Source organism: Strongylocentrotus purpuratus, unplaced genomic scaffold (genome assembly GCF_000002235.5).
Source record: "Strongylocentrotus purpuratus isolate Spur 01 unplaced genomic scaffold, Spur_5.0 spur5_scaffold_16, whole genome shotgun sequence".
Taxonomy (NCBI): Eukaryota; Metazoa; Echinodermata; class Echinoidea; order Camarodonta; family Strongylocentrotidae; genus Strongylocentrotus; species Strongylocentrotus purpuratus.
This window is the reverse complement of record NW_022145601.1, coordinates 27486782-27547729: the sequence shown is the minus strand read 5'-3', so window position 1 is coordinate 27547729 and position 60948 is coordinate 27486782. Positions and strand designations below refer to the sequence as shown.

The window sequence follows — 60948 nt, the reverse complement described above, 5'->3', positions numbered from 1 at the left end:
AACACTTCTGCTTTCAAGAAAAAAATGAATATAAAAATTTACCGATGCTCCCGGTAAATTTTGATGAATTTCAAATAGCGCCTACGGCCGTACAATGGTAGCTGTGACCATAAAAATCACAGAATATGTAGTTGTGATATATAATTTCCAAACAGGAATAGCTAATTGGTCAATTTTAGTCAAGAAACATTGTTTTATAGCTTAATTAATATCTTGACCTTGAGAGGGAGCTATACAACATAGAGAGTTCATTATTTACAATTTCATATCTTTAGACTCCATTTCAACCGCGACAACGATCACTGAATATTGTAGGAACGCATATGCTTCCAATATGTTTATTTGAACCACATTCATGAACTTTGTATTACCTTTAATGAGCACCCATGATACCCAGTAACACAAACGAGATGGCCACAACACTGGCAACATACCGGACATGCATTCAAGGTTTTATTGCTTAATGGTCAGTCTGGAGTCAGTTTAGTGGTGTGCCCGGGGGATGAATCACTAAACCAACAAAACCATGTCCTCTGTCTAAATAATACAGTTCCACAGAATAATTTCATTCAGCAACCAAATTACATGGTATATTAATAACATCATTATCACAAACTTCTATTGCTCTGCATGGCCATTACAAACTTTACGTTAAAGCATAATTTGCAGCATAGCATCGTCCTCTAATAATTAGCACTACATGTACCTCTTATATAATAGTTCCACAGAGGATATTTCAATTTAGGAACATCTAAGGCTTTGTTCAGAAATGATGCGGCAAAACTACATCGTTTTTTAATGATGTGAAATTTAATATGCTTCACATTTCTGAATCTTATATCACAGAGCTCAGTGAATACATGCATGCAAGTCCCTTTTTGAATCTTATATCACAGAGCTCAGTGAATACATGCATGCAAGTCCCTTTCTGAATCTTATATCACAGAGCTCAGTGAATACATGCACGCAAGTCCCTTTCTGAATCTGATATCACAGAGCTCAGTGAATACATGCATGCAAGTCCCTTTTTGAATCTGATATCACAGAGCTCAGTGAATACATGCACGCAAGTCCCTTTCTGAATCTGATATCACAGAGCTCAGTGAATACATGCATGCAAGTCCCTTTTTGAATCTTATATCACAGAGCTCAGTGAATACATGCATGCAAGTCCCTTTTTGAATCTTATATCACAGAGCTCAGTGAATACATGCATGCAAGTCCCTTTTTGAATCTTATATCACAGAGCTCAGTGAATACATGCATGCAAGTCCCTTTTTGCACGCAGATGCTATTCATTTTACGTTAAAAAATAACTGATGTGGGTTTTTTGCAGCAGTTTACCATACCATATCTAAACAAGACACTTTAAAGCCTCTTTAGCAGCATAGCATTGTCATCTATACATAATATTCATTATTACCTTTCATTACCCATTTCCATTGTTGCAAACCATACGTGTATATAGTTTGAAAAAATAATTCAATTGTTCATTTCGAGTAGCCTACATTTTAAAGCCTAGTTTTGCCTAACTTTAACTTTTTAGGATGGAAGCATTTATATCACACAAACTTGTTGCACAATGTTCAAAAGGAATACCACATTGTACGAAGACATCATCATCCAAATAGGGTGTCTCCTGACGGTCCAGGTATCGTGATGCCATGATGATGCATGACGAAGAGCGCCACCACACCTGCCCCAAGCACCAGTCCGACAATAACCAACGTCAGCAGCAACCCGCGCAAATTCCACTTGTAGCGCGCTGGAGCAAAGCAGCCAAGAAAAGCCGTGCAGGACGTCAGGGTGTATATGATGGACACAAGGGTGTTGAGGGCCACGATTTGACCGAACTTGGCAAAGAGCTGGATGGTTGTGAAGCATAGTGGGATGGCAGCGATGATGGTGGTGAGGGCGCTAGACAAAATTGAAACACCGATGGTGCTGATGGAGTGGATGGTCCGCTGTTGACGGATTTGTCTTGCGCTCTAGTAAATTAATAATAAAAAAGAAGATACATTTGTAATCTGATTATCTTATAAGACTTGAAAAGAAATTACCAGTAGAAAACAACTAGGTGGATCTTCTATGCCTCCGCCACAGAGCGATTTTACAAACCAAAGTAGAAGCAATTTTTTATAATTCAAGTTTGATAGAAATCCATTACGACGCTCTCAGAATATTGTGATTACAAACTATTGGCTCTGCAAGATACATACATGTCCTGAGTTTGATAGTAATCCATCCATCCGTTCTAATGATAATGCATATACATGTAAGATCCTTTGATCTTAGACCTCATGACCCTAAAAATCAGTTCTAATGAGAATGCATTCACAAGTTATTTATGCATACACAATGAGCCCCATGACCTTTGACCTCATGAACCCCAAAATCTAATCAGATCATTGGCTTAGCAAGATACATACATATCTGGAGTTTGATAGTAATCCGTCAATCGGTTTTAATGATAATGATAATCACTAGCTATTTTTGCATACATAATGAGCACTGTGACCTTTGACCTTGTGACCCCAAAATCTACTTAGTTCATTTAGCTCTGCAAGATACATACATGACTTAAGTTTGGCAGGAATCCATCAATCAGTTTTTGAGATAACGCGATCACGAGAACGGGACGTACAGACGTATGGACGGACAACCCCAAAACATAATGGCTCCGGCTACCTCGTAATGGAGGCATAATAAAAGATAAGTCAAACCTGTCTTTAGTGACCACCTTTCGATAAGGGCCATCTGTCAACAGTGTCCACCTTTCTTGCCTTGAAACCATTAGGTTTCATGTCCTGTAGAATAAATCTCAAAAGCCCCCAGTTTGTCTGCAGTGGCACTTTTTATAACATTTATTTCTATTTCCTTTGAGTGGCAATATTACTACAATATAATAGTAACAAAGCCAACCTTTCCGGAATCCATCTTGACCTGACAACCAGCAACCCGATAACCCTCCACAAGATGGATGCAGTAGTCGATGGATGAACCAACGAGGATTGAGAGAGATACAGCTTCTACTGCACCCATCTGCCATCCTAACAGATAGAACATGCTCACAACCACCAAGATCACACCTGAAGGAAAGAAAGGGAATTTCAACAAAAAAAGAGAGATAGTTACAAAATAATCTAGATCGTGGCCAGATATCTAAATTTAAGTGTCATTGGTGTGGGTAAAATCAACAGACAATTGTGTGTGCATTTTAATCTGAAAAGCTGCCAACCCAAACTGAACAAAAATTCTATTTTTTCCCCCAAAAAATCCTAAATATAAACTAAAAATCCTATTTTTGATCTTTGATCGAAAAATACTTTCTCAACGCAAGCATGCTTTTTATTTGATATTGTTGGGGGGGGGGGCAAGTTCCAACATACAGGAAGAATTTTTGAATGGACCATTGGTTGAATATGCATGATTTTGTCATGACTGGTGTGTTCAATGTACCAATGAACATCCCCAAATTATTGATGTGAAATGCTTGTAGGATACTTTACAAGAGAGAATGGGCAATTTGCTATTGAAAATGGCAGCTACACACACCAATTTTTATGTTTTTGTGGAAAATTGTATTTTATTGAGGATAAAGCGTACTGTCGTATTTACTCCTAAAAATCCTACAAAATATGATAAAACTGTACTGGTTGGCAGCTCTGTTAATTGTATGAACCTCAGTGACTGAGGGTGTCTTCCAGCAAATATATATATACCGGTATATACATGCCAAATATTTGAACATTTCATCCATTATTTTTGATGAAAATTTACCTGTTCGAATTATATTTTGCCACAATTCAATATTAGCCTGAAGATACAAGTATGTGTGTAACATTTTGTTTAATAGCAGTGACTTTTGCCAACAGCTCAAAAGTAGCATCAAACTTTCGAAATATTAGGTCATCAAAATTAGCCTTTATGACAAATGCCGTTTTCAGAGTCTCATGACATCCAGAACTGTACAGCAAGTGCCTCATGGACAATTGCTCTACAGTCAATTTCATACACAATCAAATGCTTACCTTCAAAATAGGTTCAACAGTAAACCAAACCTCAATTCCAACTGCAAACCCTAACCATAACACTAGATATTAGACAAAATAAAGCCTGGAGCTATTGTCACCAGAGTAATGTTGCTGGAGCAAATACATGATCAACAATGTGAATACTCACCAGCAATTGTTAAGAATGCTATGAGTAAGATTGTGATATGAGCAGTGAAGAGAGCCACAGCAATCACACAGACAATGAGAGAGAATGCTACTCCATATATAGCACTGGTAACACCTACATGGAAAAACAGATAAAACACATGTGAAGGAAGGAGAAAACAATCTATCAGGACAACTTCCTTAATCATACAAAAACATGAATGAGCAAAAGGAGTCCACTCCCTCCTTTCCTAAATGCAAACCTCCCTTCAATCTTTATCTCCAAGTAATCAAAAAAATCAAAATGTCTACAGCTCCTACCCATTGGAAGATGGTGGGGTCTTAGTTTAAATTTTTTTTTTTTTTTTTTTTTTTTTTTTTTAAACTTTTGAATAACCTGGTCTGGAGGAAAGACTATGCTCGATTCTCATGTTATTCCACAGGAAAAGGATTATGGGGTCTTAGTTTTGAAGATTTTTGAAATTTTTGAAATAACCGTGTCTGGTGTAAAGACTGCGCGCTATACCTATGCTTTATTACAGGGTTTTAGTTTTGAACAAATTCGACAGAATTTCCCTTCAAATTTATTACATTTGTGGGTAAAGTCATTAGTGCAGCGGCTTAGCAAGAAAATTGTGCACTTTTTGAGAAAAGACAAAGTCCAGACAAAACGTTTAAGGTGTCATTTCCAACTAGTTAGTTGGAAAAAACACCTTAAACGTTTTTCTTGACTATTTGGTTTAAAAGTTAAGCGTGTTTGTCCATAATAGACCATGCGGACTGGCGGCCATTTTGGATTTGACCTCTCAGGGTCATCAGAGGTCAAATCTGACTTCCCTCCACATCTGAATATAAATCTTATGGTCTAAACTAACTATGCTAGAAGTTTCATGCTTTTCTCAAAAAGTGCACAATTTTCATTATATTGGGAGCTTATCCGCTGTACTACATTATTACATTTGTGGGTAAAGTGGTTATTACATTTGTGGGTAAAGTGTTATTACATTTGTGGGTGTTATTACATTTGTGGGTAAAGTGTTATTACATTTGTGGGTGTAACACCCCCCCCCCCCCCCCAATTATTATTGAATTCTCCATCCCTCCTCAGATCAACTCCTTTCTCTATATTTCCTTTCCTCATCACTTTTGATGATCCATGATCATTAAAGCCTCTCTCAATCCTGTCTCCTTTTCCTTAGCTAAGCACTTCACTTCATTCCTTCCTTCATTTTCAAGAATATTTGCCCCTGTTTATTCATATATTTCTACCATACCCTCCTTCCTCCTTCCTTCCATCACTCCTTTCATCCATCATTTCTCTTCATCCCTTACCAATAATCTCCATGAAGACTTGTTCCCAGTAATCACATGTTTGGAAAACTGACATTAAACCAACTCTCTCCTCCTCTGTCAAGTTTGCCTTCATTTTGACTATGGCCTTTTCCCATGCATTATAATCCTTGTAGGCTTCAAAGCTCGACTTCCCCTCAAAGATTTTCTGCACAAAGAAAAATAATACATGCATAAATTTGCCAAATGTATAAAACTTTAGTAATGTCATTTTGCATGCCTTCGCTTTTGCCAAGGCATTCTCTGATGTACTATAATCATTGTAGACTTCGAAGCTTGATTTCCCTTCATAGATTTTCTGCACAAGGAATTGTCATACATGAATACAAATGGCAAATTCATCATAAAAAATAATTCCACAAAGTTATGGGTCTCGTCAATAACATAAGGGCATTAAAATAATCATACAAGGTAAAATATATATAAAGGTAAAACATATATAATTAGCCAGCATGAACTCTATCAATCAAGCTTTTGAGAGTGAAAGTCTTTGTTTGTAAAGATGAAATCCCTCTCCATATTAGAGATGATTTGTTTATAACAATTTGAAGTTCTCACATATATGTCATTCCCTTCAAACAAAGACTTTAAATCTAAATTAAAATGATATTCTATAATGTTCCATAGTTGTTAAAACGTAAAACCCTTGGTCAAGCACATCTATTATCATAGGTTACCTATGAATACAGAGTAAACAATCTAACAAGAAAAACGCTCTCAGCAGTCTCACCTGCATTACGCAATTCAATATAATGAACAATTGAGGTTGGGACATTAGCAGGCCCCCCAAAATGGAAATCCTCTGAAAATCATCAGCATTTTGAAGTGAATATTGACTAAGAATCATCAGAAGAATTATTTACTATTATTTGTACCAAGATTGGTAACTTTCATAAAAGATGAACAAGTAACAAAAATTGATTTATTAATTCTCATATTAAGTTGTGAAAACATAATAATAATAACAATAGGCATTTGTATAGCGCCGTCTATCTAGACAATGCTATTCTAAGGCGCACAGGAAAAATAGAAAGAATGAGAAAGTTTGGACGAGAAAGTTCGGATGAGTGTCAAGTACAGGTATTGGTAAAAAAAGATATGATTTCAGCTTGGATTTAAAGGTCTCTAAGGAAGTTATGATTCTCAAATTAAATAGTAAATTATTCCAAAGACAAGGTGCTGCAGATGAAAAAGCCCTACTGACCTAAAATGACCTTTCAACTTGACTTTGTGACCTGGAATTTATGTCATATGATTTGTGATACTTGATAACCCTATAGACTAAGTTCATTGAATAAGAACTTATACTTTCAAAATTATATTACAAATTAATGATGTTGACGCCGCCGTCACCGGAAAAGTGGCACCTATGTCTCGCTTTTGCTATGCAGGCGAGACAAAAACCAGAAACATTCAGTGTCAGTTAATTGTGATTCAATTTTTTTTCAAGTCTGTACCACTCATTAAATTTATGCCAGCGAAATATTCTAAGTTACAAAGGAATGCTCACCGACTCAAAAGCCATGGCGAACCAGACAAGCTCCTGACCAATCATGTGAACTTTTGCATGTGACCTTTGACCTGCGATGAGCTTAGGTCGTGGGATGTCGTTACATTCGTCAGGAAGCCTTAGCCCATAGATCCGAAGTGTGGTTAAGTACTGGGTCGGGAAGCACTCCGCCCCGCCATTGCGGACTAGGTCTTGGTTGTTACCGATGAGCTTGCAGATCTTACACAGCGCCCCCACAGTCTTAGAGCGGAGAGGCGTGAAGTCCAGGTCATAAATGACAGTGCCCTGAGGATGAGAGGATATCACGCTCGAGTACTAAATGATCTCATGACACTAAAGTACAGTTTGTAACAGATCATAGGGGAAAGCACTTGGTTTAACTTACGATTCCATAATATATCCATGTAGATTACTAGGCTCTGACAGCTAAATGATGATACATATATCTATCAACAACAAAAAATTGGTTCAGTAGTTTTGCTGCGATCAAGTTAAGGCAAAATTAGCACATGTAAACTATTACTATGAATTTTTTTCTTCTCTTTAAATGTTAACTGGGGTAAGAAATATCTTTCATGCAAATAAATTGAGAATGCACATAATATATTTTTGTATCGAGACAGAATAAATACTAATTCGTTGTCTATGTCTACACGAATTGTAAATTTGATTTATTTGACCAAATAAACAGCTTTAGAGTGGAAGGGGCTCATCTTTCTTCCTGTAGCTATGATACTAATTATCATCACTTCTCATTTTATCTTCATTTAGTACATAAGGTGTGGAAACATTAGTCTCCTCTACTACAATCACACCAGAAATACCATGGGTCTCTCGCTTTTTCTCTCTCTCACACGCTCTTCCTTTTTTATGTCAAGTCAATTCAATTCAATTTTATTTCTTTTTTCAACAAAGCATTACAAATCAATTACATATATAATCATTAACAACAATTAAGGAATAGATGCTGCTTATAAGTTTTGGCTTGCATGGTGATGTAGATATACAGTAACTAGGTTTATGGTTACCGGTACACAAAAGTGAACATATTGGAAACAGAGGAAACATATTGGAAGAATGGGCCCTGGGCCAGTAAAATTTCAGAAAAATGTTTTACTGGTATTAAAAGTATGGTCAAGTAAAATGTTTGCTCTTACATTAAAATTTAATGAGAAATTAAAAAGCAAGTTTTTGTTGGGGTTGCGGGTTGCGCATTTAAAGAGGTGATATCATATCGTATTTCACTCTTATATAATTTAATTGTACTGGTTGGCATCTCTGTATAGTGAGCTCTAAAAAAAAAAGGGGGGGGGGGGTTATCCCCTCAACCACCCCCCCCCCCCCCTTGAGTAAAAAAAAAAGGTTTTTTTTTTGGGGGGGGGGGGGAATGGCATCTAACAACATATTCTCCCCCCCCCCCCCCTTTGGAGTAAAAAAATTGGGAAGAAATTGGGGAAAAAAAGAGAAAATGAGGGAAAAAATCGGGAAGAAAAAAAAAAAGAAAAAAACACCGGGAAGAAATCAGGAAAAAAATAAAAAAATTGGGAAACTGATTTAAATCGGGTAATTATCAGTCCTGCTTTATTCACTATATGATATGTATTACAAACACCAGAAATACCATAGGTCTCTCTATCTTTTAGATGGGGAGAGGGGGGGGGGGTGAAATACCCCTTGTACCTATGCAACTAATTTGTACACTTCTAACCTTGTCTTCATTCAGTACATGGTGTGTGGAAACATTTGTCTTGTTGATACCCTTGATTCCAAACACCAGAAAAACCATAGCTGTGTCATCGAGCACTGGCCTGCTAGCTGCATTGCCACACTTGACGTTGTTGGCGCAGGGGTCGTAACCTTTGCCTGGAGAGGAGGGGTCAACATCACCCCTACCATGAGGCTCGGTAGTTGGAGGGATGATTGGTGGACCTGTGTGAAAATATGGTGGATACATTGTAATTTAGTTTGAGAGCATTTAAGAAGGATTTCAATGCTGACGATGGAGGTTGTATTGTGAATATTGATTCATAGAATTTACAGAAATTCTCTTTTATTGCTGTATGTTGAAATCATAAAGTTTGGGAATCCAGGAAAAATAAATTTGACCCCAGTGAATTTTGTAAGTGTTGATGTAGCCTTTCAAATAGAACATAATTCACTTCATGGGTGCAAAGGGGCAAATATTTAAGGTTTGTATTTTAACTTTAAGTCAACTTTCAAGGTATATTTTCCAAGGTATACTTTATACTGGAGCTGTAGGTGATTTAGATACCCCTTATGTATCAAATTAAAGGTAATACAAAGTTTTGGTATGGGGTCATGAATTTGGTTCAAATAAACATAATGGAAGCAAATGCGATTCTACAATATTAAGTGATTGTTGGTGCGGTTGAAAACGAGTCTAAAGTTTTGAAATTGTAAATAATAAACTCTTTATGTTGTATAGCTCCCTCTCAAGGTCAAGATATTAATTAAGCTATAAAACAATGTTTCTTGACTAAAATCGACCGATTAGCTCTTCCCGTTTGGAAATTATATATCACAACTACATATTCTGAAATTTTCATGGTCGCAGCTAACATTGTACGACCGTATAGGCGCTATTTGCAATTTATCAAAATTTACTGGGAGCACCGGTAAATTTTTATATTCAATTTTTCTCGAAAGCAGAAGTGTTTTAGGGGCTAATTTTTCTAGTGCTTATAATACATCCACAGGGGCATCTAAATATATCAAAATGGTATAGAATCATATCCACCCAGTTTCAAAATTTCCCAAAACTTTGTATTACCTTTAACATACAAAAGATGCACAGAATCTGTAGCTTACACTCACAATAAAAGCAAAAAAGGTAAAATGGCTAATCAATACATAATTGTGTCAGGCAATGTTAGCAAGGAGGTAGTGAAAAATTGCAGTAATTGGAAAAGCTGAGAGCAGTCTTGTGATTTGTAATGCATTCTTATATCAGCTACAAATGAAGAGCAAGCACACATTTTGCAACAAGGCTTTAAAGCTTGAGTACAGATAATATGCTTTGTAAAACCTGAATGTTGATCATCCCTACAGATTGAAATATGGTGAAATAAAATATAGTGATAATGATGTGAAAAAATACTTCGCAATATCACTAGTATAAAATCTTTTTTTTTTAAATTATTTTTCAAAATCTCATGATAATTGCCGACTTAATATTTACATTCTCCTGCCTTATTTAAAATAACAATCTGTCTTCTGAGAGCAAGATAGACAAGATGAACTCTATGATAAGTTGTATAGATATACTGACTGCTATGAAAGGCATAGTTGTTTCTATAGGCTCATCCTATTATGACCATGAGGTAATGCTCTCATATGCCCTCTTGACTTTAAGCAAAATAATCAATATGTCTATCACATCATGAGAAACTGAAAATCCTGACATCTTGATAAAAGTTGGGACATTGTTTCAAACTCAAACATAGAATTTAGTGAAGAAACTAGATGGATGTTTGACTGCGTGCAGTCGAAAATGATGCCTCCGGCTGCCATAGAGCAATTTTTCAAATTCAAGTTTGATTGTAATCCATTAACAGGTTCACAGAATATCATTATTACAAGCTATTTTTTTATATACATGTACTGTATGACCCTTTGGTCTTTGATCTTATGACCCTAAAGTCTAATCAGTTTGATGTCTCTGCAAGATACAAACATGTCCCGAGTTTGATAGTAATCCATTCATCTGTTCTAATAAGAAGGCGTTCACAAGCTATTTTCGCCTACATGAGCCCCATGACATTTGACCTCATGACCCCAAAATCTACTCAATTCATTGGCTCTGCAAGATAAATACATGTTTTGAGTTTGATGGTAATCTGTCCATCGATTCTAATGATAATGTGATCATAAGCTATTTTCGCATACATAATGAGCCCTGTGACCTTTGACCCCAAAATCTAATCAGATCATTGGCTCTGCAAGATACATTCATGACTTAAGTTTTGCAGGAATCCAATCCATCCATCGGTTCTTGAGATAACGCGATCACAAAAACGGGACGTACGGATGTATGGATAACCCGAAAACATAATGCCTCCGGCTACTTCGTAACGGAGGCATAACAAAATATATTCTACTTAACAAAAACACAATTACATGTATATACAGAAAACTCTTCAAAGATAAATATTTGGAAGGATACACATGGTTTCTTTTTATGACAACGATGTTTATTATTGCATGAAATCTCTAGAAATTAAAGACAATATAGTCTGCTAAGAATATTTGGGGCATATCAAAGCATCCCATGGTTGGATTCATATCTATAGCCCATTGAATTGGTTCCATGCACACCATTATACATCAACACAGCTATTTCATATTTATTTGTATTATGTATCTCGACAAGGATGAGAAAAAGATAAATATTTGGAAGGATACACATGGTTTCTTTTTATGACAATGATGTTTATTATTGCATGAAATCTCTAGAAATTATAGACAATATAGTCTGCTAAGAATATTTGAGGCATATCAAAGCATCCCATGGTTGGATTCATATCTATAGCCCATTGAATTGGTTCCATGCACACCATTATACATCAACACAGCTATTACATCAACACAGCTATTTCATATTAATATGTATTATGTATCTCGACAAGGATGAGAAAAAAACAAAAAAACAAGGCAGCTTGCAAAAGATATAACGAATGTTGTAGCAACATCTTTACAACCACTGTTATGTTTAGCTTTGACCGTTTGGGTTATAGCTTATGAGTAATATATTAGTTATTTAGATCTGAGTTATAAAGTTTGAAGGCAAGTATATTATAGGCTGACATCTACAGCAATATGTTGTAACATGCTAGTGAATCAGAGCCATTTTAAAAAACTATTTGGATATGATTTGATTTTGGAGTAACATGTATTTTAAATAGACTCAAGAAATGTTTATTTTGGGACTCCTATTCCACAGGTTGACACCTTGATGCTTACAAAATTTTTACTCAGAAAGAGAATGAAATGATGAATAAAGAGGCATAAAACAAACAAACACAAAAACAAGTACCTACTGCATTCAGGGTTGGGTATCGTTGAGGAATATAACACATGCATTTTAAGAACATACAACATATAACACAAAGCCATAGAAAAATGTATTATGGACAAGATTAATGACTTATGATTACAGATGAGTGAAACATACAATAAACATGCTAATGCCCATAACCAAAAATGACCCAAAACACACAAAGAAAACAGGCAACCAAAATAACATTTCAATAACCGTATCTTGCAATTGTATTATCTTTTGAAAAACTAGAAAGGCAATAACTGTGTGGTGAAGTATTTAACTTTAGATGTAACACCCTTCTGACTCTCAACAGAATATACATTTTTACAGAAATGGCATGATTGTCTCTGCAGCTTTCCTCTTTCATAAGACAAAGAAACAAAGTGTTTTAGTTTTTTGGGCAATGGTAGGTAATGCCATTGTAGAACACTAACAGAAATCTTGTGAGACTATACTGTTTTAAAACTGTGATGCATCAATGTGCTGTGAGCAAATGCCCATATTAACATTGAAGCAAGGTGCCTAGCCTCTAAACTATAGTTTCGCCAAAGACTACAAGACTCTCCTTCGAACACAATTTTGGTTGCAAGTTTTCTATGCGTTGAATACCCTACAATTACAAACCATCACAGACTCCCTTCTTGACAACGGTCACTTTACGCTTATCCATGCACCCATAAGAGCGCATCTGACATTCGCTGGCATACGTCTCCCTGTCCGACCCGCAAACAGGATCGATCTTCAACTGGTTGCAATCTGTCTTACAGATGCAGCGAGGTCTACCTTGTGATTCATTAGACTCCTGGCAAACGGAGCCATACTTGCAAACCAAGTCAACATCCTTGCATGTCTGTCCTGAGAGCCACACACAAACAAAAAATTGAACTAGAATACAGATGTGTTCAGATGTGATCAGTAAACCACAGCCTTTTTCTTTACGTGTATTGAAATGAATGGTGCACAACAAAGGTCTTGCACATATTCACTGAGCTCTTGAGTTATAAGATACAGAAATGTGAAGCGTATTACATCATCAGTACAGACCAACAAAAAGCCATGATTTACCAGGTCGTATCTGACTGCAGCTTTATTGATCCTACATATTTCAAAATGTCTAGAAAGCATCCAGCCCTGTAATTGCTTCGAAACACAGATTGTTTTTTCTCTTTGTAGAAAAGTTGAGCTTCATCCCTCATAAAATGTTTTTTCTCCAAGTAACTACAGAAATCATCATTTTGAAGGAAAAAAGAAATTCCAAAGGTTTTGTCTGATTTCATGAGAATTTTGTGAATTACCAGAAATTAAGATTAATACGGTTTAGTAACATATTAGTTTCCATTAACTCACAATCCAGATTGACAAAGCAGAAATGATGAACAAAATTGTAAAAAATATGTTTAGTTTAAAATTCCAGGCCTTTCTCTTTAAAAAAAAACACTCTTGCAATCTTCTTGTTTAGTGCATTCACAGCTTTAGGTAACACAGATATTAGGCACATGTAATACATACAAATTTGTTGTCATAAGCTAGCTGTTAAAATTGAAAATTGACAAATCAATGCTATATTATATTAGTGGAAGAACATTAGGGTATTTCACAACAGAAAACAAGATTTGTTAGGAATGTAACAGGAGTATGATATTTTAGAACTTACTTTTAGGTGGTGGAGTAGGAGAGTTCCCAGAATAACTGGTAGTAGTAAGAGGAGTCTGGTGCCCTGGGGGTCCCAGAATGGTGACGACAGTACCTCCTCCACCTCCACCCCCATCCCCATCTCCTCCTACTCCTCCATCACCACCACCCCCAGCATCCGTCGGTATCATTGGGGGCTCTGATGGAGGCCAAAGGGTGGTCTCTGGCCGATGGGTGGGCAAGACTGGATTTGGACTCAGCATCCCCGGGACTTCCACCGGCACATTGGGGATTGGTATAACAGGGTGCAAATCCCCCTGGTCGAAGCCTGAGCAGTCGGTACAGCGGATGTCCTTGCCGCTGAAGTTGTAGGCGAGATCAAGAAGTCGTTGGAGGTTGGTGTTGGGTTGGTAGAGCGCTGGAGGACGACTCGCGGGCTTGATGCGGGATACAAGGACGATGGTGACACAAAATATGATGCAGAATATCCCTGTGAAAATTAACAAGATAACGTTAGTGAAAGATATGTCAGAATGTGTACATCGAAATATAACAATATACAAATACTTCCCCCCCCCCCACATAATCCAAGGAAAGTCCCTTTAAAAATTGGAAAGAATGACCACAAAGCTTGTCTGGAACTTGTATGACATATTGATGAACATTATGCATAGGGGGATCTACCTACATTGCGATGTTTTATGAAATATTGAAGTGAATGGATTGTATAAAAGTTCTGAGGAGAAACATCCAAAGATTTGATTAGGTTTATGTTTAAAGGGTCTTTATATGTATTTAACTAAATACCCACATTTTTGCATAATTGACCACATAATGAAAGGTACAATGATGTCGTGATTGAGACAGTCTATCCATTACAATTCCATATCAGTTTGAAACAAGATCGATCGATGCTAATAATTTTTGCTTCCCAGAAACTGAATCCACCAACCTAAAGACCTTACCAATAAAAACCCATCTAGCTTTCATAACAGGTTTGGCTATGAATGTATGAAGCATCTTCTGAAGAGCAGCAGTCAAACTAGCTGATTCTTTGGTGTCTCTAGGGGGTACTAGAGCAGGGATGGACGTTATCTCCAGCAGAGGAATGTCATCTTCATCATCGGTCAACAGGCCTGATCCAAGGAGCAAAGCAAAGATTTTAAAAGATCAATATCACAGTAAATCATCATCTTCATGACCATCCTCATGATGATCATCATTATTACTACCACCACCATCATCATCCTTACCACTATCATCACTATCACCATCATCATCATCATTATTACTACCACCACCATCATCATCCTTACCACTATCATCACTATCACCATCATCATCATCATTATTACTACCACCACCATCATCATCCTTACCACTATCATCACTATCACCATCATCATCATCATTATTATTACTACCACCACCATCATCATCCTTACCACTATCATCACTATCACCATCATCATCATCATCATTATAGTGATGGCAACAAGGAGACCCGATCTTCAACACCACTCACACTTTTCCATCATGATCTTCTAACTCAAGATTGAGGTAACATGCAATTGTGGGGGCTTCGGTCCCGTTTTGGCGATACAAAATAGATCATAGTCTCTTAACGTCTTAAGTAATACATGCATGTATTAATCGATACAATCAACTTGCCTAAAAAGTACTTTCTCTTTCATATAACCCAGCAATGTTTACATGGTATTAACAAGTGAATTAATCCCAGATGACAGATCATGCAAGATCTGGTATGTGTACATCACTGATATATGAGGAATAGGCCCTACATATTTCAGTCCTATCAGAGGGACAAACTAGACAAAGATGCTCACCATGTTCTGCAGGTTCATCCTCAAGGTCTAACAAAGGTATATCGCTATCATCGAGGACATGGTTTTCTGGGACCTCGTTAACTCCTTGACGACATGGTTCCAGGGCTGGTAGCCTGGTCTCACTCTGGTTCTCATACTGGGCCAGGACTCGATAGAGGCTGGTATCGTGATGACGGCTTGGGCTGCCTGACTTCCTGTTCTTGAATTTCTGCATTCTGTACACAAAGTAGGAAAATATTCATGCTTTTTATAATAGACATATCAGGAGCAAGCTATTCTTCCTGTCACTATGTTTCATAAGGATGGGCTTTAATACCGTTCAACAAGTCAAACTCCTACTCAGACCAAGGACCAGTCTCCAGATATCCACCAGGCTCCCAATGGATTTGAAGGGTTAAAAGAACTGGCTTTCCACCAGCCTTTCTGTATGACTGATCTTGAAAGAACTGGCTTTCCACCAGCCTTCCTGTATGACTGATCTTGAAAGAACTGGCTTTCCATCAGCCTTCCTGTTTGACTGATCTTGATAGAACTGGCTTTCCATCAGCCTTCCTGTTTGACTGATCTTGATAGAACTGGCTTTCCATCAGCCTTCCTGTTTGACTGATCTTGATAGAAGGGTTAAAAGAACTGGCTTTCCACCAGCCTTCCTGTTTGACTGATCTTGATAGAAGGGTTAAAAGAACTGGCTTTCCACCAGCCTTCCTGTATGACTGATCTTGATAGAACTGGCTTTCCATCAGCCTTCCTGTTTGACTGATCTTGATAGAACTGGCTTTCCATCAGCCTTCCTGTTTGACTTATCTTGATAGAAGGGTTAAAAGAACTGGCTTTCCACCAGCCTTCCTGTTTGACTTATCTTGATAGAAGGGTTAAAAGAACTGGCTTTCCACCAGCCTTCCTGTATGACTGATCTTGATAGAAGGGTTAAAAGAACTGGCTTTCCACCAGCCTTCTTGTTTGACTGATCTTGATAGAAGGGTTAAAAGAACTGGCTTTCCACCAGCCTTCCTGTTTGACTGATCTTGATAGAAGGGTTAAAAGAACTGGCTTTCCACCAGCCTTTCTGTATGACTGATCTTGATATAACTGGCTTTCCACCAGCCTTCCTGTATGACTGATCTTGAAAGAACTGGCTTTCCATCAGCCTTCCTGTTTGACTGATCTTGATAGAACTGGCTTTCCATCAGCCTTCCTGTTTGACTGATCTTGATAGAACTGGCTTTCCATCAGCTTTCCTGTTTGACTGATCTTGATAGAAGGGTTAAAAGAACTGGCTTTCCACCAGCCTTCCTGTTTGACTTATCTTGATAGAAGGGTTAAAAGAAATGGCTTTCCACCAGCCTTCCTGTATGACTGATCTTGATAGAAGGGTTAAAAGAACTGGCTTTCCACCAGCCTTCCTGTTTGACTGATCTTGATAGAAGGGTTAAAAGAACTGGCTTTCCACCAGCCTTCCTGTTTGACTGATCTTGATAGAAGGGTTAAAGCTTATCTGCCGTAGTTTACAGGAGGGATTAGACCGCTGTGCAAGGTCACTGGACAGGTGGTTATCTCATCAACTCAGCTCTCAGTTTACATAAGAAAAAGAGGATCATGGGGGACCAATGGTCACCGATTATGCATTGTTTGTTATATAGAGGGCGCAAGTAGCTACCAGTAGTGCAGTGGGCCTTTAAAAGAACTGGCTTTCCACCAGGCTTCCTGTTTGACTGATCTTGATAGAAGGGTTAAAAGAACTGGCTTTCCACCATCCTTCCTGTATGACTGATCTTGGTAGAACTGGCTTTCCATCAGCCTTCCTGTTTGACTGATCTTGATAGAACTGGCTTTCCATCAGCCTTCCTGTTTGACTGATCTTGATAGAAGGGTTAAAAGAACTGGCTTTCCACCAGCCTTCCTGTTTGACTGATCTTGATAGAAGGGTTAAAAGAACTGGCTTTCCATCAGCCTTCCTGTTTGACTGATCTTGATAGAACTGGCTTTCCACCAGCCTTCCTGTATTACTGATCTTGATAGAAGTTGGCAAATGCATGAACGAATAAAAAGAACAGTTAGACAATTTTTTTGTAAGAAAGAAAAAAATATTTGATGGTGTTGGGGTCTTCGTAACTAACAGTGGGGTGCACACAAACATAATTGTGTAGGGATTGCTAATACAAACTGAGCAAGGAGGCAATTAGTTTGAAAGATTACATTACCCAGTACTTACAAAGAAAGTTCACAGTTGAGAGCATGGGACCAGATGTTAAGAGCTGACGGCATTATCATAACCACCATTAACCAACAGAAGACTACAAGAAGCATCATGAATAAACCAAAGTCATAAATGGCTGGAATCTGTAAAGAATAGAACAAAGACAAATTGGCAATACATGTTTACGCAGATGCATTGAACCAGGTGTTTGGTTCACAGATGAAGTAAATTTCCATAGTTTCAAGAGTAGAATTTCATAGAATAAATCTAACAAGTCAACGCAAAGCGTAGCATCCCCTCGCAGGGTACAAATGGCCTATATACGTCTGAACAAGTTACCTCCATGAACAAGTAACCTCCATTGGACTATACCTATTATATTACTAGGCAAGAAAGTTAACCACATTTTCACATACATGTATATAATTAGGTGTTTTTGCATATTTAATGAGCTATGACATTTCACCTTTGACCTACATACTCAGAAATCGAACTTAGGCCGTACATGTATTTTGATACCATGTACCTTCATATTAAATTTCATTAAAATTTGTCAAACATTACTCAAGTTATCGAATGGACACCAGATTCGCATATTTCATGAGCTATGACCTTTGATCTACATACTCGGAAATTGAACTTAGGCTGTGTTTTGATACCATGTACCTTCCTATCAAATTTCATTAAAATTTGTCAAACATTACTCAAGTTATCGAATGGAAACCAGATTCGCATATTTAATGAGCTATGACCTTTGACCTTTGACCTACATACTCCAAAATCGAACTCGGCCTGTATTTTGATATCATGTACCTTCCTATCAAATTTCATATCAAATTTCGTTAAAATCTGTCAATCAGATTTATGTAAGGTATATTATTCATTCCAAGAACGTGTACCGGTAGTTGAAATTGCTTATGTGATCTAACAGAGTGAAATATGAAGCTAATAGCAATTGTAGTCATCAAAACTCCTTAGAAAATTCACTTAGAAACATACTCTTTATTGCATGTTATGAACAACAGTGTGAAATGTATGCTATGGTTTGTTTCGGATGTTTCACAATGTTAACATTTCAATGAGATCATCAATTTCTACAAACTCTACAATATAGATGTTCAATCAGCTTGCTTATGTTCTTTGCCTTCAACTATATAGTTAGTCATTCAATAATATCACTAACACATACATATGTAAGCAAAACATTGAAGAAGAAAAAAATTTAAACTATAAAAAAGTACCCTCAGTCATGTAAGTAAAAAGAAATAAGTAAATCCTAATTTATGTACATCTCGAGAATGAGACATTTTAGATGTATTTTTAATTTTTGTATGTTTTAGGGTATAATACTACTGAAGTAACCAGGGATGGATCCAGGGGGGACACAGGAGGCACGTGCACCCCCGGGCCCCCCCCCCCCTTTCAGCGGCTGGCTGAGTCGTGATTTTTTTTGGGACCCAAAAATAATAAATATATATATGTCCCCCCCCCCCCCCCCCCCCGGGAAGAAAATCTGGATCCGCCCCTGAGTAACAATCATCCTTTACCACTATTTGTAGTAGGAGGCTGTTTCAAACGACAACATTTTTTAATGCTCTTAAATAAGTATTTATTTATTTATTTACTTGATGACCGATTGATGAATAGATGGATTGATTGGTTTGTTGGTTGATTGGTTGATACATGTAGATCTTAACTCTTGCTGTGCTGATATCACAGGTGACAAACAATATACAGTGTAGGTTAAACATGTACCGTATTTGTCGGCGATAAGGCCGCAGTGCCGCACCCCCACCTTTGACATTTCGTAGAGGAAAAAAAAAACCCAAATCAAACGGACAGCCCATTTATATTTCACACTAGCTTATACATTTTGTTTGTATGCAAACATTTGAGGAAGATACTACATGTATGTTTAGGATCATTAAATAGGGTATTGATGGTAATCTTTTTCTTTTATACCGGTACATGTATGTACCTTCTACACAGATTAGTTACGTGTACTGAGTGCCCCTTTTAAAAGGTATTTTCAAATGAAAATCCATATTTCCCATAAATTTTTAGAAGAACATTTTAATTTGCTTGATTTTATCAACTTTATATACCTGTATCATACCCGTATCATGTACATGTACACTGGGTAATGCTTAAGTGGGTGATTTTGAGCTTTTGTAACCTACCATCCAATGACCATCCAATCTTTGGTTATATGACGTAATTTGGAACAACCTCTGTAAAAATGAAAACCTGATGATTTGCAAACACACAGCAATGTAAATAGCAAGAGGAGAGGTTGAAAAATTGAAATTTGCTTTTCTCACATCTATCTTTGCCCCTCATTTTAACTAGTTAAAGTATGAAAATGTCTGTTAACAGTTGAATGTAACATCCGAAACATGCCAACAGCATACCAGAAAGTGCTGTTAAAATGGCTGAATATTTTTTATGAGTCCCTTTTATTGAGATTTTTTCTGATAAATTACAGATATACTAAAGCAGCCAGCCATGCCTTGCATCACAATGTGTGGCTTCAATATTTTATGTTTTATAAGTCAATTTTGCAGAAAATTCAGATATTTTACGTAAAATTTGATTTTTTGCATCATATTTCTTCATATTTTTATATTTAGATCTAAATGAAATTATCAAAAAAGTGTTTTTAACAGGAGTGTGCATTGTGAAATGGTAACTTGCACATATGATCAAAAATTAGTTGAAATTTGCAAACTACTGTATGTGTTAACAATCAAATAGTGTAACGTCCGAAACACCCTTTTTGAGCTTACACAAAATTATTGGATTTGAAAGACCTGATTTGTGTTTTGACTTGTGTTAAGACTTATAATAACTTATTTCATAATGATTTATTCACTCCAGATACCCTCAAATATGGATTATCATCATTTATTTGGTATTTTTTGTTTCGGACGTTACATTTGTTTCGGACGTTAAAACTGTTAACGGAAAATTGGTTTTAACTATAAAATAGTATTGTAATGATGTATTGCAAATTTCTTTTTTTTGGTGGGTAGCCGCCATGAAATGTTAACAAAATGTTTCGAAAGATAGGTCCTGCAGTTCATATATTTTCTGCTACTTCAAATTGAAAGTTGTTTCGGACGTTAAAAAATTGTTTACGGCGGGAAAATGAGACAACTTTTTAAAATTTTGAGTATATTTCTAATATAAGCGCTACTACAATTAAGTTATATTTTATTTTAATTTAATGACTTGGAGTAACTAATAAGCATATTCAAACCATAAACAATCTCATTAATTTATTGTTCTTAGTGGGTTAAATGAGGGTCTACATTGTTTACGGAAAATGTAACGTCCGAAACACCATTTTCAATTGCACTGTTCCATCAAAATACAGGAGTTAATTCAGATTACTGTTAACTTTCTTTAAGATCCACCCATGCTCATTAATCATCAATAGAAAAAAAACATATTGTTTGTGGGTATATATTTTTTTCGGCTTCAACCAAAAAGGTATGTCAATTTTGTTACAAAATTCCGTAAACAATTGGCTGTTCAGGGATACCTCATGCACATAAAGCAATGTTGAAAATTGTTCATTAAGCTATGGGAGGTCAATCTAGGTCCATGCTACAACAAAAATTGTAATTGATTTCTAATTCTTTATCTTTGAAAAGTTTCAGGCTCTCAAAGGGCCATTTAGCTATTTGGTCATAGTTTTAAAAAAAACCAGTGCCATATCCCCTCCGACTTCGTCGGCGAGGGGATAAAAAGCAGATAGGTGGATATATATATATATAGAGAGAGAGATAGAGAGACAGAGACAAAGAGAGAGAAAGATAGAAAGAAAAAAACATGCAAAAACCAGTACAGCAGCACACATACCTGTGAGGCCATGTTGGCTCCAAATGCCCCTGCTGTTGTGATGGAGGTAAAAAAAGTGGCACCCCCCGCTGTAGTAATGGTATGAGCCATTCTGAGGGCAGGATCTTTGATGGAGTCAGCTTGACGAAATGTGTTGACAAATACAAACACATCATCTACACCTGAAAGAGAATGGAATAGGATGATACCAAAAATGCAGTAATTATGATATGATTTAATTTGATTTTATATGATTTGTTTTGAGTTCAAACAGGGAAGCCTCATCTGCGAATGAAATAGTATTCTTCTTAGGGGAGCTTGAGTTACCTAATCTTAACCTCAGATTTACTCATTTTGTCCTCAGCTTCTTTTCTCCAACAAACTCATCATTCTCTGGTTATTTTTCAAAAACATGACAATCACTATCATTTTATAATAATACAAATATAGTATCAGTAATGGGAACATATTTGTATAGTTTCAAAAGAGGGAGGATAGCACAATTTTCCTCAGAATTAGATTTTAGCATTATTCAATCTTCCATGCACCAAACTCACTTCATGTACTTGAGAACCCAGCATAAACACACTGCGTAAATAATCAAGTGCATGACCAAAGCAAAAATAAAATCAATTTTGTTGTTTGAGTTAAAACACTGGTAAAGACATTGACATTTTGATAAAATAATGAACATTCAGCAGAAGTTAAACAATATTTTAATTTCTAAGAATAACAATAATTAAAAAATGTCTTGTATAGCGCATATTACATTATGATAACGTCCCTACGTGCTTCCAAGGAAGTTCCGATATTATTACCCTGGATTTAGCTATGGTAGCCGTAATCATTGCGCAGAGCATTTCAAGGAATTATCCTGCCAGGTAGCAATTTAACACCTGGGAGGAGAGTGGGAGATGTTGATTAAGGTCTTGCTAAAAGATGTGAGTGACAGGCTGAGATCCAAACCCTCAACCCTTGAGTTGAAAGTCGAGTGAATGAACCGCTATACCATGACAATTCCCTTGAATTTTGATTTCATTATGGCAATATAAGCTCACAATCATGATACAGTTTATGCGAGTTCAAATAAGCGCCCGGACATCAATTATATACAATGACATACCAGTAAATTGTATCAAATAACAGAAAGACAAGTAACTAGAGATTCATAGCATTAGCAAAGGGCAAAGAGGAGGCAAAGGATATATTATGAAAAGCCTCATATCTCCGCATGGACAAGCCAACTGTTTAGAACTTTACTTAAAGCCATAATCAGTAGCTTTGGTCCTTGTACAGCCAGCTTACATCGAAAGGGTGCGGTGCGGTGTGGTGAGTTCAACGCACCCATTCGATAAAAGGCCCCCCGCATTTTTCGAAAGGGTGCGTTGAGAACGGAGGACCGTCTTAGCACACCGTTTCGAGAAAAGAGGGGGGTCTTTTCTCGAAAGGGTGCATCGACTAGTCTTTCACATCAGTCGTTTAAAATGTTTAAGGAATAGAAATGTCGTTTTATAAATTGAAATAATCAAAATTGAAACTACTTTTTGCGTAGTCTTGCAGATCAGGCATTTATAAGGATTAAATCAGTTAATAAAAAGAAACACCGTCGCCGTCACCGGAAAAGCGGCGCCTATGTCTCGCTTTTTGCTACGCAGGCGAGACAAAAATCAAGTCCATTCTATGAAACAGATGATACCCAGTTTGAATTTGTGGGTCGGTGGAATTGTGTGCATGCTCAAAGTTACTTTGTGCTCACATTTCCTACAGACCCACTTATTTGTATAATATCAACCAATGCAAGGACATTTATATCATTAAAGAAACAATAAAACAACATTTTTCTGTTCCATTAAAATTCATTAGGGCAAGACATAAATCTCATGTTACCTAAGTGTACAGGATTGTCCTTGAAATAATGGCAGAAAATATGATGACTAGAATAAAAGGGTGCTTTCTGTGTTCATGGTTGCATTGTGCATCTATTTTTCAATGCATGACCGAAGAAAATGTACAGAGTGAAAAGAAGGTTTGACCTACTAAAAAGGGGGAAGAAAAAAAAAGGATCAACTTAGCCAATAAAAATTCCTGTCCTGAGTGAGTTGAAACACGATGATTGCAATCTTCCACTTACCTATTCCAATGATCACAAAGACAGAGACAACGTTGAGGAGGCCGAGTGCCTCAATACCAAAGAAGACATGGTAGCAGAAGTAGGCCAGACAGAAGCTGTATATGATACTCAGAAGGCCACAGATCGTCAGCCAGAGAGAGAAGGATGTGAAGACAAATAGGAGAACAAAGATGGCGACAAAGGTCGGGATGGAGAGGAGGATGTCATGGTAGATGGTCATCGAAACCTCCTGATCAAAGATCTCTGTACCACCGTACAGGACATCTACTTTGCTGCATAATGGAAATAATTTAAGGGAACAAAGATCTATCACTAGTATTTATCTCATTTGAAGTATTAATCCATATTGAATACAATTAATAGGCATTTTGCATAATCATTTTTTTAACATTGTTTATCTAAATCATTAATAGTACATTTGCCTAGACTATTCTATTTCATTCGAATGTGAATTATTACCCAGGCTTTTAATTCTGACAGCCTCATTCAGTGCATACATTTCATGGAATAAATCCTGCCAGATCACACTTACTATATCTGGGTTAAGAATCGATCAGTGTGCATGAATTGAAATGCTTCAAATTCTAACTTGTTTTGTACCACACATTGTAGGATACATCTATCAATATTTAAAACAAGTTCATGTTCACCACAAAATTCTCAACTGTGCAATTAAATGTTCTGATTAGATAGGCCATTCATGCTTTGCATAGGAATACAGGAATGCTGTGTCAATTACAAAACAAAGCAAACCAACAGCAACAACAGTACTTACTCTGTAGACTTTGTGTCCAGGAGTTTGATGTAAGTAAAGATAAACTTTTTGTACTCCTCATACGCTTGCGATCTTGTCATATTATCATGAGGTCGTCCAAACCAGATCTACCAACAATAAAAATAAATAATAATACTTGTAAAACTTCTAATGTTTTACAAGATGAGAAATACATGTACATATTTCTCTCAATTCAAAGGTAAAGTAGATTTCCGACAGAGGTTGTAAAAGCAAATTTGTAAGTCAAATAAATTATTTCCTCATGCATCTAAAACTTCAAAATCAATAAGAATAACATGCATATAAAAGGTTATTCGACCCATTATCTGCACTTCGATATTTGTGAGAAGAAATTATAAATAATTGTTTTTAGATCAATAGACTAAATGTATAATTGCATACTTCAGAGGAAATAAAAATCCTCTCATTACAAATGTGAGAACTGTCAATTTCGCTTAATTTTAGAACATATATTTCATTAATGAGGTTCTTTAAAATTCCAGGCATAATAATCAAATTTAAAGATCTGACAACTTCAATTTGAAGGAGAGAACTTAGTATAATTAACATGATTGCAAAAAATACAAAACTAGGAGTTAAAGGTACTATGTCCCTTTTGCAGCCAAACTCAAATTCTGTAGAACTTTGCAGGAATTATGAATATGTCATGTATGTCCTATCTGTGAAATTTAAACGTTAGTAGTGTCCTAATATTCAAATTATGCAAGGAAACCCGTTACTTGCTAGACTTCACTGTCAGAAACTATTGAGTGACCTACTGGCTTTTATTTTCTTTGGTAATAACATATATAAAATAAGCTGTAAAGGGTACATGAGCATTTGTCTACATCAATAACCCACTTCTTGTGATGGCCAAAAATTAACTGATTGAATCTTTGCGCAGCATAAAACGTATGACCATTCGGTACAATGGTCTGAAAATCAAGACTATTACTTATTGGCTCTATAGCCCTAAAGTCGATTTGACAACTAATAGTCGTTATTTTCCCACTTGAAGACATTTTCGAGTCCCACCTTTTTTAGGGAAGTTCTAAATTAGTAATATCTTTAAAATGCCGTTGGAAATTAACCTTTTCATTTTTTTGGCCTGCAAATGGGACATACCTTTAAAGAGGAAATAAAATACAATTTTCCATCTGTTGATGAGCATAAACTGTACAATGAGTTTTGTTTTACCCTGGTTATTTTTGTCATGCAAAAAGTATGAAGTATGTTTTTTATGGTATTTCCTAGAAAACTAAAAAAAAAAAAATTATTTTCTTAAAGATTTTTTTTTTTTAAATAGACAATAAACACATTTTTAGGCTAAGGATTTGGAACAAAAGATAGATGGGAAATAAGTTCAGAATTAAAAAAAGTGCAACAAATTATTTTTCTGTGGTACTAGGTTTTGACTAGTTTTAGACAATTTTATTTTGAGTAGGGCTATTTTCCAAAAGAATTTGAACAATTAGCTTAATAGTCAAGTATTTGGAGCACAAATATAATTAAATCATTTTAATACATAAATCTTCTAATAACAAAAAGCAATTTAAATCCACATTCTTCCCTATATAAATGAGTAAGTATACATGTATGTAGAGCCTATTTTGAGGAACAAGTTTGGCTTATGATTGATCGCAAGTACATTCACTTATATTCTTATTCTTTCATTTGGTTACTTGATAATAGAGAGACATAATTCTATGAAAGAAGGCATAAAACAAAACAAAACCATAAAAATACAAATGAACAACAACAACACATTAACTGAAAGATGAAGAAGAGGAGCATGAAAGAAGAGAATGAGAAAATAAAGACTCTAACCTTTTGTCAAGTACAACAGGATTAAATAAAAAGGGGGAATGTATACATGTATGCATTAATTCTATAAAAATGCTGCTATTATCCAAAGTAACAAAATAACCATTAAATCTACATAGTCACACTCGGCGGGACTCAACAGCAAACCACGTGATCCACAGTCCGGAGATGTATCCACTGTACCATAACACCTCCAAATATATTTGAATAAATAATAAATACATATATATAAATTAGAAGGGAATAAGGCAAAATTGGAAATAATGATAATTTTCAAATTTCCTACCTCTGTTCGTATGAACTTTGACCTGCGGGTAGTGCTGTTCATGTGTGTATCTACAAACCAGTAGAACGTCTGATGATTCATCGCCATTTTAAGTGTACCATTGATATCTGCTAACTCAGTACCCATACCATCATAGCGAATCTGAAACACAATATAAAAGTCATGACACAAACTGACGTGTTCACTCACATTTATACAGTGAAACTTGTATACATAAAAATCAATGATTATAAATATACAATATTCAGAAAATAGTATCAATTCTTCAAAGTTCATAAAAGATTTTGTGAAATGTCATGCACGCAATATGATACAAATCATAAAACCTTTGCAAAGGGGTTTGGGGGATAAAAAAGGAAATTAATAGGATAAAAATGTATAAAGCAATTGATAAATAGTCAGGCAATGACGTCACAAGCTGATAACCAAATTGGCAATTTGAGAAGTGATTTCTATTGTTCTATAGTTTTTTATAGTTTTTCAAAAATTCATAACTTCCTTATAAGTTATCCGATTTTACTTAAATTTTGTTTGCTCTGTTTCTCTTGTTTTTCTGCATCTGTTAAAAGCAAATTTTTTTTGAAATGGACTTAGCCTTTAAAGTTACAGACATATTGCCTCTTGCTCCTCTGCACTACGACAAACCGGACCTTTCACAAATGTATTGATATTATGTTGAATAGTCTTGATGACTTAATGAACAAAAACTTATTATTTCATGTATTTGAATTGCGTGGTGCTCCACAGCAACTACAGTTGTATTGGTCCATGCAAAAAGGACCTTCCATAATTTATTGATATTATTTTGATGAGTTTCGATATGTCAATGGACAAAAAATGTACTTTTCAAGGTGGGTGAGGTAAATGGTATACGTATCTAATATTATAGTAAATTATTGGTGAATAGGTTTAGGATGAAAAAGTATTTTTCAAAAAATACAGATGCAGTGCATCCTTCTGTGGTCAGTAAATTTATATTTGAATGTCATATAGAAAAATAATTATCATTGGTGATTTTAATATTAATTTATTTTGTCATGATCACGATAACTCTGTTGATCATTTTGTTGATACTTTAAGTACATTCTCTTTGATTCCTTTGATTAATAAACCAACTAGAGTAGCAGAAAACTCACAAACCTTAATTGACAATATTCTTACCAATTTGCACCCTATTCCCACTGCTGGTAAAATAGTAACTGATTTGTCAGATCATTTCCCTATATTTACTAGATCATCTTTATCATTAAGGAGTTCTTGCAATGCATCCTATAAAAAGTTAATACAGAAATTGACTCAATGAAATATTGCACAATTTAAGAGAGAATTAGAAACTGTTGAATGGAATAAGATTTATGTGAAACAGATGTTGATAAGTCTTTTGATAACTTCATGTATATATAATGTATTTTATGACAGATGCTTGCCCTTGGTGCAAAGATGTAAGCAAGAATATGAAAGAGTACCTTGAATGCCATGGGTTACTAAGTCTTTACGTATGTCAATAAATCTTTAAAAATTATTTGTTTTGTAGATACAAAGCAAACTGGTGAATCTGAGTTAAAGTATAGTTAAAGTATACTATAGTATACTATAGTGTAGATACAGAAATGTACTGACTTCTGCTCTGCACCAAGCAAAGAAAGACTATTATCATTTTCAATCCCAGTCTATGTGTAAATTATTATATCTATCCGGACTGGATAGATATCGCGTAGTCCATCTTTCTGTGTACAGTGCTTGTAACTTTACCAAGACTGGGCCAAATTTCTTATCATTTTGATGATTCCAGAACCTTGCAGTACACACCAATACTTTATATGCTAGATGATCAACCTTTCTGATCAATTCCACAACGTTATTTGAAATGTCTTAAAAACCAATCCTAAACTACAGAGTATTACAAATCTCGTGTGGGAGGATGGTCTTTTTGAAGACAAGAAACTTATGTGTGAACTGTGAAGCATTTAATAAATATTTTTCTAACATTGGTGCTTCTCTGTCTAGCTCCATACCTGATATACAGTGCGTCCCCAAAAAAACTATACACTTTTGAAATGGCTGCCAAATAAAAAATATAATATTCTATTTCTTGGGGGAAAAGTTTTATATGTATGGAAAGCTCATAAACTCAACTTTCATATGACACAAAAAAGTCTGAAAATAATTCATGCTTGGGTGAGCACTGCTCACTTTTGTAAAGGGTATGGAAATTAGGTTGCGCAGGAATTAGCTTTCCAATTTGTGAGAGGTAAATCCTTTGGAGCATACAAAATTGAGGGTGATATGATACATTCATGATTTGCTGAGTGAATTTCATGGTTTATTAAAACCAAAGACAACTTCTCCCTAGGATAGTTGTCCGAGGGGGGGGGGGGTATATTTTCTAGACGATGGTTGTTGTAGGGGGTAGTTGTCTGGGGGTAGCTGTCCAGCAGGTAGTTGTCCTAGGGGGTAGTTGTCTGGGGGGTAGTTGTCTGGGGGATAGTTGTCCGGGGGGGGGGGGGGGGGGGGGGTAGCTGTCCTAGAGGGTGGTTGCCCTAGGGGGTAGTTGTCCTAGAGGTAGTTGACTTTGAGTGGGTATCAGGCAGTCTTTAAGCTGACGTTTCGTCTGCTATACACCTACAGTGAAATGTGATTTAATTTGCTGTAGTACGTATTTTATAGTTATCATCAAATTATCCTTTGTATTAACATGCTCAGGCTGACATTTCCTGCATACATGTACATAATGTAGATGTTTAAGGTATATTTTTTTTCCTCTGTGAACACGCGTTCAGTTCACGATACAGAGTGTTTAATTGCCATTCTTACTCATAATAGCCACCTTTTGCCATTCTAACTCATAATAGCCACCTTTTAAAATAAGTGATAGATCTGACATTTATTTACATTCAGTATTGTAGGTAACTGGTTTAGCTTTGTTTGTCCCCCCCCCCCCTGTATTGTACATTTATTCACCTTCCCCTATTCTTTACTATTCACTTATCATCATTCTGCTCCTTTTTTAAAATCTACCCTATTCTATAATTTAGTGATAGATCTTATATTTATTTATATTCAGTAAAGGTAAATAGATTAGTATTGTTAGCCCCCCCCCCCCCTGTATTGTACATTTATTCACATTTCCCATTCCCGTTATTTCTATTACTTCTTTTTAAATCTTTTTTGTTGTTGTTGTTGTAAAGGTGATCTGTGTTTAACTAGATGTGCGTTTTTACAGACCCCCTCTTTTTCACATTTTCAATGTCTTTATAACTTTCTTGTTACTGTTCATCAATTTATTCTTGTTGACGATGAACTTCTTGTTACTAGGGCTGCGACGAGTCGTCAAATGCTCGAGTGCCCGCACTGTTGACAACTACTCAAGTACGATTTCTCTTACCGGTACTCAAATATTCGGCCGCAAAAAAAAAAATCCAGGCCGACGCTTACCCGTGCCAGGGAGAGCGGCGGCCGCTGGCACGGTGTTGTCGGTAAAAATGTTTCCCAACTCAAGCACCTTAAAACTGGGACCAAATGTCCTGATTTCTGTTTGGACTTGGAGGAAAATGGATTATTCTGCCATCTTTGGTTTTTAAAACAGCATTGTTTACTGTTATTAGTATTATTAAATCGGCGCCTTCAACTGCAACTCGAGGTAAAATTGCATGCATTTTCAGCGACAGAGCTGAGATACTGCTCCAGTGGTATGGTAGTGGCAACCAAAAAAAATAAAAAATAATAATAATAAAAAATTTAAAAAAAATCAAAAAAAATTATAAAAAAACATGGCGTACAAATATTCGAGTATTCGCTTGTAAGCCTGGGAGTGTACTCGGGTACCTCATTAAACTGTTGTGCACAGCCTTAGTTGTTACTGTTCGTGAATGTATTGTTTTCATGTCAGTGGAAAGAAAGAAAGGAATCTTGAATCTCTTGAATCTAATCAACAGCCTTGGAGCTGTATATTGAATTACAATGTAGCTTCATGTGGTTGTATATTCATCAAGGTTAAATACCCAATGGTGCATTTGATTACCATGTTTCGAAGTCTTTCCCTTCAAGGTGAGATATTATCATTCATTAGTCCTGTTTCGATAAATACAACAATGTACAAGAGTGAGCAGAGGTATTGTTTTTTTTTTTTGTTGACTTCGGTATAGATTATAAAACTTTAAATTTCTAAACTATTTTATTATATCAAACACTCACCATGTCACCAACTTGAGTGGGGAAGAAGTACGTCATGAGAGAGTTTGGAGGTAGACAGTGGCCAAACCTGGCTAATGCTGGATCATCAATAGAATGGGAAGACCGGGAACAGAATCGTGTAAAGCCTGGCTGCTTCATGATGTCCATCTCAATGTCATGGATCGTCTGAAGTCGCTCAGGTGTGAAGATGTTCTCGTCCTCCCCCTTTGCCATGTAGACCAGCTGCAGACGCCAGGAGTGGGCCTGGGGCACGAGTCCTGCAGAACGCCTCTTGATGCTGTGCCCCTGTGTGTCTTCTTTCACTGTGCTGGAGTTGCTTACACTTGAGCTACGTTTATTTGCGCTGTTTGTGTTTTGGTTGGCACTGTGAACTTGAAGTTTTTTATCCTTTTGCACGAGTTGGTTATTGTCTTTGATGAGTTGTTGATTGCGATGCACTAATTTCTTGTTGATATTCAAGAGATGATCAGAATGGATGGGATTGAATGAATTCTCTGGAAGGTCGACCCCTGCCTCTTTGCGATAGCTCAGCTTTGTCTTGATATGTCTCTTGTGGACATTGCTCATGTGCTTGAAATCGATTTCATATTCCTTGATGGTAGAATCTTTCAAGTCCAATTCACCTAATCTAGCCGGAGGCTCAAACGTGCTTCGCCTAGGTCTCTTCGGAACGTGGTTATCCTTCTGAGCTAATTCGAGCATCTCACGTTTGAGAGTGGACAAATGATTAGGAATCTGAAATGCGTTGAGTGACTTGTCCCATTGAGGCGAGGGTTTGACAACCATAACAGCCAGTGTCCCTAAGAGAAAAGATACTGCACTTACAGTGACAAGAGTACCCACACTGAAGGGTACGTTGGAGATGATCTTGCCTATCCTCAGCATGAAGGGGTGCACCTTCACATCTTTACTCTCAGAGAAAGTACACGAATCTGACCTGGAGCGTAGAGCATCCAACACCTCATTGGCGGCATTGCTGTTCTGCAAGCCATCTCCACTTCCAGAGAGATCTGAAGAACTAGAGTTTGAGGAGGATGACGAGGAGGAGGAAGCGACTGCTAGGTCACTCAAATCACAAGGTCTTTGGACATTAGCAGCATAAAATGTTACTTCATCATCTCCTTCCCAATGGTCAATGTGCGGCTTGAATCTCAGTTGACCAACCATTTTGACTTCTATTGTGTCTCAGACTTGCATTGGTTATTCTCAAGGAAGACTGGTGCTCAACTACTGCACTGCCCTGAGGACAAGATGCCCTCTTTTCTCCCTCAAGACATCTACAGCTCTAACACATCCTGTATCCTAACATTTTCCCAGGACATCAAATAATCATGTATTAACAAGCGCAAAAAGGGAAAGACTTGATTGTTATTTGGTGCATCAATACTGATTCTACAAATCTGGAAGTAACTAACATTCAAAGTAACAGAAGGTTAAATTAAAAAAATCCTGTCCAGCAGTATAGGTAAATTCTTACAAAAGAAAAGATCTACCAGTATTGAACTGTACAACTGCTGTTCATGGTTCTTTCTTGTTGCATTACTATTTGCTGCAATACTGCAGTGAACACTGGCTTTGGAGTGGTATCAGCGACAGAAAAATCAGGTTCCTTGATTCTCTGGAGAAGATGCAACATCTGCCCTTCCGCTGTCTTAGACTTGATACAGTATGATCATCATCAAAGTGTGATTGGTCTTTACATGTACTTCAGCATCAGCACCTCTTCTCAGACAAATAGACGACTGTTTTAAGCATCCATGCTGCTGGTCTTCTTTACCTTTAAAAGAAAATAAAACAACATGCGAGTCACAGAGATTTGTGAAACATCATCTGCTGAAAGACAGAAGAGTGTTAACCCTACATGTATGAACATGTCTACAAGTTCATCTCCTTTGGCAGATGATACGCTGAACATGAATTACATACAAATTTGTTTCCAAATAAGAAAGATAATATTGAAATGCCAATATTTTTATGGACATACTGTATGGTACACCCAAAAATTGCAAAAATCCCCTTCAGTTACTCAAATATTGTAAAATGTTGGACATATCTGGTTGAGTTGTAAATATGTAAATAACACAAGACAAACATTACAAGCTGTTTAATAGAAATCTCCAGATGCACCTGAAGCAAATAGTGTGGTTATATATGTAATGCAGGCCTACAATCTGTGGTGTAGCTATATTTACAGTGGGAGAACATGCCCATGGAATTAAATGGCAAAGGAACGAGAGAGAGAGAGAGAGAGAGAGAGAGAGAGGGGGGAGGGGGAGAGAGTGAGGGAGAGATACAGAGAGAAACATACAGAGAAAAGAGAAAATAAGGAAAATGAGAGGAAGAGGGAAATGGGGAAGGGGAAATAAATAAGATGAAACAACTGCCTCTTGAATCTTCCCTCTAAACAATAGGCTTGTTAGTTAACATTTCATCAGATACCAAGCAAGATCTGCATCATGTACATGTAGCTATAGTGCCCTTTCCCTGTCTGGATTCACACTATGCCAATATATATGTACTGAAGGCCTAATGCAAAGAGCTATATTGATTTAGACATTAGGGCCATTTACACTTCCATCCAAACACGCCCCACAATGCCAAACCGTCATGTTTCAGTGATGTTTCCAAGGCAACTACGCTTTACCAGCAAAAATACCAAGCCCGAAACATTCCAAACCGGAGTGTGATTTTTTGGCGTGTTTTGTGAGTATAAACGTTTTCAGCTGAAATATCGCAATGTATGTCACATGAATTTAGGAGCTGGGCTAGCGTTCATCCTTGAAGCCTTATTTGCATAAAGTAAATGACAGAGTCTCAGCTAGCTAAACTGTAAAATATCGCTTTAGAATCCACTAAATGAAATGAAATGATTGAAATGTCAAATGGAAGAAGAAGAGTTGTTTTAACTCATATTATTGCAATTAGTTGTCAAACCATGTTCAATATTAAAAAACAGAGGGAAACTAAGAGCAATTTTTTAGCAGTATTTTTCATATTTTCAATCAAGTTCACTGGACTGCAGCAGCCACAGCGTAAAAACAGCTGATCGAGACGCATTTTGCATGGGGAAGACCGCACATGCGCATTACCAACCAAAACAAGCCAAAACATCACTGAGCTTTTCAGTCGGTAATGTTTCAGCACAAGTGTAAACTGGAGCATAAAACAATTTTTTTTAATGAGGTATTTGACAGTATAAATGCGCCTACTGATGCAATTACCAGGACTTCTCCAATGGATGAAAGAGTCTGCATAATTCATGCATGATTTGAATTTGCCATGGATGCGTGAACGATATGTAGAAGCACTTCTATCCAGTGAGAAGGCTGAAAGATGGTGATGTTTACAGCAATTATATACAGTCAGATCTGTCTTACCCTGAGTTCAGCCAACCAATTTCCTTGTTTAGCTATACAAAAATTGTAGGATAAGTAATAACAATTTAGTAGTCTAAACGTTGTATAACGAAATGTCGCATAAAGAAACGTCTGTTTGGGCATCGTTTTAAACAAAAACTCAATTAAGAATCAGCATCCCGTTTGAGTCGATCACATCGTAAAACAAGGGAAACGCTCTCGGCAGTCTCGCCTGCATTACGCAATTCAATATGATGAAAAATTGAGGTCGGGACATTGTGTATAGGCAGGGTGGCCCATCAGCAGGCCCCAAAAAAGAAAATCCTCTGAATTTAATCAGCATTTTGAAGTGAATATATTTAAACATATATTTTTAAACATAGTTTAAAACATTTACATCAGTATGAGCCAAAATTTCTGCCCAATCAATCAATCCCAGCTTTCCCTTTAATTTATCAATTTTGGAGGCTGTAAATTTCCTTACTATTTTTGACGGGGGAGGTGATTTAGCAAGATTAAATTAACTTTGAATTTTGCAATAAACTGGACAATGATCTGATATGTCAGACAGTATGAGAAAGAAGACGATTCGTAATACTTGTCTGAATTTCCCCCACGTCCTCTTCCTTTTTTCTCCTCTTTTTTTGTTTTTTGGCCGGTGTTCTGAAGGAACCGCCCCCACTGAGGGGTTTTAAGCATTTGATTACCGTCAGGTAAACTTACTTTTATACTTTATTTATTTTGTGACAATGGCAGGACAGTAATTGGCATGAAGTCCAGCGGGCGGAGCCCCAGAAGCTCAGGGGTTTTAGGCATTAAATTACCGTTAGATTAGCATCCAGGGGTCCGCCTTAGGGCCCTAGGCGGGGTCCAGGGGGCAGAGCCCCGGAAGCTGAGGGGTTTTAGGCATGTAATCACAGTCAGATGAGCATATTTTGATACCTCATTATGTTGTGACACTGGCAGTTAACTATTCTTTCTTTCTTGCTCTCTTTCTTCCTATTTCTCTTTAATATACTTTTTCAAAATAAGTTGGGGGGGGGGGGGTGGGGGGCTCGAGGCTTCCGATCCCCTCCGTTTTGCGGGCCATGACATGTAGGCAACTCAAAAAAACATATTTCTTGCCTGACTGCAAATTTTCCAAAAAACGCCTGAAAAAGTATAATTTACTAAAGAGTGAGGAAAAATCTCGGAAATTATGTCATTTCAGCATTATTTGTAAATCACCGTTATGGAATTAAACATAAACCACATTTGAATGTTATTTCCCACAAGTCTTAGGGCCCTAGGCGGGGTCCAGGGGGCAGAGCCCCGGAAGCTGAGGGGTTCCAGGCATGTAATCACAGTCAGATGAGCATATTTTGATACCTCATTATTTTGTGACACTGGCAGTTAACTATTCTTTCTTTCTTGCTCTCTTTCTTCCTATTTCTCTTTAATATACTTTTTCAAAATAAGTTTGGGGGGGGGGGGCTCGAGGCTTCCGATCCCCTCCGTTTTGCGGGCCATGACATGTAGGCAACTCAAAAAAACATATTTCTTGCCTGACTGCAAATTTTCCAAAAAACGCCTGAAAAAGTATAATTTACTAAAGAGTGAGGAAAAATCTCGGAAATTATGTCATTTCAGCATTATTTGTAAATCACCGTTATGGAATTAAACATAAACCACATTTGAATGTTATTTCCCACAAGTCCCCTCTCCCCTATCAGTACGCCAGTGCTCCCCCGCTCCCTCCCCCACCCCGGATGTATACTTTGTTTATGGGTAAATTGGAAATAATAATAATAATAATAATAATAATAATAATAATACAATAATACAAATGACAATAAAAATGATTCATGTATTTATTACCATTTTAAGATTTACTATGAAATAATCATTGATATTAAATAATTCAGCTTCATATTTTGTAAAATGGAATCTGATATTACCTCTTTAACCACCATATATACCGTGGCTTACATATATATTACCTCATCTATTGTATGTTTATCATATGTGTATGTTTATCACTGTCATGTAATATTTCATTTATATATTTGTATTGTAATACTCTGTAACCAGTGGAAAACAAATTTCCTGTAAAGGACAATAAACTATTATACTTATATACTTATATACTTATATACTTACCTTTCTTCTTTCTCTTTTTTTTTCTTTCCCTTTCTCTCCTCTTTCCCTTCCCTTTCTTCTCTGTCTCTTTTAGGTTTGCTGGGGTAGGGGAGGCAAGGGCCTTTCGGCCCCCACCCCGATCCACATGTTGTTCGTGGGATAAACCGCTACTGATCTCCCCTTCTTTTCTTCTTTCTCTTTTTTGTTCCTTTTTTGCTCTCCTCTTTCCTTTTCCCTTCCTTCTCTCTTCTTTTTAGCGGGGGCAGGGGGGGGGGGGGAGGCAAGGGCCATTTGCCCCCCTCCTGATCCCGATTTTGTTGGCCAGAAAATTGCAACTGATATCCCCCTTCTTTTCTTTTCTTCTTCATCTGCTCTTTTCCTCTTTTCTTTTCCTTTCCTTCCTTCTTTCTTATTTTGTAAGGGGGAGGGGAGGCAACAGCCTGCGACGCAAGGCCCTTTCGCCCCCGGTCTCCTTCTTCCCCTTTTCTTTTCTTCTTTCTTTCCCTTTCTCTCCTTTTTCCCTTTCCCTTCTTTTCCTTCTCTCTTTCTCTTTTTTTGCGGGGGGAGGGGGGGGGGTGGGGAGGCAAGGCCCGCTTGATCCCCTGGATCCACGCCTGAGAGACAGAGGGGGGAGGGGGGTTGGGGCTTTTATAGGATCAGCACACTGAGTGTCATTGTGTTACTTTTTATTTACTGATTTAATTCTTATAAATGCCTGATCTGCAAGACTACGCAAAAAGTAGTTTCTATTTTGATTATTTCAAGTTATAAAACAACATTTCTATTCCTTAAACATTTTAAGACGACTGATGTGAAAGATTAGCCGACGCATCCTTTCGAGAAAAGACCCCCCTCTTTTCTCGAAAGGGTGTGCTAAAACGGTCCTCCATTCTCAACGCATCCTTTCGAGAAAAGCGGGGGGGCCTTTTATTGAATGGGTGCGTTGAACTCACCACACCGCGCCGCACCGCACCCTTTCGATGTAAGCCCTTTTTTGTTGTTACTAGCACATGGATCTGTGACTGTACTCTGGACTGTGTGTATGCAGTTATTGTATTTCTATTCCTCTACCTATACTTCTGCATTGTGTTAAACCCATATTTGTAGAATTGTTGAAGCAATTCCGCCTGTTTTAGCTGTTTCTACTAATTCAAGGTGCTAGAATGTAATGATGCAATGCATGCTCTCCAGCATAGCCTTCCTGCAAGACTGCATAATTAATTGCCACGTACTGGATATGAAAGAGTATGCGGCAGGTCTGCAGCAGGTCTATATGAGATATGAATATTCATGTGAAGAGTCTGCGGCAGGTCTGCAGCAGACTCTTTGTTATAGCCTTTTCTATGAATATTCATGATAAAGGAGTCTGTAGCAGATCTGCCGCAGACTCTTTGTTATAGCCTTTTCTATGAATATCCATGATGAAGAGTCTGCGGCAGACGTGCCTGACCTGCCGCAGACTCTTCATCATACTGAAAGAGTATGCGGCAAGTCTGCCGCACGAGTATGCGGCAGGCTCATTTCTTTCCTATGGGTACAGTATGGACATTATTTGCACAAGCAGACTATGTCCCATGACATCTCACACATTTTCAGTGCCTGTGTTTTCATCTTCTCTTACTTCACTACCGTCAGGCTTAATGTATAATCTACTGCCTCACTCTAAACCCGTGCATGGTTTTATTTTGAAGACAAATGCAGCGATACAAAAATAAAGGAATCTGTCGCTTGTAAACAAAATAAGATGCCAGTGTATATTCAGCTGCACACACCGCGGTATGTTCGGCGTTTCAAGAGGGAACAAATGCTTTCCTTAAAGGGGAAGTCCACCCTGAAATTAAGTTAGTTTTAATAGGAGTAGAAAAATGAGAGAAACAAGTCAGTGAAAGTTTGAGCAAATTCCGATTAAAAATAAGGAAGTTAGGATTTTTAAGTTGTGATCAATCAAACACAAATTGGCAACTCTATGACGTATCATGCGAGCTCAACTTCCATTTGCTCAGTACTAAAAAAATCAAAAATTTTCATTTTCCCTCAAGAAAAATTTCAACCTTACATGCACCCTAAATATAATAATTGCAAATATGTTTCTATACTCCCCCTGCAAGGAACAAATATATATTCCGTCATCAATAATGAAGAAAACATGATTTTATGGAATATTATGCACAAAGCAAATGAAGGAGAGCTCGTATAATAAGTCACAGAGTTGCCAATTTGTATTTGATTGATCACAACTTCAATAATTCATAACTTTCTTATTTTCATTCAGAATTTGCTCAAACTTTCACTCACCTGATTTTCTTATTATTCTGCCTCTATCGAAACAAACTTATTTTGGGGGTGGACTTTCCCTTTAATATCATTTCGGGGGTTTTTCAATCTGAATGTCTGGTTTCTTTGATTGTTAATTAACAACCCCTATCCTGTGTATTTACAAGCAAAAGATTTTAGTTATCAATATCGGGTCATATCCCCTTTTAAATGGTTTGAAATGCCATTACATTTATATACACTAAACTCATTATAATTTGACAAATAATAGCTTTGCAATTATGTTCATTCTTTATGGGATGTTGTCTGCTTGGGCAGTATTGGTCCATATAGTGACGTCATTAAAACATCATTATTTTTCCGGCAAATCTCTCGTATATCCCAGCTGCTACGGAGGTGGTTGTATTTGTATTTTTATAAATCACCCGATATGTAGTTGACCTAAACCTTGTACGATGGCCATCTGTTAGCTTACCAGTTTCTAGTGTTACATTAGTTGAAATATTGTTTACTTTTCTTGCTGTAAATAAGTCTTTCATTGCCATGAATGTATACCATGCGTTCGCTCCTACTTTTAGACCCCGTTCTCACTCACTTCGTTGGAGCGCTCTGGAGCGCTCTAACTAAGACCCGTTCCTCAGGAGTGGTTCTTAGGTGAGTGAGAACGGTCAAAGTGGTCCAGGAAGTGGACTTCTGGACCGCTCCAGAAGACCACCTTCCGAGGTGGTCTTGAGGAGCGGGTCTTATTAAGAGCAGTTTGGACCGCTCTAACGTGCAATGTGAACGGAAGCGTACTTTGAACGGAATGGAGCTAGCGACCTTCCGTGCGAAACATGTAGTATGGTACATACGGTTTGTATTCCGTGCACGAAAAAATTGACCTGCTGACCTGAGCTGCCATAGCAACAAGACCACTTTGACTCGTGGAGCGGTTTGAGCCATTAAAAACTGCTCGGAGTGTGTACGCTTGCAAACCGTTCCTCAAGACCCGTTCCTCTGGAGCGGTCTAACTAAGACCACTTTCAAAGTGAGTGAGAACGGGGTCTTAGATTTGCACAACGACAACATGGATTGCTACGATCGACGTCCTTTTAATGCACTGCCTTGAATGGACGTCACACGGATCAGTCCACGCAAATCTAAAAGTCCCTAATGTCTGCCTTGCACCTTCTATACTGGTCACCTATTTACTCCCCCTCCCCCAAAAGAGAAAAAAGGTTACATAGTCAGGGCTCAACACTATTAGTGTTTTTGACGGGGGGTCTAAATTTAACTTTTCATAGTCTGTATGCACAAGTCCTATGTAAAAAATATTTTTTAAATTTTGAGGGTCCTGACTTGGATTTTGGTCCCAGCTGCTTATTAATGTTGGGTACAGGGTATACATGTATTTGTTTTATTCATTTCTATAAGTATAACCAAACTAGCAGTAGCACCCCTGATGTCTGCCCCACCATTTTTTTTTTTTTTTAGGGGGGGGGGGGGATACATGTGAACAAACGCACAGCTTTCAAATGCTTGTCAAACCTTAATTGAGCTAAGTCATGAGAGTGACCTTGAAATTGAAAAGAAAAACACCCACAACAAATAGAAAACCTAAATTGATGGGATGACTGATTTAGTTAGTTTTCTCCCAATGTAAAATAATTGCGTGACAGCCCAAGGCCTTCTGATTTGTCTTTGTTTACTTTCGGCCTACATGTGCATTCAACCATTAAGCGAAGAGCTATTGTAGGCTTTAAATGATAATAATATGACTAACTAGGGCAGTATCTTGCCTAAGTCGGGGGCCAGTTGAAGGTATCTGGTCAATTAATTGAGAACAAAATATTGGTCCAACAGAGGTCCTGACATTTTTATAGCTTTGTGTATGCATGTCAAAGATTGCCAGAAAAATGATAACATTTAAAAAAAAACCATACAAGCAAAGGAAAACAAAAACCAGGTTACTGATAAAGAATTTAAATGATTTTTAGAGCAAATTGAATCTTAGCACATAATAAATCATTTCAGGCTTAATTGTAACGATCACTCATGTAATCACGTTATGCTTCGAGTACTTTCGTAGATACAAGCTCTTATCTCCAAAGTGTAGGGTTGACACTTCGGTTTTTTTACAAGCCAGTAAATCATGAAGACTCTCTCTTCTGCGAGTACGCAAAGTGACTCTTATCATATTTAAAGGGACAGTTGATTTCTTGTATAAGACCGCAAATGCCTTCAAAGTAGTGCTGTAGCCGAACCGCCGAACCGAACGAAAGTTCGCCGAACATGGCATTTCCGAACCGAACCGAACGCAAAAGCCTGGTTCGGATGTTCGGCAGAAAAATGTTAACGTTTTTGCAAGCTAATAAATTTGTAATTTTGTACCTAATTTTCATGTCATGATTGCTCATTTTGTGATTTATCGGAAGCACTGTTTTTCAACAGGAGTGGGCAGAAGTCCTTCGTGCTGGTCAGGCCCAGCCAGCCGGCCCGCCCAGTGCCGACCGCCGTTGCTATAACGCTGCTTGCTATTATATTAACGAACCCCGAACCGAACCAAGTTCGGGTGAAAAATTGCCGAACTCTGCCGAACCGAACCGAACACGAACATAGCGTCTGACTTACAGCACTACTTCAAATTGCATGGTTATTGCTCTTAATTCTTATTTATGAAATTTCTGGTGCCCTATTAGGACCTAAAATTGCTATAGAGGGAATTTTAAACCCCAAACTGTGTGAAATTTAGATTAAATCTGATCATACCAATGTAGCTCTACTTTTAAAAAAAATATGGTGACCGTTAATTTAATAATAATAACAATACACGGGCCAGCTGGTTATGCATATTATAGCCAAAACAAAACAAAGCCAACAAAAAGCCAACCAAAAGCCAACATTTGCATGCGCTGGAATAAAACGTTTTTTCAATAGCTGGTTAAAAATTATCGAATATTTGTGGAGCCCCACCAAATATTGGAAATCCTTATAAGCATCAAAAGTGTATTTGTCTTGGCCTACCCTTAATTGTTTGAGACAAAGACTGCATCTAAAATAAGAAAGACAGAGAAATCATACCATTCAACATTTATTCTGCACTAACATGACCCTTTACCCTTTTTTGGTGAATTATCTCAAACCAAATATAGAGATTTTGTCATTATTTTCAAACTTATATTAAAACTATCCTTTTTCTTATATTTGTGAATGATCACAAATGACAGTTTACTTTGAATGATCACAAATGACAGTTTACTGTGAATGGCGTAAAAGGGATTTAAAAAATATTGGTTATCAGCTCAGTCTATTGTGAGAATCAAACACAATAGTTATGGTAGACTGATCAAAATATAAAGTGATTGTTTAAATATTGCCCTACTACATGTAAGCATGTACAGTAATAGCTACAGCTTTTAAAAACTTATGCAAGTCACATATTAGTCCATGCGCTTAACTCAACCATCCATGTCTGTGTGTTCGTTTATCATCTAAAATAATTGAACGTCACTTTATTGAGTAAACAAACAAATTACTGTCAATAGGCCCGTTTACACAGCCCCAAAACCATTGGGTTTGGACTGCCATTTACACTGCAAAAAAAAGGTGAAATTTATGCTCGCGTTTAAAAAAACACACACTAAAAGTGAGATTTAAAAACAATATTTTTAGTTGTGTTTACCGGTGGTTGCTTAGCAATTTCTGATGAAACATCAGAATGTAAGGAAAATATTGACAAGTTTTGCTTACAGTGTAAGTGCACTTAGTGCAGTTAGTCTTACCACAACAATTTTGACACCCAATATGTAAGGTACGTTGGTATAAACAAATGAGAGGGGGCCTGGATCCGATCACAAGTGGAAGTTTACACTGATTACAATAAGTAATGTTTTTCTATCATATTCTCCCTTCTAAAAAGGAAAACGTAAAGGAAATATTTTTTAATCAGTATGAGAGTTTGATGAAATTTGACAAGGGGAAGAAACTTTGCTACTATGACATAAGACAATGAATGTTTCTTGTATGCCCCAAAGAAGTATCCAACCCTTGTAATAGTTGATTTGTAGGAAAGCAGAAAAATAATAGAAACAGAATGTCAAAAGTTTGAAATGAATCAGACCAATAGTAAGGAAGTAATGAATGTATGAAATCACTATTAAAGTCTATACGAATCTCAAATTTTTATTTCGGTCAGTGGATTGTGACCTACATGTAGGACTTGGATAACTCTCCCATTTGCTGTGTACAAAAATATCATTTATTTCTGTTTTTCTCCCTTGGGGCACTACTCAAAATATAGTATAGCATATTTATTTATATATTTATTTATTTATAATCTTTTGGCAGGGTAGCCCATTCACCAATAAGTAGTGGTCTTCCATGGGGCCCTGAATGAACAAGAACATATTTACTAGGGAGGCCAATGCCCAAATCTAACTTTTTAATTACTAATTTGTTTATAATAAAACAAAGATTAAAAGAAAGCATTTTCTTTCACTAAGACAACTCACCCATCTGCCGGCTCCAGAAGTTCCATAAAAGAGGAGATATCCAGCTCTAAGGTAGGCCCTTCCTTCTACGCCTGGCCATACGTAAGAGCATTGAAACAATCAATTTCATGTCCCCGAAATTATGTTGAGAATTAGACAGGCCCGAAGGAATAACGTGTCATTGCCCGGACAACAAGATTAAAACTTTGCGCGAAAGTACATTCATTATCACCAGCTAGCCTTGAATCGGTCGCACACACCGAACCAGGCAAGCCGCAATACAGGCTGAAGTTGAAATCGAACCATCAATGTACGTACGACAACTTAATCTTAGATTGTTATTCCAATATTCCAATGACTTGATTTCCTCATGAGTATTATGATTTCAGTTTACTGTAGTGTACAATCAACGACCTCCAAAATCCAAGTCACAGCGAGATCGACACATTAATCCAGAATGACACGATGTACATGTATGCATGCATACCGGTTTATAAAATGGCTCTAGTATTTTAAGCATCGTGATTGGTCAATACGCGTCACATGACATGCACAAATTTTTGATGCAAGCACGATTTTGCAGAAAAAAGCGCAAAAAAAAATTTATAATACACGTGACCGTGGAGATCCAATGCGCGCGCATACGTGTAGTACGCGCTCCCTCGAGTGCATTGCGATTATTGTAGGTTGCGCGTAGCTAATATTGTACCCTCCACCATGATCCCCAGCGCAACGTACGCGTAACTTAGCTCTAGCATGGACTTACTAGACATAAAAAGCAAATTTTTATTTTACTTTTGCCTTGGATTTAGGCCTGTTTTGACTTTTGGATTTTATAATGAAGCCAGGAATTTCAGCTGTCTGATGTAGACTCGTCTCTAGACCCACTGTATGGATTTTATTTTTAATCAAGGCAATGAATCCCATTGACTTTTTGGTAAGCCTGCAAGGTCTTAGTCTAGAACCAACATAACTCTAGATCAAACTCTCGTAGACCCTAACTTAAGATCTAAAGTTTCGTTTGTTGCTATTTGTGTCGCTATTTTATAAAACGAATAACGCACGTCCCAGAGTGCAATAGCGGTGAATGCAGTACACACAAGGTTTCTTTAGATTGGTGCCGCTCTGTGGACGAGCCGCTTGCGGCGAGTTTACAGTGCGCACCATCTGAAGAACCCGAGCATACACTGCATTTACGTTTCGCACAACAGGGTCGCATGCATACTTAGATTAGATCTCTCTCTCTCTCTCTCTCTCTCTCTTTAGCTACCGGTATACTAATACTAACTATATGTATCCACTAAATCATGACCTTTCATCCACTTCTCAATCGGAATATAGACTGGTCACGTAGACATTTTTTACTGAAATATCTTTTTTAACATTTCTCATGCACGATTTACTGCACAAGCTCGACACTCGATATTAGTGCTTTGAGAATAATGTACTGTGTCTGAGACTACGAGAGATCTGTCTGGCGTGTGATATGGTGATGTCATGGACCGGAGCTCATACATATTCATATTATGATGTCGCAAGACCTCTATTTTGGGCTTGAACAATGACATCACTGTTCACATTTTTTCTTCTCATTTTGAGATGGCTGTAGCTATCGGCCTCAAACCAACGCAAGATTGACAGAAACATCGTACTCTATCTACCTTCGAATCTCTATCAAAAGTTCTTGCATTTAAAACGGATTCCATATTTTTAGGGTCTACCTTCGGCCATTGAGAAGCATTTTAGTGAGCTAACCTCCGCGCCCTCTAGTTTCTCTTGGGTGCGTGTTATGTTCGTCTGCTAAAAAAATTATTGGATTCAAATACGTAAAAATATGCAAGATCGTCAACAAATGGTGAAAGACCGTTACAGATCCGTGTTTATAGGTATGTTGTGGAGTGTTCAATTGTATTTTTGTTATGTTATTCCATAGATATTTTTTTCTTTATTTTTTTCTTCTGGTAATTTTCTGACTTGGACGACGAGCGCACAAATCGTAGGCTTAGAAGCCTTACGCCCGGGCATTGGCCTCCCTACATGTATATTTACATCAAAAAGCATAACGTTTATACAGAACAGTGAAAATAAAATTCCATAGTACATTTAGAAAGATATGACACAGCAATGATAGACGTGGCACAAACGAATACTCGTTTGAAAAAAACATTTTTCTTATTGACCTACATGTACAGTAGTTCAACTGTAATGCCAATAGGAAACTATTGATTAAGTCGCAATTATGTGAATAAATCATGTTAATATTACAGAACATGCACGTAGTGTATATTCAGCTGAGCCATTCACAAATGAATTGACAAAAGAAGCCGTTCTCATTGTATTATCTATTATTCCATTAAAATATAGAGGAAACAATTGGGCTATATTCACTTCAAAATGCTGATTATATTCAGAGGATTTCATTTTTGGGGGTCTGTTAATGGGCCACCCTTCCTATAAATAATGTTCCAACTTCAATTTTTTATCATATCAAATTGCTTAATGCAGGCGAGACCGCCGAGAGCGTTTCCCTTGTTTCAACTTACCAATGTTAGAAAGAATACTTTGAAAATTAAAATCGTGCTGCCTCTCAGCAAGCATACCGTGCTAGAGGTCAATACGCATCAGCATATTTACTCGCTACATTACTAAAACCATCTCAAAGTCAAAAAAAAAATACTGGAAGACTATATTTAATAACGGGCATTTCTTTCCTTGCCTTCTCGTCTTCTAAAAACTAAAGAAAGAAAGACAAACGAGATAAGAATTCGTCACTGAAGACAAATGAGGTGGTCTGGACGTTTTTTAAAGGATCTCATACATTTATGGAGAGATAAAGAGATGAAGAGAGAGAGAGAGAGAAGTTTGGCAGTAGTAACCATATCAGTTTGCATTACAACGACCAAAAACAATGTTAAAGATATTTCCACGCTCACTTCTGTTATATCATTACGTTTATTATTGTTTGTCATTGTTTATATTATGTGAAAAGAAATGAAAAATAAATTTGCTCTGTATAGAGCTATTACTACACTACTACATACATGTAGGGAGACGGGGTATAGTCATGTAAAACAAATACATGAGCTGGATAGAGTGGTAAAAGAGTAATCAAAATGCATGCACTGGGAAGGAGAGAGGATAGTTTAAGAAAACAGGGTAGGGGTGAAATAAGAATACAAAGGGCAAAGGAAAGGAAAGAGCTACAGAAAATTAAGGAACATCCTAAGACATCAAAGAGGAAAACAGGAACCAGAGGCGAGAAAGCAAGAGGGGCGATAGAGTAAAGAAAGACCTACAGAGGCAGAGCTTGGGATACAGAGCAATAGAATAAATGGGAGGCAATATAGCAGGAGAGGGAGAGCAAGACAGATTGAGAGAAGGAGATGGTGAAAGAGTAGAGAGCAAGAAAGAGATGAAGTACTAGAATATAAATAGAGAGACAGAGTAACTGCTCTCTAGAGGGGGAAGGAAAACAGAGCAATCTTGACAGCTAGGAGAGAGAGAGAGAGAGAGAGAGATGAAATGGAAAACGATACATTCAATATTTCCAGCATAAATAGAATTGAATATTTACTATATAGAGAAAGACAGAAGTTATAGACATGTAAACAATTCCATGTCTGTGGGAGAAGCATAAACATTGCATATACCTGGGCTGAATAACTGGAAAAATATAAACATCGGGAAACAGTCGTGAGCGCGCACAACATTTTGAAATGCTTAAAATGGCCTTAATTTGAATAAAAAATGATTTTGAGCATTTTGAAATTTTGCGCGCGGACTTAGCCTTCAAGGCTAAGGGAAATTATTCTTTATTTCCTGGATTTCTCAAAATAAATTTTGGAAATACATTCACATAGAAAACAGCACTGAATAAATATTCTCACATATCGCAAAAAAGTACATATAATTGTACTACTTTTGATTCATAAGGTGAGGGAAAACAGGATGTGAAATGATTACAACGACTGTTCTCATTAATGAAATCTACAACCTCACAACAACAAAAAAACACACACACAAACTGATTAAACACACCTTGTACATACATGTACAAGGAAAAACACATTAACATGTATTGAGCATGAACTTGCACCTCTCGATAAGTGTTTTTTTAGAATTAGTGTTGACAAGTACAGTAAATGGAGTGTAATGACAGGAACATGTGTCCGTATAATACAGTCAACCAGGAAATGGCTTTTATCTACCAGACTATAGAGGGAGATAAAGCGAAAAGGATGGGAAAATTAAACTGAGCATGGCCTTGACCACAACATAGGACAGATGAGAGTGATTGACTGCAACATTTGGTGCTATATCAGACAGTACAATTGCAGAATAAATGAAGCAACTTAGACCTAGGTCTACATCAAAATTGTAGAAAAATTGGGAATTGTTGAACATTATTGTCTTCATCTGAATATAAGATCAGACTTTTGATTTATATTTAGTGGCTTAATTGCAGAATACCCTACCATATTGTTAGTCTTCATATATTATTAGCCGTAGATACAGATTGTGATTTTATTATGTGCAATAACGGTGATACAGGTATTGAAGATTAAGTGTTTGAATTCATTTGGTGGATGAAAAGTTGAATTCTACGCCGTTTTGTGCGTCATTGCAGCGCTGAATTTGGTGTTTGTCACTAATTTGTGACAAATCTAGATGGCTTTCCTGATGGTATTTCATGCAAAATGTCCGTTATATTGATAAGCACTGATTCTTGTCCTTACCTTTGTCTTGTTTATTGTCTGTTATAGTCATTTAATAGATGAATTACTTGAATTCTAAGCACATTTCAGTAACACAAAATGTCCAGCCCGTTTAGTCCCACACACGTATTTGTTTGTACCTTGTGCCCTCTCTTACACTGCTAGTCTGCTTTCAATGACCCTATTAGATATTTTAATCAACAAGTAATGTCTCGTTCTAAAAATACAAAAGAAAAAATTAGTTTTGTGCTTAGACTAGACTAGTATTTGTGGGTGGTCAATAGGTCGTTGGCCTCTTTTTTAATATTTGTGAGTCCTTGGTCGATGGTCGTTGGTCGTTAAGTTAGATCTGAGGCCTTAGAGGCCTTAAGTTAGATCTGAGTCTTTGGTCGATGGTCGTTGGTCGTTGGCTTCTTTAATTATTATTTGTGAGTCGCTAACGAACATATTACTAGGGTGTCTGAACGATTTTTCAATTTTCAATTTGGGATCGTTTTTCACCATTTTTGTTGGATATTGGAATAAAAAATGTAATCAGAATAATACCTTTCAAATTTCAAGACTCACCGATGTTTCTATCAAAAGATACAGCCCCTCAAAAACCGTGCAATATTCATAGCATTTTGGTCAGAATGGACAGAAAAGTGGTTCACGCAGAGTTATAATTTCTGCTCAAAAGCTGCACAGCTAATGCACAGCACGATATGCAAAGCGTGGAGCAAGGGTATTTTCAAACTGTTGTAACAAATGATCCCTTGGGACTAGAGAAAAAATAAGTGCATGGATATATTCTTTACAGCTGGCCTAACTTATCCCTCGGGGGGGCAGTTCGTGAAATTGGTAAATCTCCGAGTTACCATGGAAACGATGTTTAAATCGCTGTTTCGAGCAAGATGTTTTTAGAATTCCGGGGGTGGCCCCCTATGGGGAATATGGAGAAAAACCTACTCTTTCATATGACACCACATTTATTGAGTTTCACCTTCAGGATCATTTGTTATAAAGGTTTGAATTTCAAATTTTTTCATAGACTCATTGACCATTTAGCATGAGCGCGCAATGCACATGGACTGCATAGGGATGTGTGCAATCTCTATGGGATGGATTTTAGCACACAAAACTGAGTGCGCGATCAGACACCCTAATATTACCTAGATCTAGAATCTAAAGTTAGATCTATTGTTGCTTTTAATTTTTTTCAAAATTTTGTTAAGTTTTTCAGAAATAACAACAAAAAAAAGGAGGAAAAAAAGAGGCTAACAAACTAAAGTCTTAAAGAGACAGACATTTTCGGTCTAGGTCTAACTGTTAGAGCAATACATTTCCTCTCATCTGAACAATGTTGCAAAGTCCCTTTTTTAAGCCAAGTTTCTGAAACAAAGAAAAGAGTGAAAACGTCTAGGCCTATAGAACAAGATCTACTCCAAAATCACACTTACCGTAGCTTGAGCCTATACTTCTACAGCAATTTGGAAACACGTCTTGTCTTCGGATCACAAAATATCAACAAAGCCAAAGCTAAAGGAAGGTTTTGTTGGCTCAGCTGCATAGTCTAGGCCTTTTCACTACGCGCAAATAAATGGATGTGTAGTGATTCAGCCTGAGCCAATACGGCTCTGGCGGGTATAATATGCGCGCAAGTCCCGCATTTGGCGACACCCGCGGTAGTTTCCGCGATCATACTGGCCCGAATTCATCACAAAGCAAGGTTTGAGCTCAGACCAAGGTTTGAGCTCAAGCCTCCTTTTGTTTCGCCAAACCTCCTTTTGTTCTTTACAAACCTGTAAAAAACGCGTAAAACGCGTCATATGACGTACGAAAACCAAGGTTTGACGACAAACCTCCTTTGTGAATTCGGGCCACTATGTCCTATTATGAGTACGACACCCTTCCCCTTATCATACGTTTGACAAATCCCAGCCCCCCCCCCCTCTCACACACACTCTCTCTCTCTCTCTATCCATTTTCATTTCTTCAATTATACTTCCATTGTAAGAAACAAACTCTGCTTTGTGCTTTATTATGCAGTTTAGTGAAAGGTGGTTTTGCTCACATCCAGATTATTTTCCTTTCCATTTTAAGAACTCTTGCTGGTAGATAATTTATTTGCTATAGGCTTTGACCGTCAACAGCACTGGACACAATGTTAGGAATTATATTGTCTCACAGAGAATTTGGTGTCCCTTCCCCATTATCTCCTCCCTTTAAAGCTTATCCGCCATAGTTTACAGGAGGGATTAGACTGCCCTGCAAGGTCACTGGACAGGTGGTTATCAACTCAGCTCTCAGTTAACATAAGAAAAAGAGGATCATGGGGGACCACTGGTCACCGATTAGGCATTGTTTGTTATATAGAGGGCGCAAGTATATACAAGTAGTGCAGTGGGCATTTAATAGGACCCTCTTTTCTTTAGTGGTGTTTGCAGGTAGAAATGTGTCCCTTCAGGATGTGGCTACTGTTAATCTCTGTATTTTAAAGTGGTCGTACTAATACGCCAAGGCGAGCATTATGCTTTTCTATCTTTCAAAGTCTTGTAACGATCCACCCTCACAATATTATACTTGTAACTGATTTCCATGCTAGCTGTCATATCTTTTATCTGAAACTTCTGAAAACATGCAGCTTGAATCATCCCATCCTTTCTTTTCTCAATCTTGTCTTATTTCTGTCTTTTCTCCTCTGTCTCCCTCTCTCTCTCTCTCTATGCTCTCTCTCTCTCTCTCTCTCTCGCTCACTCCGAGATCTTGCATTCAGCCAGCCTATTTCTCATCACTTCCTTCACATTCTTCATTTATAGGTAAACATTATCTCGATTAACTTTATTCTAGAAGTACCGCTGCAAGTTATAGTCTGGATTGTGTGTGTTTTGTGTATAAATACCTGCTTACAAACAAAAAGTTTCTAGTTTGAAGAAGTCTAGTATGAACGGCTTCACGTATAAACACAACCGGAAGCATACGCGTACGTAATTGCTTCCGACACACTACTCACTAGATCCAATCTATAAATCGTAGTAATATGCCTAAAAATTCATTGTTTATGAAATGTGTGATTAAGTTGTATATTTATTCAGATAGACAAGCAAATTATCCCTAATATCATATTATTGTCTTAACAATCTCTTGTCAAAAACGTAAGAGAATTCGAATTTTGTACTTCTTTAGTTTATTAACTAGGATCGGAATTCAGATTGTGCGGTTTACGCGCATTATGTAAATATGACAGTGAATCCCAAATTCATGCTATGAAATATTTGTTTGTTAAATTTCTGCTCTTATTACAAAGGAGAGCTTGAAAAATGTATTTTATGCCTTGTATAAAGTTTCAAATAAACGCATTGTAATGTTTCCATTACTATAGCAGTGTAACTTTTGGAATAAATAAGCATTTAATATTGAATTAATAAAGATTTGGAACTTTATAAGGACCGGTTGCAATGTGTACGAGCGCATCTAGTTATCTAGCTCTGTGCATGATCGCGGCGTTGCTTACAGCACGCGCATAGATTTCCCCCACGTACGCATGATTTCCCCCACGTACGCATATAGTGCATATATAAAATAGATTTTTCGAATTCGGGGCGATTCAGGAGAATCGCGCAACAAACCAGGTCCAACGTCGACTCGCAAGAGCCGCCAAACATATTGGTCCAAACTTAAACACACAACTTTAAATAACATTGACTAATTTCTAATCTCTCCTTCATAAACAAACAGGTATAGTTTCTTAAAGTTAATATAAAGTCCATTTCTAATTTACAGTGTTATAACAGACAGATTTTATAAACATGAGTATTAACTTGTGTGTATATAATATATATATTATATAAAGACTTATTAAATTTGTAACAGTGGCGATAATATTATTGATGTAAAGAAAGAAATGATTAAATGAAGTTTTTGTTTTTGTGTTCAAACTAAAATCTTGTCTCAAACAAATGTGTTCTTCTTTTTGAGTGTCAATTTAGTATTCCATTTACCTGTATTTCTGTAAGTCATATATTTTGACTGAAACGAATTAAGATTTTATAAAGATACATCGTTTCCTATCTCTCTTTCACGAGATATGGCCACAAATACCAGGCTCGCCGTGAGGGAAGGAAGGGGCGATGCGGTCGACGCCCTCAACGAGGGCGACGGCCGGTACAGTCTCCTATATTGGTGATTGAGCTGTATCACGGAGTCGAGTCTAATATTATTAAAACTTCCATTTTTTGACATCATTTGGTCAGGACAAACTGAGCTATCTATCTCTGGCATCCCGATCGCTTTCATCAATGTTACAAATTATTTTATTTATCTTTACTAATAATGGGACAACTACTATTTTGAAATGGATTGTATCATGAGTCCATGACTTGTTAATGAATTAAACCGAGGTACAACTGGATAAATAATTGGTTGACAGAATTGCATTGATTCTTCCCAAGTTATTTACATAAAATCAAGAGGCAAAGCCTCATCCTTTCATATCTCCTATCCTCTATGAAGTATTAAAATAATCATAGAGTGATGAAAAGAGGTGACGATATGTTGAAACTAATGTTATTATGATTGTGGTCAGGCGCGTACGCAGGATGGGGGGGGGGGGGGGGGGGGGGGTAAGAGGACACTTTTTTTCTTTTTTTTGGTCTCGAAATTTGAAAATTTGACATTTTGCTCCGTTGGGGGGGGGGGTAAGGTCACCTTTTTTAGGTCAGCCATGGGAATATCTTTTTTTTATTATTATTATTATTAAAAAAAACAAAAAAAAAAAAAAAAAAAAACAAAGGGGGAGGGGGGGTTTGGCTTTTTTTTAGGGGAATTTATACACATAAAAATACCAAAGGGGGGGGGGGTTAACCCCCTAAACACCACCCCCCCCCCCTCCCTGCGTACGCGCCTGATTGTGGTGTTCTGAGATAATGGAGTACAGAACCCCTAAAGGAATAGCCAGGCTTAAAACCTTTTAAGCCTCGCGATTCCATATTGTACTAAATTTATATCAGAACACTCGTAATTTATATAACATCAAATACAACACATTTATATAACATCAATTACAACACATCGTCACTTTCTTTTCCTTTTTTCATCATCTCTATGAGTTTTTAATACTTTGTCTTCGCAGAGGATTGGAGCCCGTCATAGAGTTTCGGAGCCCGCTTTAGCTGTTCGTGCATTGTCAATACAAGTTTAAAGCCTGGCGATTCCAACTATTTTAGGGGTATATTTTGTACTACATTTTATTTCAGAACACTACATAATTATTTAATCTAACATCAGTTTCAACAAATCATCATCTCATTTTCCCTTTTTCATCATTTTATATATGCTTATTGTAATTATAGTATAATATTGAGCGCATATCAACCAATGTCCAGAACAAATATTTTCGTTAATAGCGAAGGGGGTTTCGGCCTCTTATACATTCGCCGCTCCTTCCAATTTGCCTTAATTTTGCTTAAAATCACATGAAATGTAGATTATTATAATTATACCTCATCGAATACGGGGTGCAAAAATTCTAGCAGCCGACAATAAAAATGTCTTATTTGAGCGCATATCAACCAATGTCCAGAACAAACCTAAACGTTTGGTGCATATAACGTCTAGAGTATATAGAAGGGGGTGGGGTTAAAACATTCGTTGCTTATTTGCCATTTACTTTAAACGTGCTGAAACTCACATGAAATGTAGATTATTATATACCTCGTCGAATACGGGGTGCACAAATTCTAGCAGCCGACATTAAAAAGGTCTTATTTGAGCGCATATCAACCAATGTCCAGAACAAACCTAAACGTATAGCGCATAACATATCGGCGAAGGGGGTTTCGGCCTTTAAAACATTCGCCGCTACTTCCAATTTGCCTTAATTTTGCTGAAAATTACATGAAATGTAGATTATTATATACCTCATCGAATACGGGGTGCACAAGTTCTAGCAGCCGACATTAAAAAGGTCTTATTTGAGCGCATATCAACCAATGTCCAGAACGAACCTAAACGTTTGGCGCATATAACGTCTAGAGTATATAAAAGGGGGTGGGGGATAATACATTCGTTGCTAATTTCCCACTTGCTTTAAATGTGCTGAAACTCACATGAAATGTAGATTATTAAATTCCTCATCGAATACGGGGTGCAAAATTTCTAGCATCCGATATTAAAAAGGTCTTATTTGAGCGCATATCAACCAATGTCAAGAACAAATACATGTATTTTCGATGATAGCGTATAACATGTTGAGTATATCGGTAAAGGGGGTTTCGGGCTTTAATACATTCGCCGCTATTTCCAAGTTGCCTTAAGTTTGCTGAAAATCACATGAAATGTAGATTATTATATACCTCATCGAATACGGGGTGCACAAGTTCTAGCAGCCGACATTAAAAAGATCTTATTTGAGCGCATATCAACCAATGTCCAGAACAAACCTAAACGTTTGGCGCATATAACGTATAGAGTATATAAAAGAGGATGGGGGTTAATACATTCGTTGCTGATTTCCCATTTGCTTTAAATGTGCTGAAACTCTCATGAAATATAGATTATTATATACCTCATCGAATACGGGGTGCAAAAATACTAGCAGCCGACATTAAAAAGGTTTTATTTGAGCGCATATCAACCAATGTCCAGAACAAACTTAAACTTTTGGTAAATATATCGTCCAGAGTATTTAGAAGGGGGTGGGGGTTAATACATTTGTTGCTTAATTCCCATTTGCTTCAAATGTGCTGAAAATCACATGAAATGTCAATTATTATATACCTCATCGAATACGTGGTGTAAAAATTCTAGCAACTGACATTAAAAAGGTGTTATTTGAGCGTATATCAACCAATGTCCAGAACAAACTTAAACTTTTGGTGCATATAACGTCCAGAGTATATAGAAGGGGCTGGGGGTTAATACATTCGATGCTAATTTCCCATTTGCTTTAAATGTGCTGAAACTCATATGAAATGTAGATTAGTAACTCATCGAATACGGGGTGCACTATAGCAGCTGACATTAAAAATGTTTTATTTGAGCGCATATCAACCAATGTCCAGAACAATCCTAAACGTTTGGCGCATATAACGTCTAGAGTATATAGAAGGGGTGGGGGTTAATACATTCGTTGCTGAATTCCATTTGCTTTAAATGTGCTGAAACTCATATGAAATGTAGATTATTATATACCTCATCGAATACGGGGTGCACAAATTCTAGCAGCCGACATTAAAAAGGTTTTATTTGAGCGCTTATCATCCAATGTCCAGAACAAACCTAAACGTAAAGCGCATATTACGTCTAGAGTATTTATAAGGTTGTGGGGGTTAATACATTCGTTGCTAATTTCCCATTTCCTTTAAATGTGCTGAAAGTCACATGAAATGTAGATTATTATATACCTCATCGAATACGGAGTGCACAAATTCTAGCAGCCTACATTAAAATGGTCTTATTTGAGCGCATTTTAACCAACGTCCGAAACAAACCTCTAACGTTTGGCGCATATAACGTCTAGAGTATATAGAAGGGGTGGGGGTTAATACATTCGTTGCTAATTTTCCCTATGCTTTAAATCAGCTAAAACTCACATTTAATGTAGATTATTATATACCTCATCGATTACGGTTTGCCAAAATTCTAGCAGCCGACATTAAAAAGGTCTTATTTGAGCGTATATCAACCAATGTCCAGAACAAACTTAAACTTTTGGTGCATATAACGTCCAGAGTATATAGAAGGGGCTGGGGGTTAATACATTCGATGCTAATTTCCCATTTGCTTTAAATGTGCTGAAACTCATATGAAATGTAGATTATTATATAACTCATCGAATACGGGGTGCACTATAGCAGCTGACATTAAAAATGTTTTATTTGAGCGCATATCAACCAATGTCCAGAACAATCCTAAACGTTTGGCGCATATAACGTCTAGAGTATATAGAAGGGGTGGGGGTTAATACATTCGTTGCTGAATTCCATTTGCTTTAAATGTGCTGAAACTCATATGAAATGTAGATTATTATATACCTCATCGAATACGGGGTGCACAAATTCTAGCAGCCGACATTAAAAAGGTTTTATTTGAGCGCTTATCATCCAATGTCCAGAACAAACCTAAACGTAAAGCGCATATTACGTCTAGAGTATTTAGAAGGTTGTGGGGGTTAATACATTCGTTGCTAATTTCCCATTTCCTTTAAATGTGCTGAAAGTCACATGAAATGTAGATTATTATATACCTCATCGAATACGGGGTGCACAGATTCTAGCAGCCTACATTAAAATGGTCTTATTTGAGCGCATTTTAACCAACGTCCGAAACAAACCTCTAACGTTTGGCGCATATAACGTCTAGAGTATATAGAAGGGGTGGGGGTTAATACATTCGTTGCTAATTTTCCCTATGCTTTAAATCAGCTAAAACTCACATTTAATGTAGATTATTATATACCTCATCGATTACGGTTTGCCAAAATTCAAGCAGCCGACATTAAAAAGGTCTTATTTGAGCGCTTATCAACCAACGTCCAGAACAAACCTAAACGTTTAGCGCATATAACGTCGAGTATCTAGAAGGTTGTGGGGGTTAATACATTCGATGCTAATTTCCCATTTGCTTGTAACGTGCTGAAAGTCACTTGAAATGTAGATTATTATATACCTTATCGAATACGGGGTGAAAAAATTCTAGCAGCCGACATTAAAAAGGTCATATTTGAGCGCATATCAACCAATGTCCAGAACAAACCTAAACGTTTGGCGCATATAACGTATAGAAGGGGGTGGGGGTTAATACATTCGTTGCTAATTTTCCCTATGCTTTAAATCAGCTAAAACTCACATTAAATGTAGATTATTATATACTTCATCGAATACGGTTTGCCAAAATTCTAGCAGCCAACATTAAAAAGGTCCAGAACAAATATTTCATTGATAGCGCATAACGTGGAGAGTATATCAGTAAATGGGTTCCGGCCTTTAATACATTCGCCGCTAATTCCCAATTGCTTTAAATGTGCTTTAACTCACATGAAATATAGATTATTATATATTACATCGAATACGGGGTGCCAACATTCTAGCAGCCGACATTAAAAAGGTCTTATTTGAGCGCATATCAACCAATGTCCAGAACAAACCTAAACGTTTTGCGCATATAACGTCTACAGTATATAGAAGGGGGTGGGGGTTAATACATTCGTTGCTAATTCCCAATTGCTTTAAATGTGCTGAAACTCATATGAAATGTAGATTATTATATACCTCATCGAATACGGGGTGCAGAAAATCTAGCAGCCGACATTAAAAAGGTTTTATTTGAGCGCATATCAAGCAATGTCCAGAACAAACCTAAACGTATATTGCATATAACGTCTAGAGTATATAGAAGGGGGTGGGGTTAAAACATTCGTTGCTAAATTTTCCCTATGCATTAAATGAGCTGAACCTCACATTAGATATAGATTATTATAAACCTCATCGAATAGGGTTTGCCAAAATTCTAGCAGCCGACATTAAAAAGGTCTTATTTGAGCGCTTATCAACCAACGTCCAGAACAAACCTAAACGTTTAGCGCATATAACGTCTAGAGTATTTAGAAGGTTGTGGGGTCAATACATTTGATGCTAATTTCCCATTTGCTTCAAAGCTTATCTGCCATAGTTTACAGGAGGGATTAGAGCGCCCTGCAAAGTCACTGGACAGGTGGTTATCTCATCAACTCAGCTCTCAGTTAACATAAGAAAAAGAGGATCATGGGGGACCAATGGTCACCGATTAGGCATTGTTTGTTATATAGAGGGCGCAAGTAGCTACAAGTAGTGCAGTGGGCCTTTAAATGTGCTGAAAATCACATGAAATTTTGATTATTATATACCTCATCGAATACAGGGTGCAGAAATTCTAGCAGCCGACATTAAAAAGGTTTTTTTTTGAGCGCATATCAACCAATGTCCAGAACAAATATTTTCGTTAATAGCGAATAACGTGGAGAGTAAATCAGTGAATGGGTTTTCGGTCTTTAATACATTCGCCGATAAATTCCACTTGCTTTAAATGTGCTTAAACTCACATGAAATGTAGATTCTTATATACTTCATCGAATACGGGGTTCCAAAATTCTAGCAGCCGACATTAAAAAGGTTTTATTTTAGCGCGTATCAACCACTGTCCAGAACAATTAATTTCATTAATAGCGAATAACGTGGAGAGTAAATCAGGAATGGGGTTTCGGCCTTTAATACATGAGTTGCTAATTCCCATTTGCTTTAAATGTGCTGAAAATCACATGAAATGTCAATTATTATATACCTCATCGAATGGACGCGAAAAAACATGGTATCGTCACACCTTTGTTTCGGTTGTAAGATTGCGCGTTGCCCTGTATAGCGCTGATTTGTTTTCTTCCCGGGAGGGGGGATGCAGGAGGGACTGGAACGATGGTTGTTTTAATGTAGGCAGGGTGGGATATGTCATGCTTAAGACTGAAAATGATGTTGTTTTAAAGCTGGAAAAGAAGGTGCATATCCAGATACCAAGGGGGTGGGGGGGGGGTGACATTTTTGATATCTGAAAGGATAAAGATTACCATTTAGTCTCCTTAATTCGCTTTGATATTACATTCGAATGAAGCAGAATGAACCGAATCAGTTTCTTTTGGTGACCGCAGGCGCGGATCCAGGATTTCTTAGGGGAGGGGGCCCAAATTTTTTTTTTATTTTGCTCCCGGAAATTTGAAAATCGCGCCGGCCGAAATGTCGCTCAGTGGGGGGGGGGGGGGGGGGGGGGTACAGAGCACAATTTTTTTTTATTTATTTTTTGCTCCCGAAAATTTGAAAAACGCGCCGGCCAAAAATTCGCTCAGTGGGGGGGGGGGGGGGGGGGGGGGGGGGGGGGGGTAGTGAGCACATTTTTTTTTTTTTGATCCTCAAAAAAATTTCAATTTGCACCCCCCCCTTGAGCGCCAGGGGGGGGGCCCCAACCCCCAAAAAAGGTAAAAATCACGTGATTTTGCCTGATTTTTTTCTCAAGGGGGGGGGCCCGGGCCCCCCGGGCCCCCCCCCTGGATCCGCCACTGGGTGACCGCTTCGTTCTTTTATATAGCACCCATTGATAAGATCCTCATGGCTTTGATGGTCGCTAATTCGGCCTTCTTCCTTCTTTAAAGTACACTATAGCAAAGTTGGGCCGCAGATCATATAATCCCTTTGAAATAAATCAACGTGATCTAAGCACACAACAAATATACAACCAGAGCAGAGTTAAAACAGTATCTGCTCTTTCATAGATTTACAGCAGGCAATATTCTATCTTATATAAGTCATTTTAAATCAGCTACCGTTAAGTCGTTTAACATTCGCCTGTCCGGCATGCATCATCAGCGGATGGTTATTTCTTGTCAATATCTTTATTCGGATTAAAAATGTATTCTATAGTGCCATATACCGTCATAACGTCATCGTGCTTCATAATTATCTTCGTGTCGAACTTTGGTGTTTTATTCATGCTCTTTTCGAGAGTGGAGAGCAAAGCAGCCTTCTCTTACACTTGACGCTACACGAATTCAAGATAACAAATGCACAAACACACGAGCTTTTTTTGTCATTCTCATCACACTTTTTATTTTTGTATTCAGGGATGAAAAACAAATTATACGATTTCGTTAAGCAACTGCTCGAGGAGCATTTGGGCGATGATATAATTATCAACACCGTCGTCATCCACTTCAAAAATTGAAAAGTTTATTGTGCTACTGTTGGTCTCTTCGAAGAGATCCCATGTGAAGTTCGATAGTTCAGATACGGTAGTAAAACTCGAGATATCGTCATCATCGTCGCTCTCATCGAATAGCGAAGACCAGACAGAGATCGAACTCAAGCTGTCGTTATCATAACCGTCGTCGTCAGACACTGCTGAAGGAACGACCAAGTGGGGTTTGGTGTCGATGTTGCAAACCTCTTCACTTTTAGGAATTTCAAAGATTGATGCTCCACTTGCAAGGTGCAACTGCAACATTAAAGAAGGGAAAGAGAATGAATAGATGAATTACGATCGAGAATGAACCACTTGATTTCACGTAAAAATAGCAATGGGAACTCGAAAGTCCATTCTAGTCTTGAATCCTCCCCCCCCCCGGAAAAAAGCACTACAATTTGCAGTGTATTCTGTCTATTATTTAAACTACTAGGCGTGGCATTGATAATTGAACCAAATTCAGAAGAGGTTATGACTTTTAGTATTGCTCGAAACGATCAACTTACCATTGCAATATCATCAACTTTCACTGCGACTGGGAGTTCGTCATCAGTAGATGCTGCAATGAGAATATCGAATATGTCAATCTCTTTTATTCTCTTTTTTTCTTCTTAAAAACTCATCGGATCTTGGTGTTGAAATGACACGACCTCTATCTCGTTTAAGTGAGGATTTACAAACTACCTTCCGTTAAACACCAATTTCACCCGCCCCCCCCCCCCTCCCCTGCCTTTTAATAATCGTTAATGATTCCTCTTTATATTTGAGAATGCCATCTATTTCATTCATGTATTTACCTCGAACGCAGCAGCATAATTTTCGAAAACCTTTGGTCACTGTCTTTCTGAATCGACCAAAGAATCGACGCCTTCTCATAGACTGATTTGGCATTGTGAAGCAAGCAAGATGTACAGACATCTGAATGCGAAGGGAATTCAGTAAAGAATGGAGCGTTAGCAACACATTTTCTTGAAACGTAAACATAGCGGCGCGTAACGCATTGTGATGTCACATGAGTGGTTACCGCGCGCTGATTGGATGGAAGTTTGAGCGATGCGCCGGTATCATTGTGATGTCACATCTTAATGCTTGGAGAGTTTACGCATTGACCCACATAAGTAGAGGCGCTTGCCTTTGGACGCGAGAAAGCATTGTGTCGTCACACCTTTTTTTTCGGTTGTAAGATTGCGCGTTGCCCTGTATAGCGCTGATTTGTTTTCTTCCCGGGAGGGGGGATGCAGGAGGGACTGGAACGATGGTTGTTTTAATGTAGGCAGGGTGGGATATGTCATGCTTAAGACTGAAAATGATGTTGTTTTAAAGCTGGAAAAGAAGGTGCATTTCCAGATACCAAGGGGGTGGGGGTGACATTTTTGATATCTGGAAGGATAAAGATTACCATTTAGTCTCCTTAATTCGCTTTGATATTACATTCGGATGAAGCAGAATGAACCGAATCAGTTTCTTTT

General features: G+C 37.4%; 1 protein-coding gene across 2 annotated transcripts; it reads right to left on the bottom strand.

Moving 5' to 3' along the window:
* Positions 1-831: 831 nt before the first annotated feature.
* Positions 832-32577, bottom strand: LOC115918699 (protein dispatched homolog 3-like). Of its 2 annotated transcripts, XM_030987202.1 has the most exons (16): positions 30809-32577; positions 26615-26755; positions 24505-24611; positions 23730-24001; positions 21620-21780; positions 17771-17898; positions 15559-15773; positions 14677-14847; positions 13734-14201; positions 12704-12934; positions 8729-8949; positions 7021-7305; positions 5493-5658; positions 4183-4296; positions 2923-3089; positions 832-1988 (listed from the first exon to the last, which is right to left on the bottom strand). In XM_030987202.1, exons 1-16 carry the CDS (start codon positions 31973-31975, stop codon positions 1620-1622), a joined length of 4383 nt encoding a protein of 1460 aa, XP_030843062.1. In that variant the 5' UTR covers positions 31976-32577; the 3' UTR covers positions 832-1619. The 2 variants fall into 2 exon arrangements, with proteins under 2 accessions (XP_030843062.1, XP_030843063.1); XM_030987203.1 differs by lacking the exon at positions 12704-12934.
* Positions 32578-60948: the final 28371 nt, after the last annotated feature.

What these genes read in the sequence shown, in the direction of transcription:
- LOC115918699 (XM_030987202.1), bottom strand. Translation starts at nt 31,975, where the DNA reads ATGGTTGGTCAACTGAGATTCAAGCCGCACATTGACCATTGGGAAGGA. An exon ending in CTGGACACAAAGTCTACAGA is followed by an intron (nt 24,002 to 24,504) that starts GTAAGTACTGTT and finishes TCCATTATGCAG; the next exon opens with CAAAGTAGATGTCCTGTACG. An exon ending in AGTCTTCATGGAGATTATTG is followed by an intron (nt 4,297 to 5,492) that starts GTAAGGGATGAA and finishes TTTTCCATGTAG; the next exon opens with GTGTTACCAGTGCTATATAT.